The following is a 72,089-nucleotide window of genomic DNA, read 5'->3' as shown; positions in this document are numbered from 1 at the left end:
TGACAATTTATAGACAATCAAAGTAGAACGATAGAAACTCTCATAGTTAAATGACTATTAAATTGTGATTAGTGAAGAAAAGATAGAACATTGTACGATTTCACAACCCCTACCTCACCGCTTACTTTTCTGTTATATATTGTCCTTGATTGGCGCGATCAACGTCGACTTGATGGAAATGTAGGTGGGAACAAGCTTCATTAATGCACTCGATGCTGACAAGCACGCCCTCTCTCGCATGCGGCTGCTCCGTCAGTTTAGGACACAATCAAAGTCATCGTTGATTTAAAAAGATTTAAAATATCTAAATTGATAGGATAAAACCTGAAAAGATAAAAAAAAAAAAAATTAGAGTTAGATTTAGAATAGATAATATCATAATAATATTATTATAGAGGTATATGAATATTTTTTTAGGATAATAAATAGTATTAAAGTCATGATTTAGATGATACCATGTGGAATGATAGTGAATGAAGTTATGAGAAGTATGGAATAAGTCAAATGGTTTAATATTCACAGAAAAACTTAAATAGATCAATATCGTTGAAAGACCCATAACAAATTAACCTCTCAAAGTACTCTATATTGCATCTAGGCCCTATAAAAATAAAAATCTTTATATACCTCAATTATCAATAAAAAAACTTTAAATAATTGCCTCATATTTTTTTAATTATATTTTATCTTATATATAAATAAAATTTAAATTCATAAATTATTATTAAATAATATTAATAATTAAAAAATAAATTATATTACATCAACTAAAAGATCTAATTAGTTTAAATTAAAAAATTTATTTCAATTTAAGAAAAAAAAAACCTATTTAACCTACGTTAACGATATGGGAGAGTTTCCAGTAGATGCTCTACATAATTTATGCAAACGAACCAACCTATGCATTGATTTCTCCGCAAAAGATATTCCTTTCTCCAAGTTTAGTAAGAAAAGAGTGTGATAAATTTATTATAATAAAATATAGATCAATTTTTAATTTTAACTAGTGATCGTGTACACGCGTTGCGTGTGTAATATAATATATCGAAATTACATTGACTTTTTATAATGAAATTATATTAATTAAAGCATTTTAACATTAAAATACTAAAGTAGAGTCATTAGGGTAAAATACCTTACTTTTAAAAATCTGAATTATTTGGGTATTTGAAAATCCGAATTATTTGAATTTTCGAGTGTCACCCTTACTGCTTTCCTATGGAAAAAATTAATTTAATTTAATATTATACTTATTTTAGTAAAAAAAACTAAGAAAAGTATATTTTTTAACATTGTCAACCTAAAATATTTATAAAAGCTTCTTGTTGTCAATTCTAAGATGTGGGACTAAAGAAAACTATATTTTTTTTTATATAAAACAACCAGAGAAAATTAATGATGAAAAAAATTCATAATATACCGCAGCTGAGTCTCGAACTCTAGATCATTGGAATTATTTTTAGTGAAATAGAAAAAAAGATATTAACGTAAATTCATTTTAGGCTTCACCAAAGTTAGTTAGTAAAGGGAGAGAGAGACATTTTTAATAAAATAGTAAGATGAGCACATATCCTCAAAGAAAACTTTCTTTAACTCTCTAATAACTTAACGCTCCATTATAAATTTATCATATAATTTATCTATTTTTATATAGTTTGTAGATGTACTATGAAAAATATTTAATAAACACAATCAATTTACTACCTTCTTAGCGAGTGTGAAGAAGATTTGTCATAACCTAATTAGTTGTGACATTACCTTAAGCGTAAAGATTTTCTATCACCTAAATATCTATGGTTCGATGCTCAACTATGATGAATTTATAAAAAAAAAATTTAAATAGGGCGCGTAATTAAAAGATATTAAATTTCTGGACTTTTTATCATGAGTATTTTTTTTAATTTATCTTAATGATCGGTGAAAAAATTTTATAAACTGAATTCGTCATCCCAGACTAATTGGATTTATTTTAGTTTATTTTTTTATTTTGTGAAGAAGATTTGTCATCATGCTTACGCTGCATTTGATTAAGGAGTTTGTTTTCAACTGTGATTTTTGAAGTTACGTTTTTTTGTTTTTTTGTTTTTTTGTTTGAGATAGGGGAGTCGGACGAACACGAAGTCCATAGAACTGTCAGACGAATCAATCCGTGACGAGGCGGGTAGACCTGTGACGGGTTAATCATTTGGCGAGATGAGGCGGGCTAACCCGCCAACTTGGTGGGTTGAAAAATTTCCAACCCAACTCATTCTAAGGCGGGTTGTGGGTTTGGCGGGCCAACGCACAGGCCCATAAATTTTTTTTTAAAAAATTAAAAAATATTTCATATCTTCAACATTTTATTTCGAAAAAGTTTTCTACAATTAAATGAATATATAAACATGTATTTTAAATGTAAATGAACATAAACGAGTACTTATGTTGGATGAAAAGTACTATTTTTATTTCAAAATTATAATAAAGAAAGATAATAAATTGACCTAAAACTTAGCTTATATGTGTTTTTCAACCCGCGGGTCAACCCAAGCCCGAGCGGGCTGACCCGCGCGGGTCGCGAGCCTAGGCGGGTCGACCCACAACGAACTTGGATTGATAAAATTTCAACCCAACCCGCTTAAATTGTTTGACGGGATGTGCCAACTCGACAGGTCCAATCCAAATTGACAGCTCTATCCATAATCACTAGTGATAAACAATTATATATTAATCCGGATGCCACGCATATAGTAAAAGATGATTCGTTTACTTTAATACCTATATTAATCCGTCCTTAAGTTAATTATGGATAGACACTAACGATTAGTATATATGTTCAAAATATATAAAAAAATATATATACTTAAATACGTTAAATTTTAATCCTAAAATTTTATATAATAATACTTCATATTTTAACCCTATTAAAACCGTGAGAAAATATCGATTACACAGCCATGATCATTCATAAAGAGCACGAAGTCCGTGATTATTGCTCCACCGTCGCAGGCCTCCCCTCTAGGCTCTAAGGGACGAGATCAAATCATCTGTCCTCAAATTTCTCTATTCCCGTGTCCCCTTGCCGATCGGACGGATCATATTATATCTCAAGGATATATTACACATCATGAGGATATTGTACACATCTTAAAGATTTCATGATGTCTTAAGATGTAATCTGATCCGTCCGATTGATAAGAGACACGAAGATAGAAAAATTTAAGGAAAGAAGATTTGATCTGCTAAGGGAGCGGCCGTTGTGTGACCGCGGGCACAAGGACAGTGACGCTCCCTCCATGTCAAAAATCCACTCGCGCTCCTGCTTGCGTCGCAATCATTGCCGCTGGACTCCGTGGTAAAGTTTGCTCGCAGCCTGTGCCATTAGGGACTGCTTCGACATGTGGACCCCATGCAGTCCGCCATGTTGTCATGTGCACTAACTAATTCGACCTTTCCTGTACATGTAGTGCCCAACATGACTCAGGTCATCTCCAATACAAAGTTTTTAAAGAGATTTGAAAAATAAAAAAACTGAACAAATTTTTTTTAACTATTATGAATGTAAGATTTGAGCTTTGTATTTTAAGAGCAGTAGTAAAATTTCAAAGCTGTTTTTTTCTTTGAAATTTATGCAATATGCATGTAACCATGCAATTACATGTTATTGTTAGGATCGATGGACGCGGCTAGAGAGGGGGGTGTGAATAGCCGCCCCAAATCGTTCGTTTCTTTCTACAAATCAAGGTTAGCGCAGCGGAAATAAACAATAGAAACGACAACGGAGAATAGCAAACCTCAAACTCGTCGATGTAGCGAGGTTCGGAGATGAAACTCCTACTCCTCGGCGTATCCGTAAGGTGGACGAAGCCTATCAATCCGTCGGTGGATGAGTCCCCGGAAAACCGGCTAATAAGAACTCCTTCTGGGTGGAGAAACCTCACCACAAACTCTTGCAGCAGCAAGATCAGAGTACAAGTACAAGAAGCACAGCAAGATACAAATATAAAGATGAATGTAACAACTCTTGCTTGCCTTCTCGTCGTCGACTGAAATCTGTAGATGAAGCACCAACTTCACAGAATCATAGCAGCAGCTGAAACCAGTCGAAGAAGTCGAGGAAGCTCACGCGAAGCTTCGGAAGCGAGCTTTAACAAAGCTCTAGAACAGCAGAAGCAATAACTTGCAGAAGCAATAACTTGCAGAAGCAAGAAGAAGATCAAGAGAGAGATTCCACTGTAGAAGCCCTCAGCCCTCTTTTATACCTGCATCCACCTGCGAAGAAGAAGCCAGAAGACAGCAGAAGACAGAAGACCGTTGTGAGCCAACGGATAGTTCTGGACCGAGTCATGTTGGGCTACAGCTAGTTCTCTGCTCTTCTTCTTCGCAGGTATAAAAGAGGGCTACAGGACTTCGGTGATTTCCTCTCCTTGAGCTACTTCTTCTTCCTTCTGGAAGTTCTCTCCTGCCTGAAGCTTCTGCTTCTTCTTCCTGCTGAGCTTTGTTGAGCTCGTTGGGTGCTAAAGCTTCGCGTGAGCTCTTCCTGTTGCTGGTTTTCTAGCTAGGCTTGGATCCGAGAAGCTGCTGCTTCACCAGGGTTCCTGCTGACTTCAAGAAGGCAAGCAAGTGTTGTTTACATTTCTGTTCTTGTTTCCTTGTTCCTATTTGTACTCCTATTGCTGTTGCAAAGATTGTGGTGAGGTTTCTCCACCCACAAGGAGTATCTATTAGCCGGGTTTCCGGGGACTCATCCACCGACGGATTGGTAGGCTTCGTCCACCTTACGGACACGCCGAGGAGTAGGAGTTCATCTCCGAACCTCGTTATATGGTTTGTCTTTCTTCTCCTGTTTTCTTTCTACGTTGTATTTCCGCTGCACTAACCTAATCGTAGGAAGAAACGCGAGCGTTTTGGGGTCGGCTATTCACACCCCCCTCTCTAGCCGTACAAAGGATTCTAACAAGTGGTATCAGAGCGAGGTCGCTCTTCGCTGGATTAACACCCGAGGGAGCACAAGCTAGAGATGGATCAACTCGGAGAGGACATCACGATTCCACCCTTCTACGATTGCGACGACTTCGCGTTTTGGAGGGTAAGAATGAAATATTTTCTTATGACTAATCTTGAGAATTGGAGGTGTGTGCAAGTAGGTTTCACTCCTCCGGAGGATGAAGAAGGAAAACCTCTCAAGAAGAAGAGGTGGATGAAGGAGCAAATCCACAAATCAACCATCAACGATGAGGTAACGAAAATCATTGAATTTTCTTTACCTAATGATGTTTTGTGTAGGATAGGTGGGTATAACGATGCCAAGGAGTTGTGGAATAACTTGGCAAAGCTCCATGAGGAGAACTCCACTTCAAGTCATGAAGAGGAGTCAAGTGAGCCAAGGAGCTCACTTCATGAAGGAATGAATTTAGAAGTTGAGGGCCACTCAACATCTAAAGAAGAAGAGGAGGAAAGTTCTTCTTCAAGTTCGGAGCAAGAAGAAGAAGAAGCGTCTACCTCCGGAAGGGATGAAGAAGAGAGCTTTCATCCACCCTCAAACCTAGGTAACTCAAGCATTTTAATTTCGAGCAAATTACACATAATGTGCTTTGAGTGTAGGGAGTATGGACATTACAAGAGTAAATGTCCAAAGAGAGTTAGAAAGACTCCACCGGCGCCAAAGGTCAAGGAAGCAGGAGTCCCAACACGCAAGGGCAAGGAGCACGTGGTGTGCTTTCAATGCAAGCGAAGGGGACATTATCGGAGCCAATGTCCGAGAGGGAGGCAATCTCACAAGGACAAGAGATCGAGCACATGTATAGGGGGAGCTAGGGCAAACCCTAAGGTAATCTCTAAGGCACATTCTTGCAATTCTAGTAGGATGCATGCTAGTAGCCTTATTGCTATTGTCAAGAATGATAAGCATGTTAATTATAGAAATCGATACACATGCTTAGGTGCCAAACATGTGAGCCTAGATAAGGATAACACTAGGAAAGCCAACCCTAGAATTAACTCATCTAAGGCTAAGGAAAATCTAGGTAGAAATCCCAAATCACCTAGACATATGCCTAGGAATACCTCAAAGAAAAATGACAAATTAACACTTGAGGTATTAGAGAGGGAAAATCAAGCCTTGAGGTCAAGACTTGATAATTTAGAAAATGCTCTTAAAAACATGGAGAAGTCATCTCTAGGGTTTAAGAGTCAAAAACCCAAGTCCAAGGACAAGAAAGGTTTGGGTCACAAACCTAAGTCCCAAATGGTCAAGCCCACCTATCATAATGTTCCATTCGATTATGGAACAAAACCTAGGGCTAGGAAGACCACCACCAAGGTCACAAGGGGAGTCACCCCTAGAGTTGATCTTGATGAGTCCCAAATGACCAAGGCTTCAAAGCCTAAGAGGGTCATTAGGAGGGTTGCTAGGGAAGTTATCCCTAGTGAATATTTAGTGAACCCAATGAGCTCAAATAGGTATTGGGTTCCTAGGATCATCTTCTCTATCTCATAGATGGGTTAGAGAGTGTCAACTCCAATTAGAAGGGTAGTTAACCCAACTTTGAGGAAATTGACACTCAAGGAGCATTTTCAAGGTTTTGATAACCTTTGAAAATGAAAAAGAATTATTATTTATTCCTTGAAGAGTAAATTGTGCCATATTTGAAAAATATCGATTTTAATCTTATTTGGCACAATTTAAGAAAACCTAGAGAAATACCATAATTGGGATTTTGGTTTTCTCTTAGGGATATATGGGCAATCTAAGGTTAGATTTTAAGTTAGCTAAGGCTAAGGATACTTAGATAGGGAATTTAGGTATTTTATTTGTGCTAACTTGCCATGATTGGTTGCCATATGCCATGCCATGACATCATATTCATTTTATTATCATTTGAAATGTCATGATAATGCTTAGGCTAGTTTATATGTCATGCTTTATTTAAGTTTTCAAACTTTATGCCATGACATCATGACATTGACACATATTTTCATTTATGATACCATTTTATGCCATGTCATCATCTCTTGCATTAATGATCAATGAAATTGATTTAAGGATGAAAAACACATTTTGATATTGAGATCAAATTTGTGTTTAGAAAATGCATGAGAACTTAGCCTAAGTTGACCTTAACCCATATCTCACATCAAATTGACTTGAATGTGGTTTGATACACCTTAGATGTGTGTGAGATATTAGGATCAAGGTGCATTGTCCTTGTACCTAGATGACCCTAATTCAAGAAATTAAGGATCATAGGGAAAGCTTGTGTACAAGTCATGTACATCTAGCCCTAAGATTATGGTCCTAAATTCAAATGGTTTTAAAAGCATTTTAAAATTGATTTGAAAAACCTTGATGAAGCTTTCCTAGTGATAGCATTCATCATTGAACATTGTGATACAAAGTTGAGTTAAACTTGAACTATCTCAAAGTTTTTGAACTTTGTATCAAGATTGAAAAATGGAAACTATTTTCATAGAAAACTATTTTTTCTTGATAGTGTATGATATGAGGAATGTATCCTCAAAGTTTCGTAATTTTTTGGAATTTTCTGTATTTTTCTGTGAGTTTCTGAACTTCTCCCGGAGAGAAAATCAGAAATCTCTGATTTCAGTGGCTGGATCGGTCCGGGGACCGATCCAGGGAAGATTTGATCGGTCTGCGGACCGATCCAGAGTATTGTGGATCGGTCTGCAGACCGATCCAGTGAGTTCCAGTAGCACGAGTGCGATCTGGTGAAGGGCTGATCGGTCTAGGCGTGCCGAATTTCTGATTTTTCAGCTGTTGTCTGAAATTTCAGTTATGGAAGTGGTGTTTTTGGATTTCTAAAGGGTTGGAACTCTCAAAGACATTGTTGGTGCAATGGTCAAAGGGGGAGTTGACCTTTAGGGGGAGTTTTACCTAATTGTCAATGGGAGTTGACTTTTAGGGGAGTTTTACTCCTTAAGACTTTTGAGGATTAGTGATATGGGATTATCACTAAGTTGATTGTTGAGTTTAGTATCAAGGGGAAATTAATAGTTTCAATGAAAGGTATGGGACTTTCATTAGGAAGAAACTTTGACCTTGATACCCTCCTTTTCTTTTGAAAAAGGGGAGAGTGTTCATTGGAGAGTTATTGGAGAACCCAAGTTAGGTTATCGGGTTAACCTAAGCTAGGGGAAGAATGTCAAGGAATGTTCGAGGAAGAACATTGGAATTCTTTTTGATGTGTGTCAAAAAGGGGGAGAATTATTGGAGAACCCAAGTTAGGTTATCGGGTTAACCTAAGGGGAGAATGTCCAGAGAATGTTCAAGGAAAGAACATTGGACATTGGAAGATGAGTGGAAAACCTAAGTTAGGTTATCGGGTTAACCTAACTTGATTATGGGTTTTGTCAAACATCAAAAAGGGGGAGATTGTTGGTGCAACCTTAGGTCAAGGTTGACCTGGTTGACCCGACTCGAGGTGACTTGACTCGAGTTGTATTTTGATGTTTGACTTGGGAAGATTGTCGGTGCAATCTTAGGTCAAGGTTGACCTAGTTGAGTTGCATGTTGATGTTTGACACTCGTGAGAGAGTTCTATTCTTGATGTGAGACAAGAATAGATGGTTGGGAGTTTATTGGTCCAACCCTAGGTCAAGGATTGACCTGGTTGACCTGAAAAGTCCAAGTATGGAGACTTGGCACTGGGAAAGTCCAAGCAGGGAGCTTGGCACGCGAAAAGTCCAAGTATGGAGACTTGGCACTGGAAAAGTCCAAGCAGGGAGCTTGGCACGGGAAAAGTCCAAGCAGGGAGCTTGGCAAGTGGGAAAGTCCTAACTGGGATGTTAGGCAGTGTGGAAAGTCCTGGTGAGTGAAGCCAGGCAGTGGGAAAGTCCTAACTGGGATGTTAGGCAGTGTGGAAAGTCCTGGTGAGTGAAGCCAGGTGAAAATCCTAGTGAGTGAAGCTAGGTGAAAGTGGAAGTCCCGTGAGTGAAGCAGGCGGTGGGAAAGTCCGTGAGTGAAGCATCGGTTAGAAAGTCCCGATGGTGAGCGGTGCAATTGGAAAGTCCTGGTGAGTGAAGCCGGATGAAAACCTGAGGAAGCTGTAAAACCCTAGTGAGTGAAGCTAGGTGAAAGTCCCGTGAGTGAAGCCGGCGAGAAAATCCAGATGGATCAAGGGTGATCGGACATCCGTGTTGAGAAGGTCATGTAGGTCGAGGGAGTGACCGGATACTTGACACGAAGAAAAGTCCAAGTGGGTCAAAGGATTGACCGACACTTGGTGAGGAGTCTTAGCAGGTCAAGAGAGTGACCGGATGCTAAGCATGAGATACCAATAGGTCAAGGTTGACCGGATATTGGTTTGGAAGACTTGGAACTTGGTTTGGGCAAAACCAAGCTCGGATCGATCGATGGATCGATCCGGCCATTGCTCTCGATCGGTCCGGTGACCGATCGATAACGATCGATGGCTTATTGAGGTTCTTCGATCGGTGCGGGCCGATCGAAAGTGAACGAAGGTAAAGAGAAAGGAGGATCGGCGTGGACCGATCACATCTGATCGGTCCACGGACCTATCAGAGACGATCGAGAACTTGGGCGAGTTCTTCGAAAGTCGATCGATGTCCGGGACCGATCAGACAGTCCCGATCGGTCCCAAGACCGATCGAGAGAGATCGACCGATCGGGCTTGACTGATCGTCCACTAGCCGCGTAGCAAGCTAGTTCTACTCTTCTTCTTCGCGGTATAAAGAGGGCTACGGGACTTGGTGATTTCCTCTCCTTGAGCTACTTCTTCTTCCTTCGGAAGTTCTCTCCTAGCTGCTCTTCTTCTGCTGAGCTTTGTTGAGCTCGTTGGGTGCTAAAGCTTCGTGAGCTCTTCCTGTTGGTTTTCTAGCTAGGCTTGGATCCGAGAAGCTGCTCTTCACCAGGGTTCCTGCTGACTTCAAGAAGGCAAGCAAGTGTTGTTTACATTTCTGTTCTTGTTTCCTTGTTCCTATTTGTACTCCTATTGCTGTTGCAAAGATTGTGGTGAGGTTTCTCCACCCACAAGGAGTATCTATTAGCCGGGTTTCCGGGGACTCATCCACCGACGGATTGGTAGGCTTCGTCCACCTTACGGACACGCCGAGGAGTAGGAGTTCATCTCCGAACCTCGTTATATGGTTTGTCTTTCTTCTCCTGTTTTCTTTCTACGTTGTATTTCCGCTGCACTAACCTAATCGTAGGAAGAAACGCGAGCGTTTTGGGGTCGGCTATTCACACCCCCCTCTCTAGCCGTACAAAGGATTCTAACAAAAGGCTTGGAGCTCTTGTGGTGGCCGGATACTACTTGGAGAAGAAGAAGAAGAAGGAGAGGAAGCTAGCATCTCTTGGAGCTTGGTTAGTGTTTTGATTTTCTTCCTTTGTGAAGCTTCTTTCTTTGTGGCCGAACCTAGCTAGGAGGAGAAGAAGGTAGTTGGTGGTTTCTCATCTTGGAAGATCGTTGTCCACACAACGTCCGAGGTTAGAAGAGGAATACGATAGAAGATCAAGAGGTTTTTTTACAAGGTATAACTAGTAATTTTTCTTTCCGCATATTTATGTAAATAATACCAAATACAAGAGGCTTACGTTCTAGAATTTCAAATATGTTTTTCGATGTTGTGTTCTTTTATTTTTTTCTTTTCCTTGTGATTTGATTGTTCTATTTGGTTAACCTAAAGTTATTTTAGGAAATTAAATATTAGATTTCTATAAAAGGTTTTGTCTAGTCGGTGGTGGTTGCTCCCATATCCAAGAAGGTCATGTGCCTCACCACGTCAGTACTGGGAACCAATTATGGAAATTAATATTTAATGGAATTAATAACTTAAGGAGACTTGAGTCGAACGTGTTAAGTTCCGCAGGAGATCCAACTTAAAACCTAAAAGAACAAATAGATTAAGTTTTGGATCAAACGTGTTAAGTTCCGCAGGCGATCCAAAATTTAATTTAAAAGAACACATGGTAGCTAGGAAAAGGTTCAGACCTTTGTACAAAATTTTTGTACAGTGGAACCTCTAGGTTTTCTCAGTAGCAACCAACAATTCTATGATTCCCGATCCACCTCTTCTTTTCTGAAGTTTGTAGATATTTTCATATTCCTTTATCCCAATTAGTGTTGAACTCCTTTAGGCTTTTGTGCAGGGTGGTAATCCTATTTCTCTTGTATGACATCCTGCTCGTCTCCCGTATTTTTCATTACTTTTACTATCCCAAGCTCTCTGAGGCAAGAACCTTTCTTATATAATCCCGGTTGGGCTTTGTATTTTTTTGATAAAATGTCTTCTTCCAACAAGCATTAGAAAGAACATTACTTTTTTATTCATCTTCCTGAGCGGCCATCATTCCCGACTAGCTGACAAATGGAGCTGATGAAGCCACTCGCATTATGCAAATATCGTTGGGAGCCGACCTACCTCGAGGTGGCCGCTCATCTAGCTGGTCAAAAATACCACATACATAAGCTGTTGTACAAAGACGTTCTGTAGGTTTTTTGGACTAAGTCCCTGTTGGAGCAATCTAGATGCTCTAGGTTTTGATGTTTGGGTAAAAATTTAAGTTAAATTTATTATTATATTTAATATGTATTGTGAGTGTGTAGGATACAAGTACAACAACGAAAGTCCAAGTGTGATCTTGGCAAAAAAGAAAATTCCAAGAAGAGTCTTGGCAATGTAAGTCCAAGTATGTATTCTCAGCAATGTAAATAAGTGTGACTTAGCAAAGGTTGGAGTCATGGAGGCGCGGTTTCTTGGCAAAGAAAGACCTGACAACAATGACAAGGCTGAAGGAAGCTCTTGAAAGCAAGGCGTGAAGGATGGGGAAGCATTCAAGGGACGCAAGGCTGATGGAGAATACTAGAAGGTTAGGTCTAGGTTGGTTGGGCAAGGACGAGTGTTGAGTGAATGTACTCAAAGGTTAAAATCCTAGATTTAGGGTTTTAATGTAGCAATTACTGTAGTAGTCGACTGATAGTGAACAAAATGCCTCTGTTAGCTCAACCCATGTGGAGCAGTAGTCGTTGATCTGTAACGGTCGAATTCCACTTAGGCTCACTCGACTAGTGTTTTTACCAGTCAACTGGTGGCAGAAAACATCTTAGTGTTTTCTTCTCGAGCTCTATTTAATAGAGATCGGGGTGCTTGGACAAAGTTGATGAAATTAGTGGTGGTTAACCCTAATTAGAGTTTCCAAATATTCAAGTGATCTAGCGTGCTTGTACGAGGTTGTAACGAGGTTTCTCCACTCACAAGAAGCTACGCGAGCTAGCTGGAAGTTCTCCGGGGAATCATCCACTGACTGATTGGGATCGTCCACCTTATGGACGTACATGGAGTAAGAGATTTATCTTTGAACCACGTTAAACACAACGTGTTAGAGATTTGATTGTCTTGTTTATCGCCTCTACGTTTTAGCTTTCATCTTGTTAGTTTGTTTTGTATTTCCGCTGTCCACTAACGAGTATAGAAAGTGATGTTTTGGGTGAGACGCTATTCACCACCCCTCTAGCGAACATCAAGGTCCCAACAGTCCCCTCCGCTCACAGCTGCCCGGCTTATTAGGTAAACTTTTTCTTCTTATATCACCTTAGAATCTAATTGATTTTACTTTCATTTTTGTAGCCGAAGTTATGTTGAAGTCCTTGCTGAGCAGCAAGAGCAAGCTCTCTGATACCGAGATCAATGCTTGCAGTGCGGCTGAGCTGGAAAATCACAGACTTCTGTTGACCAATAGTTCGACCGATCAGATAGGCGAGGTGTGCCGAGTGGTGGGGAGCAATGCCGCCACTACCATTGGGGGAGTTTCCTCCCGTGTGACCCTCCATGGTCTTGGTGGTTGTACTGTTTGAGTCGATGCCGACCGAGTCAGCAGGTTCTAGCGAGTCTACTTCAGCGCCAACAGAGGAAGAGACTCTGCTCGAAGAGTACCTCCAGCTCCGGAGTCTCAACACTGGTGCCCATGGAAGTGCTTACTTCCCGATCCCATCTAAGCGGAGTGAGAGTTCTTCTGTTGTCCCCGATAGAGCAGTCCCTCCACCAACACTGCCTTCATTCGATCGGACTCTATCTGTGCTCGAACTGTCAGCTGTAAGATTCTAGCACAACCAATTTCCTTCCCCCCACCATCGGTCGATCTAGTGGCTTCAATCTCCATGATCCGCTCCTTGAAGTCCAAATCCAAGGGTCAGGCAACTTTAGAGCTCTCTGATCTGATCGGCCGTAGACACATATCGACTTTGATCCACCTGACCATTGACACTTGGCGCTCTCTAGGCAATGATATGCCCTGATTGCCCGAGCACACGATTCGTATCCAGGGTCCTCTAGCCCATACTTGGGCGGATGCCAAGGGCAAGGTGATGACCCTCCCACCCGGGGAGCTGGTTGACAGCTTCACTCAGAAATCCACTATAGTAAGTTATGTTCCTCTAAAGTTTCTATTTTCCTTTACTACACCGAGTTTTGATTCTTTCTTCTTACAGTTCTGGATGGCTAGTTTGACGATGTGTTAGAGGTTGACCTTCCTCGAGCACGAAAATAAACAACTGCGAGCCTCGATCAAATCAGCAAGTGCGTCCCGAGCTACTATTGAAGCGCTCACCGCTGAGGTTACTCAGCTAAGGAAAATTTAGAAAAGTCTCTCGAAAAACTAGTGGGCTCTCAGTGGATGCAGTCGACAGAAAAGAATAAGAACCAAGAGCAGGCCCAACAGCTTGAGCGGCTCAACAAGCAGGCACGAGATTTTGACTCCAAGGTCAAATCAGCAAACACTCAGAAACTTCGTGCCATAGAGGACCTGGAGAAGAAAAACCTGGAGGTTCGGGCCTTAGACAAGAAGCTTAAGGAGACTGAGACAACTTTGGCCCAAGAACAATCGAGCCGATCGGCGGAGCAACAGAAAATCACCTATTAAGACGTCGAGTTGAAGTTTCTGAAGGCTGAGCTGGAGGCGTCCAAGGCCCATCTATCTAAGTTTCAAGAGGATAGCCCGCTCGACTAGAGGACTTCCAGGTTAAATATCTCTGCTCCAAGGCTTCAATCAGATCTTCTTCTATCGGATCCTATCTCTTTGATCTTGGCATAGATGGCACCATCCAGCAGGTGAAGGATGGTGGCCACCTGTCTGCATATGTCTCCATTACATCCGTTCAAAAGGATGAACTTGTGGCCTCGTTCCCTGAGAACGTTGTTTTTGATCTAGCGTAGTTCTTTTCTACCAGCATTTTGTAATTGGGAACAACCTTTGTAAATTTTTTCAAGTACTAATCGATGTACCCTCGTTCAGCGCTTTAAAATTTTGCTTGCTTCGTATTCTCTTTATTATTTCTATATAACTTAGTCACCCCGTGCAATAGTTTGAATCTCCCATGAATCGTGGTCGAACGACATCCCGTTGTAGAAAATAAGAACAGAAGCTTGGCTCGATCGGGTCGAGTATCTCCCACACTTAGCATTTGCATATGAAGATTCCTCTCCACCTAGTTATGATTCCCCGGTCGAGTTGGGAGTCCTTGACACTTGCATTTTTATTCAAAAATCTTGATGACGGTCGCTAGGTTCGATAGTCGTCGCTCGATTTTTGATACCTTCTTCAAACTTAGAATTTAGGTTTTGTAACCGTCGCTCGGCTATTAAACCTGAGTTTATAGTCACCACTCGACTGTTGATTCTCCCTCGTGCTCGGGTTTATAGCCACCGCTTGACTATTGATTTACTGTCATGCCTAAGTTTAAAGTTGCCACTCTGTTGATTCTCCCTCGTGCAATATACCCATAGCACGCTCGGGGAGTTCATCGACCCAACTTCGTCCAGCGTGGTCGAGCCAAGCCCGAAGCCCTCTAAGGATCTCTCTATTGGTGACCTCCGCTTGGGCGTTACTCTATGGGTAAGCCACTGACATGAAGGATGCCGAACTTTCCTACTATTGTTCGAGACAAACTTGCGAGGGATGCTTAACTGACATAAGATATTTTTGATATATAAATTTGATAATCATGTGCTCAGTTATCTTGGCGAGCAGCTCAGCCTCCATCCATTTTGAGAAATAATCAACTGTCACCAGTAAAAATCTTCTTTGCCCGATCGCTATGAAAAATGGTCTAATGATATCCATGCCCCACTAATTGAACAGACAGGACACAGTGGACTCCTTCTATTCTTTAGTAGGTTGGTGCGATATATTCTGATATTTCTGGCAGGACATGCATGTGACTACCACCCGAGCGACGTCGGCCTACAATGTTGGCTAGAAATACCCGGCTAGCAGGATCTTACGCGCCAATGACCGACCGCTCGAATGACTATCACAGGAACCTTGGTAAACTTCTTGCAATATGTATTGAATATCATCCGATCTGATGCAGTTGAACAGTGGCCTTGAGAAAGCCCTCTTGTATAAGTGATCTCCAATTAGGGTGAATCAGCCGACCCTCCTTTTTAATGATTAAGCTTCCTCCCGGTCATCCGATGTGGCACCCGATTAGAGGAACTCGACCAGTGGCGTCCTCCAATCACTCGATATGCCCATTCCAGCCATCCTATCAATATGTGCCACTAGCAAAATTTGCTAAATCGACATATCTATAAGTTCAAAACCAACCTAAATTACTAGGACACAGTTTCCTTCTATAATCAACAACACACACTATAAGTGATATCATTTCCCAACTTATCGGGCTTATTGATTCATTGAACTAAATCTCACCCATTGATAAATTAAAGAAATAAATATCAAATATATGTGCTTGTTATTATATTAGGATTAAGAGCACACACTTCCATAATAACTGAGGTCTTTGTTCCTTTATAAAGTCAGTATAAAAGAAAACGACCTCTGATGGTCCTACTCAATACACTCTAAGTGTACTAGTGTAATTATATAGTTAAGATAAACTAATACCTAATTACACTACGACCTTCCAATGACTTGTTCCTTTCCATTTTGGTCGTGAGCTACTGTTTATAATTTATAAGGTACTGATAACATCATCTTCTGTATGTGACACCACATACTATGTTATCTACAATATAAATTAATTGAACAACTACAACAAATGTAGATGATTTGACCAAATGTGATTCTTTATTCAAAATAAATGTTTGCAAAAGCTTAGGCTTTCAGTATACACTCTAACAGTCCATGCCCCACTGGTTGAACAGACAGGACACAGTGGACTCCTTCTATTCTTTAGTAGGTTGGTGCGATATATTCTGATATTTCTGGCAGGACATGCATGTGACTACCACCCGAGCGACGTCGGCCTACAATGTTGGCTAGAAATACCCGGCTAGCAGGATCTTACGCGCCAATGACCGACCGCTCGAATGACTACCACAGGAACCTTGGTAAACTTCTTGCAATATGTATTGAATATCATCCGATCTGATACAGTTGAACAGTGGCCTTGAGAAAGCCCTCTTGTATAAGTGATCTCCAATTAGGGTGAATCAGCCGACCCTCCTTTTTAACGATTAAGCTTCCTCCCGATCATCCGATGTGGCACCCGATTAGAGGAACTCGACCAGTGGCATCCTCCAATCACTCGGTATGCCCATTCCAGCCATCCTATCAATATGTGCCACTAGCAAAATCTGCTAAACCGACATATCTATGATGATCGGACATAAAGAACTCGCTAACTTGGCCATCTTGTCCATATATTGGTTGTCCAATCAGGGTACTTTCTGTATAATCACTTATCAAAAATCTGCCTTCAGTTTCTTGAAAGCTTTAGCACACATCTTAAGTCGGGTGTTATTTATTTCAAACACTCTTGATAGTTGTTGAGCTGCCAACTAAAAATCCGAGTGGATGAGAACTCTTGTGGCTCCCACATGCTAGGTTACATGCAAGCTGGCTATCAAGACCTCATATTCTACCTCGTTATTTGTGGCCCGATAGTCTAGCCGCATGAACAAGTTTCATTCTATCCTCGTGTTGTGATATTAAGAGGATATCTATTCTGCTACCTTGTCGGGTGGATGAGTCGTCCACATATATCCTCCAAGTTGTGTCCGTCTCGGTGTTCTGTGCCTCAATGATGAAATTAGCTAAGGCTTGAGCCTTGATTACCGTCCAAACTTGATACTGTGTGTCAAACTTGTTCGTGCGGGAAGCATCCGACAATCGAACCTAAATTTTGATAATGGCAAAAGGCTCAAAGTTAAGGACATTTGTGATCTAACGTATTTGAATGAGTTTACAGGAAAGTCCTAAGTGTACTTAGGCAAAATTCCTAGCTATGGTTAGGCAAGTGGAAAACGCTAGGGGGTGGTAACCCTAGGTTCTAGGGTGTGGTAACCCTAGGCGGAAAGTCTTGGCAGGTTGAGGGCTTCGGGTAAAAACCCTAGAGTCGGGGACTCTAGGTGGAAAGTTTTGGTGTCGCGAACCGGGTGGAAGACTGGACAGGTCGTGGAGCGAACATCCAGTAGAAAGTCCTGGAGCCTCAGGCACTGAGCAAAAGTCCAGTCGGTCTGGAGGACCGGTCTAGCAACAGGTAAACTCTTCTGAGTGGAGTAGGTGAGGACACATTCCCTGGTAAGGGAACAGTAGGTGTTGGTTCGACCTAGAATTTTCGGATGGAAATCTGAAGTCAGAACCGGACAGTTTGGTGACTGTCAAATATTTATCTTAATCTTCTTTTATTATGCTAAACTCTATTTTATAGGATATGTTTTGTATTGTTGACTAACACATCTTGCAAGGAGTGAAAAAGCCATAAAGCCTCAGATGAACAGTACCCGAGGCGCCCTCCATGGAACTTGGAGGCGCCTCGAGTGCAACGTTTGAAGACTCCGCATAGCAGATCAGGAGGCGCCCTCCATGGAGCTGGAGGTGCCCTGGATGCTGGGTGGATGGGGCCCTCCATGGGCATGGAGGCGCCCTCAAGCGGATAGGTTGCAAGCGAAACAGGGTTTATCCACGTTGTGGATCCGACGGGCTTTGAGGGCGCCCTCCATGCTGTTGGAGGCGCCCTCAACGAGCTATATAAGCTTGTCTCGAGTAGGAGCAAAGGACAACTCGAAATCACAATCCATCATCCGTGTGCTGCTCAGAGAATGATCCGATAAAGTTGCAACTCGACTCTGACGACCAAAAGCTTCAAGTTTACTAATTCCTTATTGTCGGTATAAGTTTTTCATTTATATTGTACTTCAAATTGTAACTTCTGAAGTGATAGTGATTGCCCAAAGTAAACGCTCAATGAGCGTGGGCCTTGGAGTAGGAGTCTCCACAGGCTCCGAACCAAGTAATTCCTTGGTGTGCTCATGTGTTGTTTTATTCCGTTGCGTATCGTTTACTCCGATCGATTGTTTTAAAACGACATGAAAGTCACGAGTGCTATTCACCCCCCTCTAGCGCTTTCGATCTTATAATTGGTATCAAAATGGGGTCGCTTCGAATTGGTGAAACCACCATTCAAGTAAATTTTTATGGTAATTTTTAATTTTTCGGAGTCAATCGAAATCGATAAAATTGTCGCCTGCCGATCTATTTTTATCGCAATCAACATTTTCCCTCGAACTGGTGGAACACCACTTGAGTTCACACATTTATTTTTAATCCCGCACTACTAATCCAAGACCAAGTCTTGGAACAAAGTTTCTTGTTTTTGTTTGTGCGAGATTTTACTTCTATAACGACCCGCCAAGAAGGCTACAGCACAGCCTGCCCGCCTCTCTTCTCCAGCGAGAACTTTGGCTATTGAAAGAGCCGAATGGAGTTCTACCTCCAAACCCAGTTCGAGATGTGGATGATCATCAAAATTGGCATCTCACTCCCACTCGACGGCACGGGAAAACTAGTATCATGCGAGAACTGGGACGCAAGTATAATAAAGAAGGCCAAGGCCAACGTCAAAGCAACGTGTACTCTTCAATGTGGTCTAACAAAGGAAGAGCTGAACCGAGTTGGTCTATTCCCAAGCACGAAAGAACTATGGGAGAAGCTGATCGAGCTGCACGAAGGCACCTCCGATACAAAAGTAAGTAAGCGCGATCTAATTTTAAATAAGTTATATAACATAAAAATGTAGGAAGGTGAGACGGCTAGCCAACTTCACGCGCGGATACAAGATCTACTAAACGGACTCCACAGGATCGGACAAAAGATGGAGAATCAAGACATAATAAGGTATGCACTCAATGTATTTCCGAGGAATACTTTATGGGCATCCATGGTAGATGTTTACAAAGTATCCAAGGATCTTTCATCAATTAAGTTAGATGAGTTATTTTCAGAATTTTAATTGCATGAATAGACTAATGCAAGTCCAACCGAGAAAAGTATTGCTTTGGTTGCAGGTACAAGCAGAACTCTGAAACCAAAAGCAAAGAGTAGAACCGAACCCGAGTCTAAAGATGAATCGGGCTCAGAAGATGATGATGACAAGATCATAGCCGAGATCGTCAACCTAGTACACAAACTCTACAAAAAGAAGAAAGGATTCACGAAGAAGGACATCAAGAAGGCGATTCAGTCCAAGACAGTGCAAGCCAGTCCAAAAGTAAAGTTTGAAGTTACCTGCTATGGCTGCAACCAAAAGAGACACATCAAAGCCAACTGTCTGAATCAAAAGGAAGCAAAAAAGCAAAGGAAGAAGAAAGCACTACAAGCAACATGGGATGAGTCTTCTTCAGAAGACTCCAACGAAGAACTCGAACAGACGAGTTTCCTTGCATTGACGACTCAAGAACAACTCGAAGAATCAGAAATCGAGTCCGAGCGAAGTTACGGATCCGTATCCGTTTCCGAAGGACCTAAACCCACTGTAAGCATTTCTCAATTAAGTTCACTGCATAATTTAGTTAATTATCTAATACGCAAGTTAGCTAAATCTAATGTCTGGGTCAAATCACTTCAAAAGGAGGTAACATCCCTTAAAGAAGTGACTAACCCTAGCTCCTTGACTGACCTCGTTCAGACTAGAACCTCAACTCAAGTCCAAAAGCTTGAGGAAGAGAATTCTAACCTAAAAAGTCAAGTCAAGGAACTAAAGGACACGTTGGAACAGTTCACTTTGGGTTCCAAGAATCTTGATTTGATTCTTGGAAAATAGAGAGTCGTTTACAACCGATCTGAACTTGGATTTAAGGCTAAATGAAAATACAAGTCTTACCTATCACTTGTAAATATAACTAATAGAAAATTAGTCCAAGCATGAGTCCCCAAGTCAAACTTGATTAATCAAGTTAGACTTGAACAATATTGGGTCCCCAAGAATCAAATCCACTACCTTGATAGACCTTATCGAGGCTATGATCCAGGGGGAGTCAATAGAAAAATCATCTTTATTTATAAATAGAATTGTTTGATGTTTGTCTTACTACTTTTATTATACATGCTTAGATTAGGCTAGATAAGAACCTAGACGTGATTTACACTTGACTAGTTAGACCTAGGGGTTTCAAAAGGAAAATTAAATATCCAATTTCTTTGAAAAGCTTTATCTAGAAGTGATGGATGATCTCATACCCAAGAATGCCTAGTGTCTCGCCACAGCTTGGAAGTCAATATTTGAAATGAATATTTAATTGACTAATTGAAAAACCTGAGTCTAACTCAAATATAAATTAATCCTTAGATGATAACCTAAATCAAAGATGAAATTAACTATCTCACAAAAACCTATAAGGGTCCCTAATTGATAACTTAGAAAAGGGTGAGATGGACTTAGGTAAAATTTAGACCTAACTAATCAATTAATTAAACTAATCAATTTATAAATCTACCTAATTAATATTTAACCTAATCAATTAATCAAGTTAATCAATTTATAAATCTACCTAATTAATATGTAACCTAATCAATTAATCAAGTTAATCAATTTATAAATCTACCTAATTAATATTTAACCTAATCAATTAATTAAACTAATAAATTAAGTATTTAATTAATAAATTAATCTAATCAATTACTAAATTAATCTAATAAATAATTAATTAACTAAATAAATCTAATTAATTCAATTTAATAAATTCTTAATTAACCCAAATTAATCTATCCAATCAAATCAACATTTAACTCAATTAAATCTAAAATTAAACTTAAAACTTAAAATTTAACTTAACTAATTTAATTTTAAATTTAACTTAATTAAATTCAAACACAAAACCATCTCTCAATCACTCATAGGAATACTATGTTTGATAATCTAGACTGGGTGAAATGGAATATTAAGGGATTAATTTCAATCAAACTATCGTTCGATCCATTAAATTGAACTAAAACAAATACTTTATGTGTAAGAGTATAAAAATTTGAATCAATGGATGTTAGATAGTGGATGCTTCAGATACATGACTGAAGATAGATTGAAATTTACTAAGCTGAAATTCAAGAACCAAGGGTCAGTTGCATTCGGTAACGACGGAACACTTAGGGTGCGTTTGGTTCAAGTTATCATGTATAACCTTGGTTATGTGATTACCAGGTAATCACATAACCAAGGTTATGGGGAATAAAACATAACCAAATATTGTTTGGTTCAATTTAGGTAATGCAACAAAAACTTGTTTGTTTGAAGGTTTTAATGAATAACCTATTTTAATATTTTACTATATTACCCTCGGTTACAAAACCAACTATACATAATAATAATAATAATATTATTATTATTATTATTATTATTATTTAAACTCTATTATATTTTACTATATTTTCACATTTTTTATATTTTTTTATTTTGTTTATTTGTTTTTGATGTTTTTTATTTTTTTCCCATTTTTTTTATTTTTAAGTTTTTTTATTTTTTTTACTTTTTTTAGTTTTTTTTAATTTTTTTTTTTTTAACATTTTTCCATTTTTTTATGTTTTTTAACATTTTTTATTATTGTTTACTTTTTTAAATTATTTTACATTTTTCCCTTTTTTTATTTTTCTATTTTTTATGTATTTTTTTTCTATTTTTCTATTTTTTATGTTTTTTCTTTTTTTTTTAAATTTTTTTAAAATTTTTTATTTTTTTATGGTTTTTTTTACAATTTTTTATATTTTAAATTTTTTTCTTTTTTATCACAATTTTCTCGTATACCTCCATATTATGGTCAATCTACCGTTGGAAGACCTTGTTCATCAGCCTTGGTAGGTGACACCGGCGTTCTTCAATTCGATCGGCATAATGGTGCAACAATAGGTCCCATTAACCGTGATGAAGCTGAACTTCTCTTGATCCTCCTTGGTGAGCGGAACTTGATGATAGCCCTGGTACCCATCAAACATGCAGATTAGCTAGCAGTCTGCCGTGGAGTCCACCATTTGATCAATGCACGGTAAGGGATGGAAATCCTTCGGACAGGCTTTGTTCAAGTCAAAGAAGTTGATGTAGACCCACCACTTGTTGCCCGGCTTGGAGACCAGCATCATGTTGGCTAGCCAACTTGGGAATTGGACTTCGCAAATGTGGCTGGTCTCTAGTAATTTTTCTATTTCCGCTCGGATGATTTGGTTATACTCCGAGCTGAAGTCCCTCTTCCTTTTCTTCACCGACCGGGCATCCGGTCGGACATACAGCTCGTGCTGCGCTACGCTTGGCGAGATGCCCTGGAGCTCATGCGTTGATCAAGAAAACACATCGTAGTTTTTCCTAAGGCAGGCCACCAGCTAGGCCTTCCTTGCATCAGTCAGATCGGCCGCAACGAAAGTTGTGGCTTCCGATCGGCTGGGGTGGATCTTGATCTCCTCTTTTTCATCATAGACCAGCGCAACAAGTTCTTCCAGAATCATGTTTACCTCCAATCGTTGCATCTGTCGAGCGACCTTTGACTCGGACTTAACCATCTCGACGTAGCACACCGAGTGGCCAATTGTTCGCCTTTGACTTTGCCCACCAAATTGTCCACCAGGAACTTGATCTTCTAGCAGCAGATGGACACTACTACTTGGAACTCTTTAAGGGCCGATCAACCCAATATCACATTGTAGGCGGACGACATATCCACCGTGATGAAGTTTGTAGTTCTTGTCTATCTGAGTGGTTTCTCTCTAAGTGATATGACCAGCCTAGTCTGGCCGATTGACAATACACAATTATCCTTGAACCCATACAGTAGAGTCGTTATGGGATGCAAGTCACTCCGGTCGATTTACAGCTAGTCGAACGCCTTTTTAAAGATGATATTCACCGAGCTACTTGTATCTATAAAAGTTTAGTGACTATTGTAATTAGCTATTACTGCTCAAATGATCAAGTCGTCATCATGAGGGACCTTCACCCTCTCTAAGTCCCCAGGACCAAAACGGATCTTTGGTCCTTCGGCCTTCTCCTTGCTGCACTCAACGATGTATATCTCTAATTATCGGGCGTGTGATTTCCTCACCTTGTTGGAATCACGTCGGTCGGTCCTCCAGCGATCATTCTGATGTCGTCCCATGCGACGTTGCTCCTATTCTCCTTCGCCCGAGTTGAAGGTTTAGCCTGCTCGGCGGAAACCCGGGCGGGACCTACATTACCTCTACGTTGAGGCTAGTGTTGACGATGCTCAATCGCCGACCTTTCTTCTTCCCGTCATCCACCTAATCGGTGTCGATAATGCCAATCAGGAGAGGGTGAATGACAGCGATATCCTGGAGGAGCCGATCTACTTGAAACTAGCCTCAAATCATAGCAATCTCAGGTATTATGCATCGCCGAGCGATGGTACAAGCAGAACAATGGTGTCCAAGGCCTATCTTTCGCAGCCTTCGGTCGCTCTACTTCCATATGTTGCACAACATGGGCTCAGGGCTCCTGGTGCGGCTGAATCTCTTCCGCTTGGGGGCCCTTTGGTGGTTGATGGGTCTGAGTCGATCAGCGCTAAGGGGTGTCTGGCCGTCTGCCGACTCAGGAATGACTTCCTTCTTTCAAGGTACTTGGGTCTCCTCTACGTTGATGTATTCGTTAGCCCTCCGGAGCAGCCAGTCGAAGTCCTTTGGTAGTTTTCGGATGAGTGAGCAAAAAAACTCGCCCTCTATAAGTCCCTGCGAAAAGGTACTTACCAAGATCTCCGGGGTGGCCAATGGGGCGTCCATAGCCACTTGTACCTCTTGATGTAAGCCCTAAATGTTTCCTTGGGCCCTTGTTTCACAATGAACAAATTAATGTTCGTCTTCTGGTAATGATGGTTGTTGTTAGAGCAATCCAAATGGTTTGTGCGACCATATGCTTTGGTGTTTAGACAAAGGGTTTAAGTTAAGATTACCCTCGTTATTTGATATGTGTATATGAGTGTGCAAGTTTGTAGGATACACATATAACTCAGCTTGATGGCTTCGGGTCCGGTGAAGGATGGAGCATTCGAGGGACCATGGACAAGGCAACAAGGACAAGGGCCGAGGGAAGCAACTTCAAGGCATACGCGAAGGATGACATTGGGGATGAGCCACAGGCTTAAATGCATTCGAGGGACGAGAGCCAAAGGAAGTAGACTTGAAGGCAAGGCTACAAAGAATAGTCAAGTGAGTTGTGAGGGTACGAGTATATGAGAGATTGTACTCAGGAAAAAATCTCAAGGGGGTACTGTAGCAGTCAACGGGGTAATGTAGTAGTCAACGGGTATTGTAGTAGTTAATGGTAATGTAGCAGTTACTGTAGCAGTCAACTGATACAATATAGTAGTTGATTGGTATACTGTAGCAGTCGACTAGTGCACTGTAGTAGTTGACTGGTGCATTATAGCAGTCGACTGGTAGAGATCCGTTGAGAGAGTTGTTGGGCTGGCACCAGTCGACTGGTGCAAGGACTAGTCGACTTGTAACGCGACTTGTAACGATAAAATAGCATGACTGTTTTCTTCTAAGCTCTATAAGAAGGAGCTTGGGATGACCAACCAATGTGACGAAATTAGACTTGGTTAAAACCTAATTAGTAGTCACCAAAGTGCTCAAGGTTCTCTTGTGTCCAAGTGTTCTTGGTTGGTGTTGTGGTGAGGTTTCTCTACCCACAAGGAGTTGCTTGAGTAGTCGGAGTTTGTCAGGAGCTAATCCACTGAAGGATCAGGATCGTCCACCTCAAGGACAGTCGTGGAGTACGAGCCCTAATCTTCAAACCACGTTACATCGACATGCATTAGTTTGCTTGTTCTCTTTCATTGTCTTTAGCTTTCATATTCATATTAGTATTTATATATCCGCTTGCACACTAACAAATACGTAGGAAGCGAGTAATTGGGGGTGTCGTCTATTCAACCTCCCTTCTAGCCGGCTGTATGATTTTTCATGTTTTTTATTTCCATTTGTAAATTGTCATTTTCTAGCTTTAATTTATCAAAATCTTCTAATGGACAAGATTTTTCTAGAATTACTTTTAATTCTTTAATTTCTTTTTCTAATTTACAACAATCTTTAGATAATAATTTAACGAATTTAAACATTTTATCAGGAGGGAGAGATCGTACATGACTTACCTTGTCGATCTCGTTGTTCGTGGCTCCCTCTGAATTGTTGTTTTCTTCTGATGTCGCTCCCCCTTTATCAATGCTCATTTCGGAAGAGCTTTCTTCGTGTTCATCTTGATGACTTGCCATCAACGCAAGCCTAGAGAAAGCCTCAACTTTTGATTCGGATGACGTTTCGTGCCACGTCACCTTTAAAGTCTCATACTTGTTCGTTTGTACATGCTTATTTCCTTTGTCCTTATCCTTGTTCCTTAGCTTAGGGCAGTTGTCCTTAACGTGCAATTCTTCGTTGTAGTGGTAGCATCTGATTGTCCTTTTCTTTCTACCCTACGAATGGTTAGTTTTTCTTAATTTAAATAATTTTTTAAAACGTCTTACCATCATTACCATTTCTTTGTCTTCGAGAGAGGATTCTAACTCATGTTCATCTCTTGTTGCCTTGAAGGCGATGTTGTGCTTCGACTCCTTCGTACCTACGCATCTCGACTCATGCACTTCAAAAGTTGAAAATAATTCTTTTAAGGTAATAGATTCTAAGTCCTTAGAGATATAGAAGGTATCTACTAGTGATGCCCATTTTGTATTTCTAGGGAATGCATTAAGAGCGTACCTTAACGAATTTTGGTTGCTTACCTTTTCTCCGAGATTCAAAAGTCCGGTGATGAGCTCCTTGATCCTCGAGTGAAGTTGTGCAATCATTTCGTCTTCTTCAAATCATAAGTTGGTGAGCTGGTTGTGAAGTAAGTCCCATCTTGCGAGCTTGGCTTTGATGTCCCTTCGTGTAGATCAAGGAACTTCTCCCAAAGCTCCTTTGCTGAGTTGTAGACACCGATCCAGTTGACTTCTTGTAGCCGAAGAACGCTCAGCAGATGGAACTCTGCTTTACCGTTTGCCACGTAGTCGGCCTGCTCCTTCGTCCACTGGTATTCTTCCTTACCCTCGGGTGCTATAAACCTAACTTCATTATTAAAAGTAATTCAAAGTTGGTTTTAAAGAATACCTGCATTCTCTTTTTCCAGCTAGCGAATTCCCTTTTGAACTTCGGTGGGTATATGCTCGGTTCGGCCATTGATTCAGTGCTTCGATCGGCGGTCAGTCCTCCTGAAGCGTCCTGGCTATGATACCACTTGTTGGACCCATTAGCCGGCTAGAAGGGGGTTGAATAGTCCTGCACAAAATCAAAACAAACGAACCCTTCTCGGACTTTAAAAGAACACTTGTATAAACGATAAATAAAAGAAACAGAAAGATAGAAACTAAGAGAGTTTTACTTGGTTACAACTGGGGAGGTTGTTAATCCAAGGAAATGATACGCACTAATTTCTCATTCAGGCGGAGAAGCCTCTTTACATGAATGAAAGCTTAAAAAGGAAGAAGCTAAACAAAACAGAAAAGCTCACAAGTGTTGTATCAAAAATTGTTTGTTATTTTACAGTTTCTGGACCAAGACTGTATTTATATCCTTGGTCGGAGTGCTTGGAAGCGTTCCAAGTGCCTGGAGTGGGATAGAATTCTATCCTTGACGCAACGGTCAACATCCACATCGAAAGTGGATAAAATTATGTTCCGGACCCCGGACCCACAAAGTCAACCTAGTTGACTTTTTCAGTCTGGACCCTCTGCTCCGGTTCTACTCACCTCGGTCCGGGTCTTCCGCTCCGGCTCGGCCCACTTGGGTGATTTCGGCCATCCAGAATAGGGCTCACTCGAACCCAACTTTCGGCCTTCCCGAGCAACCTTCCGCTCCGACTTCTCATCCCTTGGAAACGTCGCCCGCCTCCTTCTCTTCCGCTCGCGTACTCTTCCGTAGCACCTCGTCCCTCAGGCGCACCGAGCCCGTCGGCTCTCTCCCATGCCGTCCTTCTCGCTAGCTGCATTTTTTGCTTGACTTCATGTGCTCCTAAGTTCCTGCACACTTAGACACAGGGTTAAACATAACATGACCTAACTTAACTTGTTTGATCACATCAAAACAACCTTAGGGTACCAACACATGTCCAATTCTTCTTATGTCAATTTTAAGGTCGTAAGTCATTTAGCGTCCTCCATCTTCACATCTCAGATACAGGTTAAGTTCTTATAGACGGCGCCAATATGATCCTATTCGAAAGCAGTGAAGATAGTTGGTTGGGGATATGGCTCTGTGGTTGAATGTGTGAAGACTCCACTACGCTATGCAAAACCAAGAACATCAGTGTCGGGCCAGGGAAGGGATCCCGACGTTGGTACTCAGACGCTTAAGTCAGTCACCGATAACAGTGAAGAACAAAGAAAAATGTAGCAACAACAAGAGTGTAATCACAAATAACGCATACCTCCTCCGGTGCATGGCCCCCTCTTTATATAGTGGCCCTGTAGCGTACGTACACATTTCTCAAAGCATGTACACGTTTCTCCATTTTTCCTATAAAAAGATAAGTTAGAAAAGTGTCTCTGACATCATTTCTTAACAAGGCATGTAAATTCCTGACATGACAGTGGAAGCTTCTGTCGTACAATTTACTAGTTAACCATATCCTGTTGTCAGCAACACCAACTCCCAGAAGGATATGATGAGCTAAGCAAAGGGTCCCACTGCTTGGCTGAGTGGGGGAGCCACTCGGTCGAGATTTCCCACCCTATCACTCGAGGTTGTTCTTCTCCATGGTCGCTCAGCTCAGTAGGTTATTCCTCGTACGACCGGACAGGCGGTCCAGTCAGATTAGCTCTTATAGGGTCGTCACAGTTACGAACATTCATTCTTCTCTCTTTAGTCGTCCGACTATTGGGGCACTGCCTATCGCTCGATCGGGCAAGCGATCTCGTCGGACGAGCTCCGGGCATCACCCTGTTCCTGGGCCCTCCTTTGGCCTAGTGGGTGGCCATGCCCGATCGGCCCGTTGCAGCCCTCTCAGTTAACTTTGGTGGCCCGGCGATTCTATGCCTTTGACCATTTTGACTTTGACCTCTACGCTGGCTTTTTTTCCCACTTTTGATTCATCCTTGGCGAGCTATTTTTACCACCACATCAAATATCTCTAATTTAATTTCTAAATTCATAGGTCGACTGTTCATTCGACTGATAATATTAATAAATTAATCGTTAATATTACTCGATTGATGTCGATAAAAAAATAATTAGAAGTAGAATGATTCAACTATGATATTTGATTGATTGCTATTAGTTGACTGCTAGGATGAATCAGTCGATTGATATTTGAATTATTAATGAAATCAAACAATTTCTGAAAGTTCAGAGGTCGTACAATGACTGGGCAGTGTCGACGACCATATATATCGAGTAACATTGTCGACTGATATGTGAAAATAAATCCTAATCTAAAAACTTTAAAATAGGGATTTTGAGGAGTTTTTGAAGAGTGAACTGCTGGTGTGGTGTATTTACATACCAACAAGAGATGATTCCAAACAATAAGAAAGCGTCTAAAACAAGATTTATATAAAATTATTTATACTCATTGTATTTACATTTATCCCATGTCTTCTTATTGCATTATTGTAATCAAAGGTTGTAAGAGAGGCTTTTCTGCCTCCAAAAGGTATCAGAGAAAGAGAAGATTTAGTAGTAGCGGATAGCTAGAATTAAGCATTGAATTAGTCGTCTTAAAAGACAAATATCAAGTAAAATCTTAGTGTTATGCATGTGACATCAAAGTTGATTTAAGTTTTCCATTGCATATTTAAACGACGAGCACACAATTAAGACAAAGCGATTAAATCTATTCACCTCCCTTAGCTCGCATCGGTCCTAACCATAGCAATTATGATTTTGTAAATTTTTACTAATATTAAATAGATTAAATATATATTATACCAGTTACAAAATATGTAACAACTATAAAATCATAACTATTACTACGAGCCTACTCAACATTTAGACGGAAAATAATGAACACTTTATAGGGCAGTTGGGTTTATATACCATTGAGCGTTAAGGTATGATATTATTTTGATTAAAAAAAATCAAAATAGAATACTCATTTGATGATTTGAAAAACAGAAGACCTCATTTTGACTTTTTTCCTATTATTTCTAATAAAAAAAATACTAAAGCTATAATAATTCTACGCGGGCGTTCATATAGTAGTCTAGTTTTATACGAACTATTTCATTTTAGTTAAACATCAATAATATTTTTTTAAAAAAACAGAATATATCAAAAAAACAAATATACAAATCAAATCAATATCGTATCAGCTTAACCCAATTAAGTGGATATCAGAGTTATTATTGGATCTGAACTTGATAGCCCAAACTTTATGGGCCTTCTAAGAACCCAAAGCCCAAGTCGGGATATTCAGAATTAAAAAATATATATATATATTTTATTTTTCGCATAAATCAGGTATCCTACCCTTTATTAGGCACCACGTGTCCTCTCGACCGGGGCATCAATTTCTATTCCTCGTCGCTATTCCTTGCGCGCAATCTGCGCCCAAGTAACGAACCGCACCACATGCGCCTGTGCGACCCCCGCGAAATAGGACCACGTGCACTTTCCTAACCTGAATAACATTTATGCGGTCACTTTTTCGTGAGTGTAGTTATCAGGCAAAGTGGTGATTCATAGGGTGCGGACGTACGAGAATTCCTGCCTTATTTGGCCTTAATGACCGTATTGCCATTACCTTTAAAAGAGCCCTATCGGCCGGCCTTTAAATGGAGGGAGGGAGAAAGCGAGCGAGTGAACGAACGAGAGCCACTTGAAGCATAGACGCCATTTCTCCTCTCTGCGATCCAAGATGAGCTCTCAGATCCTCCGGTCTGCTTCGAGGGCTGCGAGGACTCTCCTCTCGTCCTCTCGAACCTCTTCTTCAGTCGGCCGTCAGTTCTCTCTCTTTTTTTGTTTTTGTTTTCCGCCTTTCCTGTGGCTTCGGAGTAATTTTTCTCTTGGAGTTAAGATTTGATTTCTTCGATTGTGTTCCTGATGAGAGGATTGTGTATTGATTTTAGGGGTTTTAATCGATGGCAGATCGTTTTGTTTTTATTTATTCTTTTGAACAGACGTGGAGTTTCATTGATTGCCTTTTGATTCATCTTTCCTTCGCTTCTGCTCTGTACATTTCTTGTTTTTGCGAAGAAAAGTACACTTTGTTTTTCTATTTATTTTGTAAATCGGAATAATGCAAAATGCGATCTCTTAAGGATCTAATAAATGTCAAATTTTGCATTCGGATTGTGTGAGTTTGAAACTAAAAAGGGTGAATTTTGTTGTTTATTTCGAATCGAATTGGATAAATGAAAACTAATAGAAACTGATTGGGCATATGTTTTTGGTATATTGGTCTCGGCTACATTATTCACCTTTTAGCTAGATAATTTTCCTTCTAATTGGAAAAAAAGAAAGGGAATAGAAACTGATTGGACATATGCTTTTGGTCTTTTGGTATCGTCTTTAACTTTCGTCATCATTTTCTAGAAATCTCTCGTAAATCATTTTGATTTCTCTGTTTCATACGCACTCGTTGATATAGAAAAAAGAATTTGCTTTCTAAAAAAATAAAAAATAATACGCGTAGAGGTTTTTATTTAAATCTTCTTGAATTCGACAAGTACACAAGTATTACATGGATAAGCTCTATGTAGAAATACTATTCATATAGTCCACGTCAAATAGTTGAGACAAACACAATTTGATGATGATGATGATGATGTAAGTACAGCCTCATCAACTTTCACTTTTCTATAGTTCACTTGTGTTTAGTGTCCCATCCTAGGAGTGCTGAGCCAATGGCATTGGCCAACCTGGATTCAGAAATAAATAGGATAGAGAAAACAATTATTGTGCTCATACTTTAATAACTTCAATGCCTATATCTAATTTTCCCCCTTTCCTGTGCTACCTGAATTGGAGTTCTCATAATTGAATTCTTCTTCAAGTATAATATTTTGCTTATTAAAATATCTAAATGGAAAAATTAATGGCCATAATTCATCCTACTAGCTTCTATTAAGCCACAAATTTACTGCTCCATGCAGTTTGTTTGTAATTCATACACTATTTCTAGTGCAAAATCAAAACACTTGCATTCCTATGTGAAAATTTAGTAGCTGTAGGGCTTTCAGAGATATTATAATCCAGATTTTCTGTGGAAGGTATTGGGCTTTTCAGTGGGCTACCGATTTTCACTAAAGCAAATAGTGGGATACTTGTTGTACTACTAGGTTTCCTGTAGTTTATTGATGGAAGGAAATTTTTCCTTCTAATCTGATTCTAGAGGAACCTTTTTTCCTCACTTACTTTAAGATCTATGCTTTGCTGGAAAAAAAAACAAAGGTGTGGACCACTCATCTTAGCATCATTCGTAGATTTATTTTGTTTATTTTGAACATTTCTAATGTGTGTAAATTATAAATTGACTTTTGTTGACGGTGGTCTAATGCCTACCTTTGGTAATGGTGGAACTTTTATACTTGCTAAATATTTTTGCTCAATAATAGTGCTGCCAAAAATTAACTCAATTACTTGGTCCCTTGTGATCCCAAGATTATATGGAAGAGATTGTAATATACTAGTGTAGTTTTGCTGACTATTTGTGATTACAATACACTGCCTGCAATTTTTCAGGAACAGGCATGATGAGAATGATGTCAATTTTTTTGTTTGTATGACTGAATTACTCGCAAACCGGAATTATTCATAAATCTACTCTAACTTCCATCTGACAAGTTTATATTCTTCAGAGTGGCGCACTGTAGCAGCAGCAACTGCAACGGTTGCCAGAGGGTCGGCACGCTCTCTTTCTTCCTTTTGTTATAAGGCTGATCTCAAAAGCACATCAATGGGATGGTTTTATGGTGCTCTAGCTGTGCCTGCTGGAGGTGAATATCTTATATTTATGTTTTTGTTACTCTGTTGAAATCCTTTATCCTCTACATTCCCATGGTTTCTTGAGAATAGTGATGATTATTTCCAGTTCTCACTACTCTGCTGAAGGGTGTGTAATTTTGAATCTTGGCTCACACATTATGTAATGCTATTTTTATATACCTTGTATATTGATAAACGATAATGTTTATCATTTTGGAGGTGAAAACATTATAGCTTTCCATGTGCCTTGCTTTTGTTGGCTGCATGCTTATTTATACTTCTTTTCCTTGGTTGGCAGCATATATGCTTCAAGACCAACAGCTACAAGCAGCAGAGGTAAAACTGCAGAAGATGGATTTTATTTGGCTATGTGTTATATGTTGTAATTTTTTTCTAATAAGTGTCTCTATTTAAGCTGGAGAGGACATTCATTGCAATCAAACCTGATGGAGTGCAAAGAGGACTGGTATGTTAAGAATGGAAACCCAAGTTTTACGAGCAGACAAAATTTCTTACTTTGTAGGGATAATTACTTAATCTATCCTGAAAAATTGTGCCTTTAACAAATCTATCACAAACTTGCAGACAAAATTTCTTACTTTTAGGGCTAATTACTTAATCTATCATGAAAATTTGTGGCATGCTTGATCACTAAAAAAATATAATGTGGTATCAAAATGATATATGATGTCACTTGAAAAATACTTTGAGAAATTATTTAAAAATTTGGTCATAAAATTTTTTCTGTTAGATTTGCTACAAAATTGAAAATTCATGATCAATTTAATAATAAATGCGTCTAAATTCTAGGCCATTTGAAAGACTTGTTTACATGTTTCTATCATAAATGCCAACACTTTGTATTAATACATACAAATTGGAGTTGACATATGAGAACACAACAACTTGTTTAGGGCATCCATCAGTTATGATAATTATATTATAATAATTCATGAATTATTAAATTTGTTATAATTTTTCCAACTATCAATTGTAATGATTTTGATGAATTTAGCATTTTTTAAACAACTTTTAATGTTTATTTATCCTAGATGAAATTGTTGAGGTAGTAGTTTCACATATTTATGCTACGTACTTTCATATGTTTATCTTACCTCATCACCTTAATAAATCTTTAAATTTTACTTATGATGTGAAACTGAATCTGAGTAGGAATAGGTGTTTTTAAGATAAGATTTGACATCTTAGTAGTCTAACATGCCATGTAAAATTATATGTAACTTCTAGTGCACCTGATCACACTTTTATTCTTCAGATTTCAGAGATTATATCTCGTTTTGAAAAGAAGGGGTTTAAGCTTGTGGCAATAAAGATCATGATTCCTTCCAAAGATTTTGCCCAGAAACACTACCATGATCTTAAAGAAAGGCCATTCTTCAATGGCCTTTGTGATTTTCTTAGCTCAGGCCCTGTGGTTGCTATGGTAAGTTAAAAGTCATGTTACCTTCCCTCGGAAGATTTCCTTATATTTAAGTTTTCTCATTGCTAACCCTAATTGGACTTGCATTTTGCTAATTGTCATTTATTGAAATTACTTTCATTATAATTTACATTGTAGGTTTGGGAAGGGGAAGGAGTTATAAAATATGGCCGAAAGTTAATTGGTGCTACTGATCCACAAAAATCAGAACCTGGTACAATCAGAGGTGATCTTGCTGTCGGTGTTGGAAGGTATGTGTCTGAAAAGTTTTTATTTTATCTTCATCCAAGAGCTCTCAGGTATAGGGTTTTCAGCTAATATGAAAAGAAAAAGTAGGTAAATAGTTCACGGCATTCCAGATATCCTATTTAGTTGGATTATCTTTCGAGGCTCTTAGTTCATACAATGTTGGATTTGAATTGGTGCTGATATTGAATTGGTCCATTTAATTGTGAGGAGCTCTACTAGCCCTTGGAAGCAAAATCATTTCATCATTTACTTTTGGTGTTCAGTTGATTTATATCATACTCATGGTACTTGTTAATTATTCTTGATGGATGGATGTTTGCTGACTAATTTGCTGTGTTATGTACTAATCTCATGTTGATGGTTTGCCTTTCCTTTGAAAAAGAAATACTAAAATAAAACTTCATCGCAGAAATATCATCCATGGGAGCGATGGTTCGGAAACAGCCAAGGATGAGATTGCCCTGTGGTTCACTCCTTGGGAATTGGTGTCTTACACCAGCAATGCTGAGAAGTGGATCTACGGAATTAATTAATGAGATTCTTTTCTGTTCTTCTTCACTTATTTTCAAAATTTTCAGTCTTATAGAGCAGGCAGGCAGGCAATATGTGCCGCAAAGAAATAACCGATGTTATTAATAAGTAACACTATCCCGTGGCAAGGTCCTTATAACCACTGAAATCTTGCTGGGGTTTTGTAGGATGTTTATCTGGAAAATAATTGTGAAGTTATACTACTTTCTCCATTCTGATGTTGCCTTTTGTCAATTAAAGCTGGATGTAAGCAAGTGATATACCACTTATCCATCTCAGCTCCTCAGGGTGAACATGCCATTGATTTTTCTTGATGTTCTTGGCAAATTTTCTCCATGCAGCTTAGATAGATATTAGTCGATCCATTTGATGGGATGTTATAGGGCAAACACTGTGCGAGTTTTCTCAAAGTTGTAACTGACGCTAGAGCACATAAATCAAATTACTCTGCAACAGGAAGAACAAGCAAATTTGCTGAATTTTTGAACTTGCAAGAGAAATTACTCTGGAAAATGGCAATCGCGAACAGGCAAACGAATGGACAACATAACTGAATCTGTGGGCATGTGGAAATCAATATGAATCACAAGTTAAATTCGTCAAAACAAAAAAAAGCGTTCTCTAACTATCCATCGGATAGTAGATGATCAAGTATTTTGACAAGGTAAAAAATAAACAAGAATATTCTTTTCCAGAATATGTTTACTATAATGTCAACAAAGATTGACCATTAAATGTGTCTTTCAATGGACCTAAACAGCCAGACTGTAACCCTGACAACAAAAGAAAGCGACTAAGATGCCTAATACAGCCCCGGCAAAGACCTGGGATGGGGTGTGTCCCAGGAGCTCCTTAAGCTTTCTTTTACTGATAGGATGTGCTTGAAACAAGTCCTCAATGATCTTATTAAGTACCTGGATTGTCAGAACACAGAAAAAAATGTCAGAAGTGAAAGATTGGTATCAAGCAGAAAGCAAGTCTATTGCCTCAGTGGAGCCACCAAATATGCACAAGCAAACACAAAACATTTCCAAACAATTCTTTTGGAAAACAGCTAAAATGCCAATAATTAGTATCTGACACCTAAATATTGGTTACCAAATGCATCCGCAACATGTGTATGTATATCTAGAAGCTTTTGAGTATTCCCAAATCATCATATATTGAACACATATTGGCCAATTGGATATCTCTGCTATCAACTGAACATTATATCAGTTACATGTGCATATTGGATACCAGGAAATGATTTAGTAACTAGTAAATGTGGGAAACCAAGTGCTTTGACTGAAATCTTGAGAGAGCAAATGATACAATTGTAACTTCAAAAGACGTTGAAGAAAGTGATGCTGCATACAAATGAAGCAAATGAAGCAAAGTTTCAGGGTGTTGAGGTTCTTGTGACAAACCAGGCACCTCAAGTTTACAGTTTACAGCCTTAACACAATGAACAAAGTATAGCTAATTTAATTTCCTGGAGCCTAACTTGTCCTTCATCTTCATCTTCATCTTCATTTTACTTTTTATCTTTTCTCTTGGTTGACATGCTGGTTTGAGGTCCAAGCACATATGCGCTCCATCAACAATTTCTACGAATCACTTGAGTTTAGTCCCCCGTAAGATGTTTTAGGGTTAAGAATCAAAGTTGAGTCCTATATATATCTTGTAATGGCTATCTTCTATGAATGAAATATAATATTTTCCTTTCCAACCTCAACAGGATCATTACCAGTTTACCACAAAATTCTAATGGGTTGTGAGCTTGTCAACCACATTTGCAGTATCATGGAGCTCCATCTAAACTTGAAGCATGGCCTAAAGCATAGGAATCTATGCAAAATTCCAAGTACATAATGAGATCAAATGGGTGAGCCTCTCACCCACTTACCTCACCATATACATCCCTGCTATAGGAATTTTGGAGACGCTAAAAAAAGGAAACTATCATATATATATATATATAAAATTCAGTATTCTAGGGATGAATGTTTTCTCTATAAAAAAAAGACAGAAAGCTCCTGTTAGAGGTATTATTGGGGGTGAGCAAAAGTTCGGTTAAACTGAACAAGCCGAGTGAATTTAAATTTCGGTTTGGTTATTTCAGTATTTCGATCTTATTTTTTCAAAAAAATCAATTTATTTAGTTATTTCGGTTCAATTTTGGTTTTAAATCCTTATTCAGTTAAACCGAAATAGCAAAAATCAAACCAATGATTCTCCCACCTTAAAAAAATTTGATTTCAGTTTCAATTAAATCTCCCATGATTCTATCATTGTAAAAAAAAATCGGTTAATTCAGTTTTCAATCAAATTAACTATTTTATTAGTTCAATTTGTTCGGATTTTTTTGGAAAATTATGTCGGTTAGGTTAGGCTAGGTTAGTTTGAAAAAATTCAGTTTATTTGATTTCGGTTTATTCGGTTTGGTTCGATTTTAACTGAATACTCAGCCCTAGGTTTTATGATTTATTGGGTGAAGTTGTGGGTTTAATGATATAATCCCAAATTGGATGTATTAGGTTGATGATTTTATATCAAGTCCTGTACATACATGTATTAGGTGTCTCTTATAATAATATCAATTTGCAATTTTATTTTTGGGTCTCTTATGCTCTCCTTGGGCTAAAAAAAAGTTTATAATAAATAAAACCACCTATCAAACTTTATGGGCAGAGCGTTGAATTGTTATGAAATAACATACATAGAAAGATAATATAGCATAGATGAAAATGTTAGATATATAGGATTACTAGAAGGATGAAATAAAATTTTAAAATTTGGTAATAATGAAGAGTAGCTCTATTCCAATAGATCATAAAACTAGAGAAAATAAATTGAGATGGTATGAATATGTACAAAAACAATTCATAAGCTTAAATCAATGAGTAGAAAATACAAGTGGTAAGGAGTGACAAAAGAAATAGTCAATGTAATAAAAAATAACTTTACTTGGATCATTATTGGTGATATTCCTTACATAGAACTCAATGGAGGAATAAGATTCATCTAAATGAACGAAATAGTCCAGACAAACATAGTTGATGATGATAATGATATCAATGGTTTTGTTTACATATTGCTATATACAAATACATGCAATATTCATTTGACAAGCAATATTTTGATCAATCTCAAGGTCTTGATATTTTATATAGGTATCTCAATCACTCCTTCGCCATCTGATCCACTTGCACCTAGTTCAGACACTTAAAAGGTTAGGGTTTTGGTAGGGTAGATTTTGATAATGCTTGTGTTGGTAGTGGAGTTGAGTGATTGAAAATTAGTAAATGAAAAGTAATGTAAGAGATATCTATATTTGTACACGAAAGAGAAAGGAAAAAAAAAAAGATACAATACAGAAGTCCTCTTTTTATTTTAACTTTTTATCTGAAGATTAGAGTGAAGGATTGCCGTGTAACCTAGAGGTCACGGGTTCGAATCTTGGAAACAGCCTATTGCAAAGCAAGATAAGCATGCATACAATAGACCCTTCAAAGGCACCCCGCATTAGCGAGAACTTCATGCATTGGGTTGCCCTTTATCTGAAGATTAGAGTAGGCTTCTCTCTTCAATGAGCTCTTTGACCTCTAGTCGTCCATCACCCATGGGATCCTAGAATCATAATGATGGTGTAGAAACACCTACTAGTTCCATGACTATACTTAACTCCATAACTACAGAAGCTTTATGCTGCTATCCTTCTTATTCTATAACTATATTTAACTGTAAAACTACAGAAGTTTTAAGCTGCTAATATGCCATAGAAATATGCACACCAAATAATGCTGATTACTAAGTTGGAAGAAATATTTTATGACTTTGTTTAGTCACATATAGTAAGTTATGGGATAAAACAACCAGTTTATAAGGCTTAGATGAGCAAAACACATTTACTTGTGTAAAAAATAAACATTTTAACGTCAGGAGTGGTGGGGGAATGTTTAAGGCTTAGATAATTGGATTGATATTAACTTGTGCTGATACATTTTGAGCCATGCTTGGACCTTGTATGTTAATGAGTCATCTCATTTGCGAGGATTGTTATACATCTACAGCAATAATTTCACCTGAATGGCATGACTGCAATGAGTATCTTTCATGTTCAATCAATTTGATTAGTTTGTTGTCACCACTTGCTTAGAAGAGAGAATTGACCACCCATTAACAAAATTCTTAGACCTAAGTAAATAATAGCTCTCTCATCTAAAAGCTTATAAAGCTTCTCTATTAATCCACAATTCACAATTTAGCACTAAACTTAGGGTGTCACAATCACCCCCATTGTAAGTCTTGACGCCCATGTTAAGACCCAAACCCCAACACATAACTTGAATCATTCATAATAAGCAGAATATGAGGCCCATGGTAGCTACACTATCACACATGCAACCTTCTCTAACACCACACAATGCCTTGGATTGCATTCATTTTGATATTAATTGTCACAATCAACTTAACTGTTTAACATTTCAGGTTTAAACAACCCAAAATGCTTAAACCCAAATTAACAGCAAGCTCTCTCATCTAAGCTTATAAATTTTCTATTAGTCCACAACTCACAATGTCAAACTAAACTTGGGAGTCACATTTGTCGGGCTCTTACTAAAACCATCTAGTTAACCATAGCATATATCATGCAAAGGGTTGAGCTGAAACTCCAACAAGAAAAATTAAATGTGATTTATTTAAGAGGAAATCAACAAACTTTAACAAATAAGCTTTAGTTTCAAAACTCACTTGTAGACTTATTTTATAAGGTTTATAGCAAACTTGACAAAACATTGGATCAAAAGAAGACCTAAAATCTTTACAAAGGAAATAATAATAATCAAATGCTTACTTTTCCAACAAAAACTTCAGCCTGTTATGAACAAGCTCCCCATGAATTCTTTTCGACCTTTATTCATGAACCATGTGTTGGTGCATTTGCCACCAATGATCAAACCTGAGTTTTGATAAATGACAGGTGAATTAAAGTTAGATGTGATGTTGATCTAACCTTATTACTTAGTGCGCATGGTTCACTAACTTACAGGTCAAGAGGACCAGACACCAGACAGAAGTCCAATCAGGATGTGCGATACTTGATTAGCGAAATCCAGATGTTGGATTCTGGCAGGAGGTCGGAATATTCGATTCCTGATTGATTGAAATCCGGATGTGCGATTCCGGCAGGAGGTCGGAATGTTTGATTCCCGAGTGGCAAAGTCCAGATGTGTGATTCCAATAGGAAGACCTGGTGGGTCAGATTGGACGTCAAGGAGGTAACTTGACATTTGATAAGTGGAGGTAAGTCACTGGAGGAGAGTAACTCAATGAGGACGCGTCCTGATTGAGGGGACAATAGATGTCGGCCCAGTTTAAATCCATTTTAGATCCCTGAGACCTTGATTAGTTCCTGGTCTTGGAAAGACACGAACTAATTAATACTATTTTATTATGCTAAAGGTTATTATTTGTTGGGTTGGACTAACACATTTTGCAAGACAAAAGGAGCATAAAGTGCCTCAGGTAAATAGTACCCGAGGCACCTTCCAGGCGACGAAAGGCGCCTTGAGTCAAACTATGGAAGGCGCCTTTAGTTGGATAACATAGAAGCCTTTGGCGCTGATAAGAAGCTGAAGTTGTGGGATAATTTTTAGGGTTGAAGGCGCCTTCAGTGCTATGGAAGGTGCATTCAACGTTCAATAAAAGAGTCTCGCCCAAGGCTTCAAAAGAACTAAAGTACACTTCTACTATAAGTTTCTACGCGTTCATTCGACGTTCCGAGTGCTCCAACTTCCTGTTGCTGCTCTACTACGACGCTGCTGCGCCCGACTATTGCTGAGGAGTCGTCCAACACTAAACCTGATCCGATTATCTTCGAAGATGTTGGGTAACGAACTTTTAATATTGTACTTAATTTTTGTATAAAGGAAAGTGTAGCGTGTTACACTTTTCCTATTCTTTTATTGTACTCAATCCCCTCTTCGGACGATTCCGGAAGATATTTAGTGGATTACCCGTCAATAGGTCCACAGGACGTGGGTCTTGAAGTAGGAGTTGCCAAAGGCTCCGAACCAAGTAAAACCGACTGAGTTCACGTACTTGTGTTTTTCTTCTTTCTATCTATGTGTTTAATTCAGCTGCGTACTTTTTATTTTATAACACACAAAAGATAAGTTTTTTAAAATCATATGATTCACCCCCTCTCATGTGCATCTCGATCTAACATCATGTTAATCACACAAAGGCTATGTTCACTAAATCAATGTCCTTAAATGGTGCATATGCGCTCACCTAGTACCAAATAACTTAATTATTGTTTATTTATCATACGAAACAAGGCATTTACTTTTTTAAAAAAAAAAAAAATTGAGCTTGTACATGTAGACCTAAAATTAGCATCACAAGTACAAGGATTGCAATTAAGCTCCATGTTTCACACCCAAGCAGAAAAGTAGGATTTTATATGAAATTATTAGTTTCATTGCTTTTACAAAGCAAAACTCCGGCCTAAGAGAACCACCAGGTGCCACCATGTGTTGGCAAATGGCAAAGCCAATGGTGACACTCTGCTAAGAGTCTAAGAATATCACAGCTTTAAATGGTCTAATCTCATAGCTGCAGTGTCAGTTAATCTCATTATTAGGCTAATAATCATTTAAATTGTTAAAAAAGAGAGATGGTCTGAATCCTCTTGCTCTCTCGGCACCGATTGCAGTTTCACTAAGCTCCATGTTTTCCATCCAAGCAGAAAAGTATGATTTTTATATGAAATTGTTAGTTTCATTGATTTTACAAGCAAAATTCCAGCTTAAGAGAACCACCAGGTGCTACCATGTGTTGGCAAATGGCAAAGCCAATGGTGACACTCCGCTAAGAGTTAGTTAATCTCATTATTAGGTTAAGAATATCACAGGTTTAAATGGTCTAAACTCATAGCTGCAGTGTCAGTTAATCTCATTATTAGGCTAATAATCATTTAAATTGTTAAAAAAGAGAGATGGTCTGAATCCTCTTGCTCTCTCAGCACCGATTGCAGTTTCACTAAGCTCCATGTTTTGCATCCAAACAGAAAAGTATGATTTTTATATGAAATTGTTAGTTTCATAGATTTTACAAGCAAAATTCCAGCTTAAGAGAACCACCAGGTGCTATCATGTGTTGGCAAATGGCAAAGCCAATGGTGACACTCTGCTAAGAGTCTAAGAATATCACAGGTTTAAATGGTCTAAACTCATAGCTGCAGTGTCAGTTAATCTCATTATTAGGCTAATAATCATTTAAATTGTTAAAAAAGAGAAATGGTCTGAATCCTCTTGCTCTCTCGGCACCGATTGCAGTTTCACTAAGCTCCATGTTTTGCATCCAAGCAGAAAAGTATGATTTTTATATGAAATTGTTAGTTTCATAGATTTTACAAGCAAAATTCCAGCTTAAGAGAACCACCAGGTGCTACCATGTGTTTGCAAATGGCAAAGCCAATGGTGACACTCCGCTAAGAGTCTAAGAATAATACATGTTTAAATGGTCTAAACTCATAGCTGCAGTGTCATTTAATCTCATAACTAAGCTAATAATCACTTAAATTGTTTAAAAGAGAGATGTTCTGTATCCTCTTGTTCTGTCGGCACAGAGAAACAAATAGCAAATAAAATTCAAAAGACAGGAACATTCACCTCAGCCTGCATGCCGGCATGCCGTCTGACACCGATGGCATCATACATAACAATAAGGCTGAACCCTAGGCACACTGGGAAGAGCGAGTCGCCCACCCCATGGCACAGCGCCACAGAAGCAGTGAGTGCCGTGCACAGCGCGGAGTGCGAAGACGGCATTCCCCCGGAGCTGAACAGCACCCCGAGGTCCCACCTCCGTTCAAAGAAGAAGTTGAGAAGCATCTTAATGGTCTGAGCCAGGGACCAAGCGACTAAGCCCGATATGAAGGTGGGGTTTCCGGCGAGCGTCCACAGGAATGGGCTGACCCGGTCCCTGGACACGGCCGCCGTGGTGCTCATCAGAAACGTCCCGATCCCACCGCAGCAGAGGAAGCCCTCCCGCTCGCGTTCGCAGCCATCGGGCAGACCGCCGCGGAGCCAAGATCGCATCTTTGGCAGATGGGAGAAGACGAAACCGCGGAGTGAGTGGAGGACGATGCATAATGGATTGAACGAGGACGAGGTGGAGGCGACCGGGCCGGCGGGAAATCGGCTGGTGTTGGAATCCAAGGAGATGGGAAGGGACGACGAGGGTTTGGGGCACTTGGAGCAGGAACGAGTAGCTATCGGGTAAAGGTGGGAGGAGAGAGGAGCCCTAAAGAAGGGTTTGGGACTGACGACCTCCATAGCTGCTGCTGCGCATCTCGCTACCCGATGGACACAGGGAAAAAAACAAAGCGATCGGGATAATTGGGAGGGAAGATGATGTACATTTTGCAAGCCACCCCCCGCTCATCTTTTACAAATTCCACAAGGGCCCAATTCGGTTCGAAACAAAAATATTATTGATCCGGTGATAAGGACGGGAGACCCTCGTTGGTGGAAAGTCAACGATACGTGAAGGTCAAAGGTCAAGAGATGCAACCCTGAGACCCGACCGACCGGACTGAGAGGGCCGACTGGCATCGACCGACCGTAATGAAATGGCCGACCGGCGGGAATCCCCCGAGCCAAATGAAAAACAACCCGACTAGGGGTCGGGTTTCCGATGCTCAAGGTAAAAAGGTTTCAAGGCCGAGCGGGATGCCCGTTCGGCCGGGGCACAAGGCAACAAAGACAGTCAAGCGTAATCTCATCCGAGCATACGACCGAGTCAGAGTGATATGCTCGCCGAGCGGCCGAACCGCTCGGCCTGGAATAGACAAGAAATGCAAGAGGACAAAGGAGAAAAGGGATAACATCATCTTCGAGACGTCTGCCGCCGACAAATAGCAGAGTTGGCGGTCGAACCGTACACAGAATCATACGGTGGAAGCTTTCACCGTCATATCCGGGATATGCTCGGACGATTGCGGAATGACGCCAGAGATATTTTTCTGACAAGGGCTCGTTAAGGTATATTTGGGGAAGCGTGCACGCATAGAGAAGCGTGCCCACGCCTCCCCGGGGTCTTATATAAGGACCCCAGACGTCGACAAAGGTATGCGCAAATCTTTATTGTAGCCACAGTTACGCTGTCTCTCTCGTTGCCTGACTTGAGCGTCGGAGGGTCGTCGCTGGGAAACTCCTCCCGGCTCGGCTTCTTTGCAGGTTCACCGGAGATCTACACCAACCGTCGGAGACAGTGGAGCGTGCCACGTCCCCAGTGTCCGTCGACTCAGCGCTCGGACGGGATTAATTATTAATAATTAAAAATTCTTCTCGTTGCCTGACTTGAGCGTCGGAGGGTCGTCGCTGGGAAACTCCCCCGGCTCAGCTTCTTTACAGGTTCACCGGAGATCTACACCAACCGTCGGAGACAGTGGAGCGTGCCACATCCCCAGCGTCCATCGACTCAGCGCTCGGACGGGATTAATTATTAATAATTAAAATTCTTCTCGTCCCCCAAAAATGGTTTACTTACTTACATTTTAAAATAATTAATAAAATAAATGGTGGCGTTTTGGTTTAAAGTTTTTAACGCGCATTTTGCTAATTTTGAATTTTAAAGGAGTTAAAGTAAATTTTCATTATCATAAGTCGGAGGGGGCTATAAGAAAAAGTGAAAATGGAAAGGTATATGACAAGAAGATTCTCGAGGATAGGAATTTCCCAGAGTGGAAATTTTAACATAATGATTTTTTGGTTAATTCAATTGGCTTCCATAATTTCCTTTTTTATTTTCGTTGGATGTTAGGGGAAATAGCAATTTCACATGTTATTTTCAGTCACATCAAGGAGTTTTCAAAATACTCGAGCATTTGTTTAAAAAAAATCTAAAAATTTAATTTAAATTATCTATATTTTAAAATTTTCAAAACTATTTTACAAATAATTTCCTTATTTATAATTTTTAAAGTTTTAAGACGAGTTTGATTTGCAAACCAGGCCTTAGTATGGCGTAAATTGAATTAGAATGTGATTGATCCTAGTTGATTTGTTCAACATGTGCATAATTTGTAGAATCGTGATCCTACGCAGGATCGATTTAGGGTCAGGATCGGATCGTAGAATCGTACGATCCTACCAAAAACCCTTAAAATTTTATCATACATGATTAATAATTAGAAAAAATACCTAAAAAACTCATTTACATATAAATAAATAACTAATTTTGTATATACATGCAATTATTTACACTCAACACATCAAATTACATTACTACATGTACAAATTTAAATTAACTTGTAATTCAACTATCATTCTCGCATAATAATAATATTTATATTTTCATATCATAAAATGAAAGAATATAAAATATCTATTAACACAATAATAATAACACATACAATGTCAAAAATATTTCCTTGATTTATAAGATAATTCAATTTAAATGCCAACAAAGCATCTAACGTATATAACAGAAGCTATTGAATCCTTTGATTCAAATATGAATGTCGGAAATAATCTTCTAAAGACTGGTTGATGTCACACAATACTAGACAATAGACATCCAAAAACTTATTATTTTGAGAAAAATAAATGACAGAATATTATTGATAAAAAACTAACTCAAAAATAATTAAACATATATTTAAATAATTTAAAACTCTAATAAGATGAAAAAAAGATAATGGTTAAGGATAAACTTTGAAATTTATTAAAGATCTCTGAACGAGCTTTAATTTGATATATTATAGACCCCGTGGTTCAATCCGAGTCAAAAGTTATGACCTCTCAAAGCTTCCACCGATCCTACTCCGATTCTGCTCCGATCCTGCTCCAATTCTACCGATTCTGCTCCGATCCTACCGATCCTGCTGCGATCCTACTGCAAAAATGATTCTGCACGATCCTGGATCGATTTTGGGTTTCCGGATCGTAGGATCGTACGATCCTACGATCCGAATCGCGATTTTGCAAACTATGAACATGTGTACATAGATTTTGGATGGATTATTTTATTGTTTTTAATGGAAGTTAATTAGTGGATGATAGATTTATTACGATGGGATGAGAAATTAATTTTCAATGGATATATGTCGATCGGAAAAAACATTCCTCCAACTTTTAGTGACCACGGTTCGGAACCGACGGTTCGACGGTTCGGAACCGCCGGTTCGACGGTTCCAGGCAGGTCGACCCTTAACCTTAACCGCCCAAGACGGTTACGGTTCACGGTTCAGAACCGCCGGTTCACGGTTCGGTTCACGGTTCGTCACGGTTCAAGATTAATATGTTAATAAAAATTAAAAATTAAAAATTAAACATTAAACATTAAAAATTAGAAATTAAAATTTATTAAAAAAAGGGCTTGCACTTATTTAAGTTGCCTACGTATCCCTTTAGGGGAATCAAAGCCCACGTAGTTCTTTTACATTTTTATCCTTTTACATTTTCATTCACTTCCATTTCCTGTTCCTGTCGTATTTGTTCCTTCAGTATCAAAATCTTCAACTTCGTCATCTGAAAGTTGCATTCCTTGGATTCTTTTCTCCGCTCTGGTCCAATCGTCCAGTAATGCTTGGGCTTCCAATGAGTCGGAGACAAAGTTGATCGTCGTTCATCTAATATGTTGCCGCTGGCACTGAACGTTGACAAGCTAAAATTTCTTTTGCGATCACGGAGAGAACGGGAAAGCTTTGAGCCTTCTGTGACCACCACTTCAAGATATCGAAGTTTTCGCTATCTGCTTCATTAAAATCAAAAGAAGTCGTAAAATAATTCTCAAGTTCCTGTGTGGAACTTGAGGATCCTCGTGGACGTTTTGTCCGTTCTTTTAATAAGAGTTGTGCTTTTGTAAGTTTTAAATTACTACTAGTAGTTTGTTGAATTTCAGAAATATTAATTTGTGTTCCATATTTTGCATAATATTGATTATAAATATCATATAAATAAATTCTAACATTATATATAATATTAATTGGATTAGGGGAAGAAGAATCTTTAATTGGAATTAAAGCGTCATAATATAAAGTTAACATTTCTTGTAAAACTTCTAATTTAAATCTAGGATCTAAAGCAAATGCAATTAAATAAATTTCAGGAATTAAATAAAAATATTTTTCCCATTTAGTTTTCATAGCTAAGATGCAAGGAGATAAAGATTCATTATTAATATGTTCATTTAAAACTAATACTATATTAGAAAAATTTTCTAAAACTAATTGAGTAGTGGGATAATAAACACCAGAAAGTTGTTCGGTTGCATCATTAAATACTTTTAAAATTTCACAAATACTACTACAAATATTCCATTGTTGTGAAAATAAATATATATTAGTATTAGTATTTTGTGCAAAAAATGAACATAATAATTCTTTATATTGAAATGAATCTTGTAATAATTGGTATGTTGAATTCCAACGTGTTGGTACATCACGTGGAAATTTTTTAGGTCTCATTCCATTAATTTTACAAAACCTACCCCATTGTTTCATTATAGATGGATGAGACCATAAATAAGAAATTGCAATTCTAATTGGTTTAATATAACTTTCTAAAATTTTTAAACCATCTTGAACACATAAATTTAAAACATGGCATACACAACGAATATGAAAAAATAAACCTCCAATAATAGGTTGACAAACAAATTTTAGATCATTTATACAAGCGGTATTAGAACTAGCATTATCTAATGATATTGAAAATATTTTATGAGTTAAACCATATTCTTCTAAAATTAAACATAATAATTGTGCGATATTATGAGCATTATGTGATTCATCAAAAACTCTATAAGCTAATAATTTTTTTTGGAGGTTCCAAGAGTTATCGATCCAATGGCAAGTCACACCCATATATGAATGTGTTTGCCAATGATCACTCCAAATATCGGAACATAAAGAAACTTTATTATCTAATTTACTAAATTCATCAATTAAATTCTTTTTTCCTTGTTTTACTAATTTTTTAATTGTACGAGTAAGTGTAGTCCTAGGAACACGTTTAGCACATGGATTAAGAGATTCTTTACAAAAATCTTCAAATGTGCATTTAGATCCAAAACTAAAAGAAAGATGTTCTACGAAAACAAATTTAGCTAATGATTCTCTTAATTTATTATCCGAATATAAAAATAAACCGGAATCGGTACTACCGCTAGTTGAAGAAAATCTTGATAATTGTGTTTGAGAACGGTCGAGTCCATATTCCGTCGGGTGCTTCGTTTCTACATGTCGTTTCAACGACCCATAGCCGCCGACTTGGAATTTGTAGGAAGCATTGCACATTTTGCACGCATTTCTCCCGACGGAAGAGTGACCTTCTCAAAATGTTTAGTAAAAATAGAAGACTTTAGAGGAGGAAGTTCCCGAACCTTAGAAGTAATTGCATCGGTACTTCCTTGTGTTTCGGGTGTCGGATTCGGAAGATGCTCGATCTCATCATCGGTGGATTGAATGTTGGGGTCCTCCTCCCGCGGATTCATTATTTGCTTTCCCTTCCGAGCTCGAGATGATGCACCTCCGCGGCCTCCTTCCATTGTAATTGAAAATGAAAGCGTGTAGAGATTAGAGAATACGAAAATGAGATTAAGAGTAGAGAAGATGTGTGTGAAAAATGATGAAATAAGCTCTCTATTTATAGAGTTTTGATAGTAACGGACACTAAATCATAGCCATTGATCAAAAAACGGTCAAATGATCCTAACCGTTGAAAAAAAATACCTAAAAAACCCTCCCAACGGCTACGAACCGCCGGTTCCAACGGCTATGAATCGCCGGTTAACCGGCCGCCGGTTTTTACATCAATGAACCGGAACCGGCCCGGCAACTTGCCGGGCCGGTTCCGGTTACCGGGCCGGTTCCGGTTCGGCCCGGCGAACCGGGTCAACGGGCAACCGCCCCGTTGACCCGGTTACGGGCCCGGGCCGGGTCCGGGCCAGACCCGGCCCGGGGTACTCCGATTCTGCTCCGATCCTGCTCCAATTCTACCGATTCTGCTCCGATCCTACCGATCCTGCTGCGATCCTACTGCAAAAACGATTCTGCACGATCCTGGATCGATTTTGGGTTTCCGGATCGTAGGATCGTACGATCCTACGATCCGGATCGCGATTTTGCAAACTATGAACATGTGTACATAGATTTTGGATGGATTATTTTATTGTTTTTAATGGAAGTTAATTAGTGGATGATAGATTTATTACGATGGGATGAGAAATTAATTTTCAATGGATATATGTCGATCGGAAAAAACATTCCTCCAACTTTTAGTGAATTTGATAGTCAATTATATATGATTTATCTCCTTTCATATAATCTACAAACAAATTATATGAGACACATGAGATAAGCATAATATACTACAATTGATAGGTCATCTATGTAGTGCTTAAGCATTATTGACTTGTCGGCATCCTTCACCCTTCTTTCACTTCTCGTAAATTAAACTTCAAACTTCTTGCATGAGCACCTAGAACAACTTATCCCGAACGAGTTCATTACGCCCTTGGACAATTCTAATTTGCCATCTATCTACCACATCTCAGAAGTTTGTTGGAATTGACTCTTAAGTCTTCTTCATCAGTCCTTTTCTTCTCCTTTTGAAAGATCCGGTAAAAAATATTTTTTATATTCATATAGAAAATAATAAAATTAATATTATAAAAATAATTTTATTAACATAATACATAAACTAAATTTATATTTATAAATTTTAAAATTTAAGGAGATAGAAATAAAAATAAATCGTGAAGAGAAAGAAAAGAACTGCTCCATGCATGTTTTTCTTTTTTATTGGACACTTTTATAAAAAATCTATAATATTTTAGAATTTATATTTACATCTTTTTAATTTTTTTCAAAGACTAACTTTGTTAATATTTATTTTAAAAATATATATATATATTATATTAAAAAGCAGGCTTCATCTTTTTAATTTTTTTTTTTTTGACTAAACATATTTTTGTTACTATTTACTTTAAAAAATATTATTAATTTTTTAAAAAAATGACCCTACCGGAGATGGGCTCTCTACACCGGCCCCATCTTGACCACCATAAGACTAACTCTAACAATGAACAATCGGCCTAATTCCTTGGTTAGGAGTACCCTAAATGGAAACATATTTGAGATATACTCGGAGAGAATTAGGTACATTTGAACTTCTTACTAAGCTCACAAAATCTTGAATAAAGATCTATTGTACATAATTTTGAGATGATTTTCACGACTTGAATCTATGACCTTTAGATTACAGGACAGCTGCGACTTTACCTTTACATCAAAACTCTCCTTAAGAAGGAAAATTTCTACTCATGAGCCAAGTAGAAATAAATTGAAACCAAATTTCTTGAATTATTCAAATTCAGTCCAACTCATATCTCATAGATTTATCAAGGAAGAAAAAGTATTCTTCCATGATACTTTCGTCTAGGATTGACATGACAGAGTTAAATCACGGATGACTACTAGATTTGGAATAATGATTGACATATGAGGAAAATATTTACCTTAGTTATGCCAAAATTCAAATCCTAAATCTCAAGCCAGAGCTACCACATTATATTACAGTTTCTAAGCGAAGGCGACAACCATTATCCGAGCATTTTTTACTCATCCATGGTCAGTTTTTATTGCTCGCAAATAGCATCTGCTATTCCTCAACATCTTTAGAGCTTAAAAAACTTGGTTGATTGGTTGAAGAAAGTAGCCTTGCCCACATTCTGTCAGTAATCACGACCTTGTTTCCTTTTTCTGTTAACTTTCTGATAAAATACTAAATAGTGGCCACCTTGAGCATCAGTATAAGATGTTTAACCCACCCAAGCTCAATCATGTATTTAGGTCAATAGTAGTCATATCCTAATACAATTTGAGAACTGTGTAAATGATAGAATTAAATGACAATATGACAAACCAGATAGTTTTTGTGATATGATGGTACTCATATCAGGAGGATTATTGATCAGGACCAAAAATAGATAATTTATTTAGTGAGTTTAGACAGAAATCAGTGCCCATGCTATGTGCCAGAATACCAAAATAGATCTGAAGGAATTGTTTTTAATGAAGATATATGCTATTCTTATGCATTGAAGAATTCCATAAATGAATAAGCTCTAGATTCTAATGCAGAAAAAAAAAACAGATTCAGATTATAGAATTAAAAGGTTCCCCTTTGATGTTCATTAATAAAAATGATGACAAAAAAAAAAATGTCTGTGGAAACTGACAAAAATAATGAAAACTCCACTACTCAAATTGAGTCAATAGGAAATTAAATGCAAGATGGTTCAAGCTGATAAGTTGTTTGCATGTTATTTTATGTTGCATCTACAGTTGACAAAATTAGATTGCATGGTTGACTGAAATGGCCAAACATACCCATATATTTCAGATTTATAACCATCTTTTGTCTTCTCAAGGAGTGATCCTGCACCATGCAAGGGCAATATGTGAATAATTAGTGTGAAGCTTAGTGGATAATTTGATCATCATCAGGATTGATAAAAGTTTCACAGTAGAACAAAGGAAGATACAAGTGCATCATCATGTACAACCGAAACCTATTAGAACTGCACTTCTGATAGATGTGTATTAAGCGCATGATGGATGTAGAAAGGAAAGAAAACTACTCTAGATTGAGCATATTGGTAGATAGATATGGGTTTAGAATTGAATTTGAAATGGACCTTTATCCTCTGGGACAACCATAGACCAACATCCAGAAGTAGTTTGTTCCCAGAAGCATCTTCATGCTCCATTGACTTCATGCTCTCAGCAATAAGATCTTGTCCGGCACCCTCAGCAACAACTATTACCATATGCCCATTTTCTTTAAGGGCCTTCTCTACATATTCAAACAAGCCACCTTTTCCTTCCAAATAAAAGGGGGATTCCAGGATTAAGCAACAGTCCTAAGTGGGAGGAGGAAAGAACAAAATTAAAACATTGAACCGCGGGAAGGGACATTATTTTTCAGTCATTCATTGGCAAAATCAGAAAGCCAAATGTCTCAACCAGCTTGAAACAAGTATCAGTAAGACACAAATTAAGGAAATAACAATGTTACTAACCACATCCTGGCTTGCAAGAGTTGCATACTTGCAATGAACCCTGCATCATTAAAACTTCTTAGCTCAGAAGGTCAAAATTGCATAATCATACTGCAAAATTAATCTACATGGCTGTATCTTAGGAACTTCAAATATATCATATTGCATTAGTGAAGTACTAAAAACAAAGAAAAAACTCATCATGGATACTTCTCATGCTCAAGAAATGCTACCATCAAGCTAGTAAAAAGTCATGTCCCAGCTGATTTTTGATTTATTATAATTATAGCTTACAGACATATGCAGGATGCTAATTCTTACAGATATCGCATATAGTGCGTGCTTCTCATAAATGTATGTTATTAAATAATTAGAAAAAAAAAATCCACAACGTTTAGTTTTAGGTCAATCATCTGATTTTGGACTACACAGTTTAAGAAAGAATTATCATTGATCACTATTAGACGGCGTTTATGGTCATAAAGGACCCATTGATTTCACTATGCAGATACCATTCTCAACACTCTCAGCCTCTACATGTGCAGCATTATCAAAACCAAAGGACTTATCAATAACCTGAATAAGAATCACAATGCGAAATGTGATGATGTACAGGATACTAGTTTTGAAACATAGTAAAATATCATAGAAAAGGAAAGAAAGAGAAAAGGAAAAAAAGCATTCATACCGCTATGTCATTATCTATCGTCTTGGGGATTCCAACAGCAAATTTGAGATGTCGTCTCCAAATTTCCTGCAAAATATTACAGAAAGAGAAGCTGCTATCCCCTAGGATATGATTGAGAAGAAACCTAATATTAGAAGTCTAACGTTGAAAATTTTTTTCATAATACACTAAAAAGAAAAAATTTCCACTAAAACTATACATAATGGTGGATGTTTTCTCTTTCAATTTTATTTTGATAATTATAACATATCAATAAGTGACTTTGAATCACAGTAGAATAGTCAAGGTATTCCAGTTTGTTTAACTGATTACCTCAAAAATAGCAGCTGCTCCCTTTGGGGTTCCATCTCATCCTATGATATAAACCTTGATAATGAAAATGTTGGATATATGTGAGTGGAGAAGAGGTGGAAGAGGGAAGAAGTTATATTGTGAATGAGATTTTAATCCCACGTTGAGAGTTTCACGACATATTGGTTGGTTTATATTGATTCACATGATGATTATGTAAATAAATACACGGAGAGAGTAGACCTGACCATGGTTCGGAACCGATGGTTCGACGGTTTGGTTCGGAACCGATGGTTCGACGGTTTGGTTCGGAACCCGCCGGTTCACAGTTCGGTTCACGATTCTCCATGATTCACCACGGTTCAAGATTATTATGTTAAAAAAATTAAAAATTAAAATTTATTGTAAAAAAAGGGTTTGCACTTATTTAAGTTGTCTACCTATCCCCTTAGGTATAGGGGAATCAAAGCCCACGTAGTTCTTTTACAATTTTATCCTTTACAATGTCACTCACTTCCATTTCCCGTTCCTATCGTTTTCGTTCCTTCAGTATCAAAATCTTCAACTTCGTTATCTGAAAGTTGCATTCCTTGGGTTCGTTTCTCCGCTCTGATCCAATCGTCCAGTAATGCTTGGGCTTCCAATGAGTCAGAAGACAAAGTTGATCGTCGTTCATCTAATATATTACCATCGGCACTGAACGTCTGCTCCACAGCAACAGTTGACACTGGACAAGCTAAAATTTCTTTGGCGATCACAGGGAGGACGGGAAAGCTTTGAGCTTTCTGATCACCACTATAAGATATCGAAATTTTCGCTATCTACTTCATTAAAATCAAAAGAAATCATAAAAAAATTCTCAAGTTCCTGTGTGGAACTTGAGGATTCTCGTGGTCGTTTTGTCCATTCTTTTAATAAAAGTTGTGTTTTTGTAAATTTTAAATTACTATTAGTAGTTTGTTGTATTTCAGAAACATCAATTTGTGTTCCATATTTTGCATAATATTGATTATAAATATCATATAAATAAATTCTAACATTATATATAATATTAATTAGATCAAGAGCTTTAATTGGAATTAAAGCGTCATAATATAAAGTTAACATTTCTTGTAAAACTTCTAATTTAAATCTAGGATCTAAAGCAAATGCAATTAAATAAATTTCAGGAATAAAATAAAATATTTTTCCCATTTAGTTTTCATAGTTAAGATACAAGGAGATAAAGATTCATTATTAATATGTTCATTTAAAATTAATACTATATTAGAAAAATTTTCTAAAACTAATTGGGATAATAAACACCGAAAAGTTGTTCGGTTGCATCATTAAATACTTTTAAAATTTCACAAATACTACTACAAATATTTCATTGTTGTGAAAATAAACATATATTAGTATTAGTATTTTGTGTAAAAAATGAATATAATAATTCTTTATATGGAAATGAATCTTGTAATAATTGGTATATTGAATTCCAACGTGTAGGTACATCACGTGGAAATTTTTTAGGTCTCATTCCATTAGTTTTACAAAACCTACCCCATTGTTTCATTATAGATGGATGAAACCATAAATAAGAAATTGCAATTCTAATTGGTTTAATATAACTTTCTATAATTTTTAATCCATTTTGAACACATAAATTTAAAACATGACATACACAACGAATATGAAAAAATAAACCGCCAATAGTAGGTTGACAAACAAATTTTAGATCATCTATACAAGCGGTATTGGAACTAGCATGATCTAATGATATTGAAAATATTTTATGAGTTAAGTCATATTCTTCTAAAATTAAACATAATAATTGTGTGATCTTATGAGCATTATGTGATTCATCAAAAACTCTATAAGCTAACAATCTATTTTGGAGGTTCCAAGAGTTATCGATCCAATGGCAAGTCACACTCATATACGAATGTGTTTGCCAATGATCACTCCAAATATCGGAACATAAAGAAACTTTATTATCTAATTTACTAAATTAATCAACTAAATTCTTTTTTCCTTGTTTTACTAATTTTTTAATTGTACAAGTAAGTGTAGTCCTAGAAACACGTTTAGCGCATAGATTAAGAGATTCTTTACAAAAATCTTCAAATGTGCATTTAGATCCAAAACTAAAAGAAAGATATTCCACTAAAATAAATTTAGCTAATGATTTTCTTATTTTATTATCCAAATATAAAAATAAACCGGAATCAGTACTACCGCTAATTGAAGAAAATTGAAGAAAATCTTGATAATTGTGTTTGAGAACGGTCGAGTTCATATTTCGTCGGGTGTTTCGTTTCTACATGTCGTTTCAACGACCCATAGCCGTCGTCGGCTTGGAATTTATAGGAAGCATTGCAGTGCCTACATTTTGCACGCATTTCTCCCGACAGAAGAGTGACATTCTCAAAATATTTAGTAAAAATAGAAGACTTTAGAGGAGAAAGTTCCCGAACCTTATAAGTAATTGCATAGGTACTTCCTTGTGTTTCGGGTGTCGGATTCGGAAGGTGCTCAATCTCATCATCGGTGGGTTGAATGTTAGGGTCCTCCTCCCGTGGATTCATTATTTCCTTTCCCTTCTAAAAACGAGATGATGTACCTCCATGGCCTCCTTCCATTGTAATTGAAAATTAGAAACGAAAGCTTATAAAGAATACGAAATTGAGATTAAGAGTAGAGAAGATATGTGTGAAAATGATGAAATGAGCTCTCTATTTATAGAGTTTGGATAGTAACAGACAATAAATCATAGTCATTGATAAAAAAAAGGTCAAATGATCCTAACCGTTGTAAAAAATACCCAAAAAAAACCCCCACCCTCCCCAACGACTAGGAACCACCGACTCCAACGGCTAGGAACCGCCAGTTAACTGGCGGTTCAAACGGTAAAAAAAAAAATTGGTTGAACCGGCGGGCCGAACCAACGGTTAACCAACAGTTCGCCGGGTTTTCACCAAAGGAACCGGAACCAGCCCGGTAACTTGTCGGGTCGGTTCCGGTTAGACCCGGCGAACCGGGTCAACAGGCAACTGGTCCGTTGACTCGATTACCGGCCCAGGCCGGGTCCGAGCCAGACCCAGCCCGGGGTCGGGTCTAGGGGAGAGGCTCTCTCTCACGTATGAGTGCGCAGGGGGTGCAAACCCAAGGTCCGAATTAAATTAAACCAAGTTGACTCGTGTGTGAGCATAACCTGCACGTGCTGAATGGCAGACTAGTCAAGGCACCATGGTCTTAAGTAAGACACACAAGAAAGCACTCTCCATCTACACTCCACGCCCCCCCCCCTCTTCCGTGCTTATCTTACTTGGTAATGCACCCATGATAGCAGTCGAGTATATCCTGCCTCGAAGCCTCGGTCCACTCGTCCATTCCGGGCGGGCCTCTCTGTCGCTCTGCTCGGTCGGCTACTCGGTCTGATCTGTGACTCGACCACCCTGCTCACTTGGCTGCTCTGCCTCACGGCCTGCCCAACCGCTCTGCCCGCTTGGCCACTGTGCAGTCTGCACTCTAGCCGAAATTTGTCACTAAATCAATTAAATTTTACTTGATTTATTCCGTGATCTTGAATATTATCAACTATCTTTGAGGTATCATGGCCTCGGTCTCCACGTGATGTACCTAAGACTGTGCCACCACGTTTATGGATATCATTCACACTCCTTGATGAAACGGAATGGTGTTATGAGCATAAAATCCTCTGTATACACCCTATAATATTAATAAAAGTTAACAAAAAAAGTTACAAATAATCTAGAAACTAAATCCTTGATTGTTAAAATACAATATGGATCCTTTCAATTATTAACATTTTGAACTCCAATCTCGGATCCAGAAAACATAGAATTGCTTAGATAACCTTATCCATGGATTCTTGACTAAATTTAAACAGCAGTTAACTCATCAACACAACTATCAGAATTAGAAATATGATTCTACACTATGTGAACAGAAATTTGCAAGCATCCTATTAGAAGTAAATATATCAGCATATCCTATACATACAGCTTTAGTCAGATTATAAATGTTGTCTAGTTAAAAAATTTATATCCCATAAACATACATTTTTTTAACACGGTGATATCCTTGAAATGAACATAAATGTGCATTACAAGTCTAGTTAGGGACCCAGATTAGTGTGGCTTGAAATTCTTGTCTCGTGAGATTATGGGAAAAATTGTAGGTGATCCTAAACCTCTGTCATGCCATCCAGGGAAGCAGGATTTGTAGACACTCTAATGTAGATGGGACATAAAAGTCCCAGTACATAAACTGTTGTTGTAGGAGAGTACTAACACAGTAATTTGTTTGCACCAAAAAAGCAAGCATGCAATAAACTTGTAAATAAAAGAGTAAGGTTGAGAAATTGTTATCTCTGGTTGAAGCGTAGAGCAGACTGTTCGAGAGATACCGAACGAGGAACAAAGGCGCAACATTTATTCACTTCGAAGCAGTAAGCACTGCTTCGCCAGCGAAGGTGAGCTAGGGATTTGCACCCTCCCTGCGCGCGATGATCGCGTGCGTCGCGCCTTGTTTATGGATTTCCGACTCGAACCCCCCGAAAGCACCTGATTTGGGCTTGGTCCGCGCATGCATATAGGTCCCCTTAACTTTGCTAAGCAAGGATGGAAGAGATCCATATATAAGGTCTTCCAACCTTCTTAGCTTAGCAATGTGGGACTAAATGCATTCACATATGCATTACCATAACAACTAAAAACAAGAAAAATACTTTGAATTAAATTAAAAAAGAAAACACAAAACTCAACATAAACTACATTATAGACTGCACCTAAACCTTTAAGTGCTTCAGTAAGTTCCCATAATAGACCAAGGGAACGAGCTCAATAACTAAGAAAGGGTATGACAGATTGTCAGGCATATAGATGAAAAAGCTATGGATAAACTGAATATATAACAAGCAATTTGTATCTGTTTGCAGAGTATTGGAAGAAAGCTTTTTCTTTCAAGACAACTTAAAAGAAAAGACATGCAAATTACACAAGAATTAAAACGGACAGAACAAATTATTCCTATGTAGCAAAACCGAGCATATAGATAACTTATTTCTTTTGCAAATACTTGTACAATCATTCATGGAGAGAATAACACAAGAAAAGACATGCATCTATCTTGAGGATGGAATAGAAAAGGTTCTAGGCAAACCCAAAAAGTAGGTAGGTTTCAAGGCTTAAAGTTTAAGTTTTACAACGAATAAGTACTATGTTAGCAAATATACAGTTCAGAACGATCAAGCAACTGTTGATCCAGCACTCCTAGACCTAGATCTACAATCCGTCCCAACTACATAACTCAAATTAATAAAGTTTACCAACAATTCAAAGAATCAAACTGATGTGGTAAGTAAAATCATACTTATGGAAATAAATACAGAATTATGGAAACTACATGTTATACGGTAATTAGTCCTGACCTCAATACCAAGAACATTGTGGCTGTCATACATATAGGACAAATCACACACTATTTCTTGAATCACAGTGTTAAGTCCTGGGCAGAGACCTCCACATGTTAATGCATGCAAGCACATCATCCGACTCAAAGTAAACCTGAATAAAACTCCAACATTACCTGTAATTTAGAAATGGTCATATCAATATAAGTGTATTCAGGGAACATGTAATGCACAACATACCCGTTGGCATGACCCGGCACGTCGGAAGTGGATTCCTCTAGGGCTCTCTTTTTGAACGACAGCCTAGAGACTCAAGTTAAGCTATTATATTCCATATAAATAAATCAAAGAGATTTGGGACAACGACAATGTCTTTCAAGTTAGATGTGTAAATATATTTTAGAGTAAGTCTAAAACACTCGGGCAACAATCAAACTTCTTACCTTCTTGGGAACAGTATCGGCTGATCAACAAGGTACTGCCGGTGAAGGAAGTATTTTAGAATTAATTTATTGTGCAGTGTGTCACATGACAAATCATTATCTGCCAATAACACAACTAATATATTCGAAGTTGGATGAAAGAACATACTTGACAACTGAGTAAGCTGGGTTGTCTTGTAGTGGATTGGAGTATGTCTACATCAAAAGAATGACCACAGCATTTCAAATTCAATTCAACGAGGGAAAATTCACAAACAATGAATGTCTAATTGGTCTTTTGTTTGATCAGTATAAATGTTGGCAGATGTAGAATAAGAAGAATTGAATGACAAACACCATATTTGGTGTAGTTTTCATACTAAAATGGTGCAATTTCAGCACCAAATACTATTTCAGCTCCAACCCATTCACACCATATCACACTCCAAAAACAATATTTATTAGAATATTTTATTTTTTCTTATTCATAATTTAATTATCAAAATACATTTTAATTTATTAACATTTTTATATGATAATTTTTATATTTAAAATTAATACTTTGATAGTTTTTTTAAAATTCTGCATCCAATTAATATATATAAAAAATTATGATTTTTTTAATTTTTATTACATAATTATTTAGGCATAAATGTATTTTAAAAATATTATAAAATCACACACAATTAGGATGAATATTTACTATTTTCTATTCAAAACAAATGGTGAAACTTAATTGAAAATATAATATTATAAGATTTTAACTTTCAGAATTATTATATTGTTAAATTAATGCATTGTCTTTGATTTGTCCGTGTCGAGCTAGAAGCTGTTTAAATCGAGTACTACCATTTACTGCTGGCTCAACATCTGGAGTTGGCACCTCGAAGTGTTCCACGATTGGTGCATTTAAATCACATTCATCTTTAATTATCATATTATGCATAATAAATTATGATGTCATTATATTAAGTAAAATATTTTTCCACCAAAAATTGTGAAGGTCCTGCAATAATTGCGAACTGTGAATGGAGTACATCAAATGCTCGCTCAACATCCTTTCTACACGCTTCTTACTTCATTGCAAATAGTTTATTCTTTCGACCTCGTGGATTATGAATCATTTGAACAAGTGTTGACCATTTTGGGTATATACTATTAGCTAAATAGAAACCCATATTGTATTCTTTTCCTTGAATGACATAACGAGCAGGGATAGTAATACCTTCAACAAGGTTAGCAAAAAGATGAGAAGACTCAAGTACATTAATATCATTGTTCGATCTGGCCAACCCAAAATATACATGCCAGATCTACAAATCATAATCAGCTACAGCTTCCAGAATAATTGTTGGCTTTCCACTACGACCAGAATATTATCCTGTCCATTCTGTTAGACAATTTTTATACCTCCAGTGCATATAATTTAGGCTAGATAACATACCTAAAAAACCTCATTGCTCACCAATCTGGAGTAGTCTAGGAACATTGTGAGTATTTGGAGATTGTAGGTATTGCCAATACTGTCCTCTTAACTTAATCTTTAATTTTCTCTCCCTTTGATCACATAAAAAAAATATATGGAAAATATGAGAAAAGTTAGAAAAATATCGGAACTTTTTCATGTGGTGTTAAACAGAATTATCAGTTATATGCTTTTTGCCGAAATTAAATTTCAAAAAGAATAATTTTTAAACAATTAATCCAAAGTTTGACGAAAATAATTTGAAAATTATTTTAAAGTGTCAAAAAAATCTTGAAATTTTTTTGTTAATAATAATCATAATCATGTGAAAACATGATAAAATTTTCAAGCATAGAACATCTTTATTTTAATTGTACTAAATATTTTCAAAGAGATAGAGTTATTTTCAAAACTAAAATTTTAAAAATAGTTTAAGAGTCCTAAAAATTTGGCAAAATTTTATAATCATTAAAAATATAACGGTATTTAGCCGAAAAATCAGGTTTTTCAAAATTATTGTCTGAAAAAAATTAAAATTTAAAATTATTTTTTTTCAAGCAAAAATTCATAAAAAATAAGATAATTGCTAAAAAATCTCAAATTTTTTTATTTTAATAGAAAACCTAATTCAATATCACAGAAAAATTATATTTTTGAAAAATCAATTCTCAAATCATTTTTAATTATTAAAATTCATTTTTCGAAAGAAAATTTTTAAAAAATAATACAACAGGCAGCAAATGTCAACAATGTTTTTGTGAGATAATAATGTTGTTATTTTTCAAAAAAAATCAACACAGAAATAAATAGAAGACATACAAATTGATAAATTTTGTAAATATGTTAATATTAAAACAAATTAATTTTCAGCATGCATATACAAGCATGATTTGGGAACATAATATAAGTTGGATTTATCAAGTATTTTCTGGGAATATTCTTTCTAGCAATTTTTATAATTTAGCCCCTGTGGTTCCGTAAATACCAATTAAACCCTCTATTGTATCTAACATGAGAAATATTCAAATTTGAACATGCAGATTTTTGTAATAGTTCTATTTACTTTTTAACTTTGCATTTTCATCATTCAGTTTATCAAATTCTTCGTTTAAGCATGCATAATTATCTTTTGCATTTATATACTTTGTCATATTTTTACATTAACTTATAAATAGCATCTGAATTGCATTATCAAGCTATTCGGGAGGTAAGAGTCGCGCCTCATTTACCGTGTCGGATTCATCGTTCGAAACCCCCCTTTATCGATGTTCTCGATGCTCATCTCAGACGAAGTTTCAGCATTTTCTTCATCTTAGTGACTTGTCATTCGCGTAAGTCCAACGCATTGCTTCGTTAGCTTCGTAGAAGCTTCTTAGCATGCGACTTATGAAGTTTATTAGACTTAAAGAACTGACAATTTTCTTACAATGTACGCTTTTTCATTTTCGTCGAGTGATGTGTCGGAATCCGGTTCATCCTTCTTGGCTTTCAGTGTTATATTCTGACTTGCCTCCCTTTCTTTTCTTAGGGCTGCACATCTTGACTCGTGTAATTCAATAGTAGAAAATAAATTCACTAAATTACTTACCTCAGCATCCTTAAAGATGTAATAGGAGTCCACTATAGACGTCCATTCAGATGTTCTCGAGAAAGCATTTTAAGCATACTTTTGGGAATCCCGATTCGTTATCGTTTCTTCGATATTCGTGAGTCCGGTGATCAGCTCTTCGATCTTCGCGTGTAGTTGAACTACCGTTTCTCCCTTTTCCATCCAGAGGTTCGTCAGCTGATTTATGAGCAAGTCCCATCTCACTAGGTTAGCCTTCAAGGTCCCTTTGTAAAGCTTTAGTAACTTCTCCCAGATCTCTTTGGCGAAGTCGTATGCGTCGATCCGATTGACTTCTTACAGTGGTAGTATGGTTAGCAGATGGAATTCTGCTTTTCTGTTGGCCATGAAGACGGCCTGCTCCTTTTTGCTCCAGAGATGTTCTTTTTCGTTACCGTGTTGATGTTCTTTGTCGTCGCCATGTTAATCTCTGGGTGCTACAAAATCATGTTTGATAGTTAATAAAATTTCAAAATCAATCTTAAAAAATACCACTATTCTCTTTTTCCATATAGCAAAATCTCCCTCGAACTTTAGCGGGTGAATGCTCGCTCCGACCATCTCCATGTTGCTTCAGTTGACAGTTAATCCTTCTAAAGCAAACTTGGCTCTGATACCAGTTTTTTTATCCTATGTAGGGGGTGAATAACATGCAAACTAGATTTAAAAATTTCTCTTGCTATTGAACTTTAGCAATGACACACTTAATTAGTTAAAGAAAAAAAACATTAACTAAAAAAGAAGAGGCAAAGATTTACTTGGTTTGCAACCGAAGAGGTTATTAATTCAAGATAGTGGAAGTTCACTAAATTTCTCCTTCGATATAGGCGGAGAAGCCTCTTACAAGCGTAGAAAGCACTAACAACTAAACAGAAGATTACAAAATGAAGTACGAGTGTGTATTTTAAACTTCGAGAACTAAAGCTCTGTTTATAGCCCACTTGTCGAACTAGTTGTTTCCTGACATAGCAACCCTCGAGCGGTTGGACCCAGTCTGAGCGCCTAGATGTGGTCGCCTTAATCCACTCTGCAACGGCTCTTCGTCAATGACTTATCAATGTCAAGCTGTCAAACAGATCAACCCATGGCAGGGCGAGGCAGCCCGTGGTGGGCCAGCCATTTAGTGGGGCGAGGAGGGTTGACCGGTCATCTTCGCGAGTTGAGAAATCCCTAACCCAATCCAAGACAGGTTGCGGGTTAGGCGGGCCAACCCACAGATACATAAAATTTTTTAAAAAAAATAAAAAAAGTTTCATATTTTCAACATTTTACTTCAGAAAGGTTTCATGGAATAAATGTATCAAGAAATAGGTATTTTAAATATAAATGGACACAAACAAATACTCATGTTCGTTGAAAAGTACTATTTTTATTTCAAAATTATAATAAGGAAAGATAATAAATTGACATAAAATTTGGTTTGCATGTGTTTCTCAACTCGCGGACCAACCCAAGCCTATCGCGGGCCAGCCCGTATAGTCGCGGGTCAGCCCGTATGGTCGCGGGCCTAGGTCGATCGGCCCACGGCGGGCGTGGGTTGATAAAATTTCAAACCAACCCGCTTAAATTGTTTGGCAGGGCGAGCTAACCCAATGGGGTCAACCCAACTTGAAGACTCTGTTGAAATCCCAAGGTGCTTTGATGTGATCGACCAAGTTATGTTAGGTCCTGTTGTGTTTAACATTGTGTCTAAGTGTGCAGGAGCTTAGGAGTATAGGGAGTTGAGCAAAAGACACTGCTAGCGAGAAAGACAGCAGGAGAGAGAGCCAACGGACTCAGTGCGTCCGAAGGATGAGGTGCTGCAGAAGAGTAGACAGATGGACAAGAAGGAGGCACGCGGCATTTCCGAGGGGCGAGAAGCTAGAGCGGAAGTTTACTCGAGAAGGTCGGAAGTTGGGTTCAAGTGAGCCCTATTCCGGATGGTTGAAATCTTGGAAAACGGAGCCGGAGTGGAAAACCCGGACCGAGGCGAGCAGAACCGGAGCAGAAGATCCGGATGGAAAAAGTCACTTTTCCCGATCCAGGCACCCGGAACCTAAACAATATCCACTTCGACGTGAATTGTGACCGTTGCGTCAGGGATAGATTTTTATCCCTCTCCAGGCGCCCCGACCAAGGCTATAAATATAGCCTTAGTCCCAGAAGCTAAAACAACAAGAATTACAAAGCAACACTTGTACACACTTTCCTTTTTGTTTAGCTTCTTCATTTCTGTGTGTCCATTGCTGTAAAGAGGCTTCTCCGCCTGAATGAGAAAGTAGTGCACTTTATTTTCTTGGATAAACAACCTCCCCGGTTGTAACCAAGTAAAAATTTTCTGAGCCTCTGTCTATTTGATTTCTTTATTATTTAATGCAAGTGTTCATTATTTAAGTTAACTCCGCCCATAACGACCGGTCATAGCTGGTCCCAAGCCCGGATAAAGGAGGAGAGTTGCGTTAGGTTGTTAGCCAGCGTCAAAACTATGATAAATATTAATGAATGAATCTATTAAACTATTGTGCTAATGCTAGGTTGTTCCACGGAATGAACGCGTTGCAGGATTCGATTGTAACGTCTCGACAAGGACCGCTACATCTCCAGAACTCGGGTGTAGTGCTAAATATGCAAGAGTTCGCGTTACAGGGTCCGATTGTAACGTCTCAGCAAGGACCGCTACATCTCCATGAGAACTTGGGTGTAGTGTTAAATAGGTAAGAGTTCTCATACTATCGGTTGAATAAGAACAAATATGATAGGAAAACTAATAATCTAAGATTTGGAACATGAAACATAGGAACTCTCACCGGTAAATCAATAGAGGTAGTAGATATGATGATTAGGAGAAGAATTAGTATTTTGTGTGTACAAGAGACAAAATGGATAGGCTAGAAGACAAAGATGATAGAGAACTCGGGTTTTAAGTTATGGTACACTGGAAAGAGTAAAGCAAGAAATGAAGTGGGTATTATTATAGATAGTTTGTTAAAGGATGAAGTTGTAGGAGTAGTTAGAAAAGGAGATAGAATTATAGCCCTTAAGATAATAGTGGCGAAAGAAACTATGAACATAATTAGCATATATGCACCACAGGTAAGATTAGATGAAACTACCAAATCAAGGTTTTGGAAAGACTTAGATGAAATATTACAAAATATTCCACCAAATGAAATTATTTTAATAGGAGGTGATCTAAATGGGCATGTCAGAGTGAAAAATGAGGAGTATGAGAGAATACATGGGAGTTATGGATTTAGAACGAGGAATGAGGAAGGGAAAACTATATTAGATTTTGCAATAGCATATGACCTTATATTAGCTAATACGTTTTTTTAAGAAAAGAGAAAAACACTTAGTCACATTCAAAAGTGAGAATAATAAATCACAAATTGACTTTCTTATGGTTAAGAAGAAGGATAGAAAGATTTATAAAGATTGCAAAATCATCCCTAGAGAATGCTTAACTACCCAACATAGGTTAGTCGTGTTGGATATACGCCTCAAGCATAGTATCAATAGAAAGAAACTATATATGATTCCTAGAATTAAATGGTGGAAGTTGAAGGATGGGAAGCAAAATATATTTAAGGAGAAGGTAGAAGTACAAGCATTAAGTGAAATATACGATGACTCTAATACAACATGGAATAAGATGGTATCAAAGTTGAAAATAGTAACTAAGAATGTACTCGGCGAGTCAAAGGGACATGCACCACTAAGTAAAGAATCTTGGTGGTGGAATGAGAAAGTACAAGAGAAAGTGAAGGAAAAAACGAATAGCTTATAAGGAATTATATATTTGTAAGAATGAGGCAAACTTAAAAAAATATACAATAGCCAAGAAAGAAGCTAAGAAAGTAGTGAGTGAAGCGAAAAATGAAACTTTTGAACGATTATATCAAAAATTGGATACAAAAGAAGAGGAAAGAGACATTTATAAAATAGCTAAAGCGAGAGAAAGAAAAACAAGAGATCTTAGCCAAATAAAATGTATTAAAGATGAATGTAATAAGGTATTAGTAAATGATGGAGAAATAAAAGAGCGGTGGGGGAGGTATTTCATCAACTTTTTAATGAAGATTTAGGTGACCAACTTAACTTAGGTAATTTAAGTATGTCAAATGAGCATAGAAATTTCAACTTTTATCGTAGAATTCAAACTTCAGAAGTAAAACAAACTTTAAATGAGATGCACAATGGAAAAACTATTTGACCAGATGATATTCCGATAGAGGTATGAAAGTGCCTAGGGAAACAAAATATTGAATGACTTACAAAATTATTTAACATGATATTGAAAATAAAAAAATGTCTGATCAATGAAGAATAAGTACTCTAGTTCCTTTATATAAGAGCAAGGGAGACGTACAAAATTGTACAAACTATAGGGGTATTAAACTAATGAATCATACTATGAAACTTTGGGAAAAAATAATAGAAAAAAAGATTAAGGAAGGAGACCACGGCGATAGAAAATTAATTTGGGTTCATATCTAGTAGGTCGACAAAGCTATACATCTTCTTAGACAATTAATTGAAAAATATTGGAAGCAAAAACAAGATCTACACATGGTATTCATTGACTTAGAAAAAGCATATGATAGAATCCTAAGAGAAATTATATGGAGAATTCTAGAAAAGAGAGGTGTTAGCGTAACATATATTGAACTAATTAAGGATATGTATGAGGATGTAATGACCAGAGTAAAGACTTCAGGCGGAGTAACTGAAGCATTTCCAATAAAGATAGGGTTACATCAAGGATCAGCTCTAAGTCCCTATCTTTTTACAATAATTATAACCGAACTCACTGCGCACATTCGAGACACGATACCATGGTGCATGTTGTTTGCAAATGATATTATTTTAGTAAATGAAACACATGAAGAAGTAAATGCTAAACTAGAATCTTGGAGGGAAACACTAGAAGGAAAGGTTTTAAGCTTAGTAAATTAAAGACAGAATATATGGAATTTAAGTTTAGCAATATTATAAGTAATGAAACAATTGTTAAGATAGGAGAGGACAAGTTGCCCAGAATCGAGAGATTTAAATATTTAGGATCATTTTTGCAAAACGATGGAGGGATTGAGAGAGATGTCTTACATAGAATACAAGCGGGATAGGTGAAATGGAGGGAAGCGTCAAGTGTTTTATGTGACCGTAAAGTACCTCTTAAACTTAAAAGTAAGTTCTATAAAACCGCAGTTAGACCTGCTATGTTATATGGAGCTGAATGTTGGGCTATGACTCGAACACATGAACAGAAGATGAGAGTTGCAGAGATGAGGATGTTAAGGTGGATGTGTGGTCATACGAGGATGGATAAAATAAGAAATGAAAGCATTAGAGAGAAAGTCGGAGTTGCATCTATTGAGGAAAAACTCCGTAAGACACGTTTAAGATGGTACAGACATGTACTTAGACAACTAATAAATGCTCCAGTTAGGCAATGTGAAACTATGATAAACATGCATATCAAACAAGAAAGAGGAAGACCAAAAAAGACTTGGTTAGCAACAATAAAACAAGATAAAATTTATTTAAATATAGATGATGATATAATAGAAGATAGAGCTCAATGACGTAAAAGAATTCATATAGCCAACCCTACCTAGTGGGAAAAGGCTTAGTTGTTATTGTTGTTGTTGTTCATTATTTAAGTTAGTTGTCCGAGAAAGGTTCGTTTGTTTTGTTTTTTGTGCAGGGGCTATTAAAACCTCCCTTCTAGTCGGCCGCCAACAGTCCAACAAGTGGTATCAGAACTAGGACGTTTCAGGAGGACTAACCACCGAACAAAGCACACGAGATGGCCGGACCAAGTATCGACCCACCGAAGTTCGAGGGGGAGTTCGCTAGCTAGAAAAAGAAGATTGAGGTATTCTTTAAAATCGATTTTTAATTATTTTTAATAATAAAATTCAATTTTGTAACACCCGAAGGTAAGGAAGAATACCAGTGGACGAAGAAGGAGCAAGTCGATTTCGTGATAAACGACAAAGCATAATTCCACCTGCTAAGCGTTCTATAGCCACAAGAGGTCAACCGGATCGAAGCCTACGAGTCTGCGAAGGAACTCTGGAAAAAATTCCTGGAACTACACGAAGGAACCTCGGAGGTGAAACTGGAACAAGGCGAAACTGTCGCACATCTTGAATCGAGGATCAAGGAACTCATTACTGGACTCACGAATCTCGGAGAAAAGACAAATAACCGGGATTAGCTAAGGTACTCACTCAACGCATTCCCTAGAAATACTAAATGAGCATCATTAGTAGATACTTATTACATATCTAAGGATTTAGATTCGACTACTTTAGAAGAATTATTTTCAACTTTTGAAGTGCATGAATCGAGATGTGCAGGTACGAAGGAGTTGAAGCACAATATTTCCTTTAAGGCAACGAGGGACGAACATGAGTCAGAATCCTCTCTCGACAACGATGAAACGGTATTGATGGTAAGGCGTTTCAAAAAGTTACTTAAATCAAGAAAAACTAACCATCCGCAGGGTAGAAAGAAAAGGCAAATCAGATGCTACCACTACAACGAAAAAGGGCACGTTAAAGACAACTGCCCTAAGTTAAGGAATAAAGGAAAATGAAAGAAGTCTATCCAAACGAACAAGTACAAGACTCTAAAGGCGACATGGAACAAAACGTCATCCGAATCGAAAGTTGAGGCATTCTCCGGACTTGCATTAATGGCAAGTCATCAAGAAGATGAACACGAAGCAAGCTCGTCCGAAATGAGCATCGATGAAAGGGGAGCTACATCGGAAGAAAACAACAGTTCATGGGGAGCTACGGATAACGAGATCGACAAGGTAAGTGAGATACGATCTCTTCCTCCCGATAAGTTATTTAAATTTGTTAAATTATTAACTAAAGATTGTTGCAAATTAGAAAATCCATTAGAAGATTTTGATAAATTAAAGCTAGAAAATGACAATTTGCAAAAAAAAATAAAAAACTTGAAAAATCATACCTACATATATAGTACAAGTATTAGAATATATAATTTGAACTGGTAGTTTAAATATCACAAAGAACAAATTAAGATAATTCTTCAGAAATACATTCCAAAGAAATTCCTAATTAATCAAGTTGGAAGAAACCTATATTGGGTTCCAAAGACTTGTATTAATTAAAGTTTAATTGGACTTAGAGCTTTCAAAGAGTACATTAAACATTTAATTTCCTTATGAAACTTTGTCTAGAAAATGGTTGTTGCTCCAATAACCAAGAAGGCATAGTGCCTCGCCACAGCCTAGAAGCCAAGTATTGAAATAAAATGTTTAATTGACTAACTGGTAGAGCATTAAATTGAAATTAAATAATGCTTTAAATAATTACTCAAATATTTTTTTTACTTGAAAATTTCTCAAAAATATTTTTTTTACAAATTTGTTTAACTTAGAATTATTTTTCAAAACTTGTAAAACTTAGAAAAATTTCTCTTTTTCAAATATGTTTAACTTAAAGTTTTTTACAAAGTTATTTTATAAACTTTGCTTTATCAAAATTTGTTTTATACGTTACACAAAAATTTTAAAGTTTTATCTCAAACTTAAAATTTTCTTAAAACCTACATTTTTTAACCTTTAGATTTTTTTTGGAACCCCATTTTTTATGTAATCAAAGGGGGAGAAGGAAGAATTAAGTCTAGGGGGAGGTAATTTAAAATTAAATTTCTTACTTTTTGCACTTTATTGCAACAAAATTTATTTTTGCTTTAACTTTATACTTGTTTACCCTAACTTAACTTGGGTTGCTCACATCAAAAAGGGGGAGATTGTTGGAACCTCAAGGTGGTTTTGATGTGATCAACCAAGTTAGGTTAGGTCATGTTGTGTTTAACCTTGTGTCTAAGTGTATAGGAGCTTAAGAGCATAAGGAGTTGAGCAAAAGACGTAGCTAGCGAGAAGGACAGCACGGGAGAGAGCCGACGGGCTCGGTGCGTCCGAGGGACGAGGTGTTGCGAAAGAGTACGCGGGTGGACGAGAAGGAGGCGCGCGGCGTTTCCAAGGGACGAGAAGCCAGAGCGGAAGTTTGCTCGAGAAGGTCGGAAGTTGGGTTAGGGTGAGCCCTATTTCGGATGGCCGAAATCACCCAAACAAGCGAAGCCAAAGCAGAAAACCCGGACCGAGGCCAACGGAACCAGAGCAAAAGACTTGGATGGAAAAAGTCAACAGGGTTGACTTTTTCCGGTCCGGGCGTCCAGACCAAGTCAGGTCGCCCGGAACCCAAAAAATATCCACTTCGACGTGGATTATGACCGTTGCGTCAAGGATAGATTTTTATCCCTCTTCAGGCGCCTGGAACGCTTCCAGGCGCCTCGACCAAGGCTATAAATATAGCCTTGGTCCCAGAAGCTAAAACAACAAGAATTACAATGCAACACTTGTACATGCTTTCCTTTTTGTTTAGCTTTTTCATTTCTGTGTGTTCATTGCTGTAAAGAGGTTTCTCTACCTGAAGGAGAAAGTAGTGCGCTTTATTTCTTTGGATTAATACCTCCTCGGTTGTAACCAAGTAAAAACTCTCTGAGTCTCTATCTGTTTGGTTTCTTTATTATTTAATGCAAGTGTACATTATTTAAGTTAGTTGTCTGAGAAAGATTCGTTTGTTTTGTTTTTTGTGCAGGGGTTATTCAACCCCACTTCTAGCCGACCGCCAATGGTCCCATAGACTCTACCTGAATCCGGTCTGAGTGCCTAAAGTCTTGCTAAAGTGGACTCCAGCTTGATCCTCGCTGCAACGGCTAACTAACCTGGTTGGTACTGCTCTAGGCGTTTGGACCTAGTATGGGTGCAGGCGCCTGGAGTCTGGGCGCTTGGACATAGTCAACTCAACATTGACTTGGGTGATCCTCCGGTCGTCCAAAGTTAAGCTCACTTGAATCTAACTTCGGCCTTCTCCTTGAGAATTCTTCCTCCCTGGCTTCTCATCTCTCAGAATCATCATGCACGTCCTTCTCATCCACCCATTTGTTCTTCCACAACACCTCGTCCCTCAAAATCATCATGTCGACTCGCTTCCCTTGTCATTCTTTTCGTTAGTTGCATCTTCCGCTCGACTTCTTGTGTTCCAAAGTCCATGCACACTTAAACATAAGACATCTAACTTAACTCGGTTGATCACATCAAAACCAACCCGGAGTATTTACATTGCCCTTCAAAAACTTCAACAGCACAACAAAATCGTTTCACACTTTCAGTGGCAGTCAATTCCCCTATTTTAATGGACTCATCATTAGCATCTGATTGTACACCGTACAATAATATCCGAAATGCAGCTGTTATTTTTTGCAAGCCAAACCAAGTCTTCCAAGCTCATCTCTTTTATGCAAAAAATAGTTGTCATGATTACTAACAACATCACAGATATGCATAATAAATAAATTCCGTCCCATTCGGAATCTTTTTCAAAACACTGCATCGTTATACCATGCATTTTAGTGAAATAATAATTGAATAAATTACGATCAACAGCTTCACGATTACGACTGATCACGTTGTGACCTGGAATTGAGCCTCGATGCAGGCTTTAGTTGTTTTCTTCGTTGAGATAATTCAAGATAATTTGATTATTGGTAGAAATCACTTTAGCGATCAATTGTTGCCTTGAACCAAACCGCCTTGCACCAAACATTTTTGTATAGTTATCATCATCAGAGCTTGAAGATGATAAATTTAATGAACTTTCATTGTTGTTATCCATTTTCTGAGATAATTGAATGAATGAGGTATATGCTGCTTATGGGATATGTATTTATTGTTGGGATCTTAGATGGCTAGAGGGGGGGTGAATAGCCTCTTAACAACTTAAACACAAATTTCTACAAAGAAACTTGTTAGCACAGCGGAATTAGGAAACTAAAACAAAGAGGAAACAAGCACACTAACACATGGATTTACGAGGTTCGGGGATAACTTGCCCCTACTCCTCGGCGTGTCCGTAAGGTGGACGACCCCTTGATCTTCGGTAGATCGCACCCCGGATAAATTCCGGCTAAAGATCCTCCTTCTCGGTGGAGTAACCTCTCCACAAAGTCTCAAGAAATATATATGTTAAAGCACAAGACTTACAGAGCTCGGTGGCAAAGAAGAATGAACTAACGCTTACAACCACGCGAGGATCAGTGGAAACAGAGAACTCACAGATAGCAGTTTCTCACCCGAGAGCTCAAGAACTTAGCACACCTCAACGATCAACAGAACGTTTTGTTTTCTTTTTTCACTTTCTTGCTTTCTTGTTTTCTTGTTTTCTTGTTGTTCTTTCCTCTCGCTTTTTACTGCTTCTTAAGCCCCTGTTCTCTGCTGTCACGGATCGTGGTCAAACTGCACAGAATCATCGCTGCAGCCAATCCCTCTTCCTCCTTACCTGGTTCTCTGAACTCACACCAATGAAATCACAGTCTTCACTGGTGTCTTCTGAGCTCGAACCAATCACCAGGAGTCAAGCGGATCGCAGCCAGATCACACCAGTAGCCGTTGATGCTTCAAATGCACCATGCGCCGCGAATCACAGCAGAAAGGCCATTTGTCGCATTCCTCTTATGGACTTAATTTGAAATTAGGCTTGGAATGATACCTGTGATCCTGCAAACTCAAAAGCTAACAGCACAGAGGGTTATATCACATGAATCAGGCAGATCAAATGCAGTGGAGGAATTGCAGAAACAGCGAACAAATCTGATTGTGTGTGGGTCGGTCACCAGACCGATCCATGGACCGATCAGACAACAGTCTGATCGGTCTGAGGCTGGTCTGATCGGTCGTGGCGACCGATCAGA

General features: G+C 38.0%; 2 protein-coding genes and 1 pseudogene across 3 annotated transcripts; 1 reads left to right on the top strand and 2 right to left on the bottom strand.

Annotated features, from left to right (window-relative positions):
- Positions 1–30,025: 30,025 nt before the first annotated feature.
- Positions 30,026–34,517, top strand: LOC121987249 (nucleoside diphosphate kinase 3-like). Its single transcript, XM_042541136.1, has 7 exons — positions 30,026–30,156; positions 32,017–32,154; positions 32,442–32,479; positions 32,559–32,609; positions 33,420–33,587; positions 33,723–33,835; positions 34,243–34,517. The coding sequence occupies exons 1-7, from the start codon at positions 30,075–30,077 to the stop codon at positions 34,364–34,366; spliced, it is 714 nt and encodes a 237-aa protein (XP_042397070.1). The 5' UTR covers positions 30,026–30,074; the 3' UTR covers positions 34,367–34,517.
- A 398-nt stretch (positions 34,518–34,915) lies between these two features.
- LOC121984130 lies at positions 34,916–42,741 on the bottom strand. 2 transcript variants are annotated; one of them, XM_042536935.1, is made up of 2 exons: positions 42,026–42,741; positions 34,916–35,278 (listed from the first exon to the last, which is right to left on the bottom strand). In XM_042536935.1, the coding sequence occupies exons 1-2, from the start codon at positions 42,689–42,691 to the stop codon at positions 35,117–35,119; spliced, it is 828 nt and encodes a 275-aa protein (XP_042392869.1). In that variant the 5' UTR covers positions 42,692–42,741; the 3' UTR covers positions 34,916–35,116. The 2 variants fall into 2 exon arrangements, with proteins under 2 accessions (XP_042392869.1, XP_042392870.1); XM_042536936.1 differs by lacking the exon at positions 34,916–35,278 and adding an exon at positions 35,354–35,978.
- Positions 42,742–50,939: 8,198 nt separating this feature from the next.
- Positions 50,940–72,089, bottom strand: part of LOC121986513 — a 70,080-nt pseudogene continuing 48,930 nt past the window's right edge.

Source organism: Zingiber officinale, chromosome 5B (genome assembly GCF_018446385.1).
Source record: "Zingiber officinale cultivar Zhangliang chromosome 5B, Zo_v1.1, whole genome shotgun sequence".
Lineage (NCBI taxonomy): Eukaryota > Viridiplantae > Streptophyta > Magnoliopsida > Zingiberales > Zingiberaceae > Zingiber > Zingiber officinale.
The sequence above is the reverse complement of the archived record's forward strand: the minus strand, read 5'-3'. Positions and strand labels throughout refer to the sequence as shown.

Excerpts from the sequence above, each read along its gene's own strand:
- LOC121987249 (XM_042541136.1), top strand. The coding sequence starts at position 30,075 with ATGAGCTCTCAGATCCTCCGGTCTGCTTCGAGGGCTGCGAGGACTCTC. Across the intron at positions 32,155-32,441 it reads TCTAGCTGTGCCTGCTGGAG|CATATATGCTTCAAGACCAA; the intron begins GTGAATATCTTA and ends CTTGGTTGGCAG. Across the intron at positions 33,836-34,242 it reads CTTGCTGTCGGTGTTGGAAG|AAATATCATCCATGGGAGCG; the intron begins GTATGTGTCTGA and ends ACTTCATCGCAG.
- LOC121984130 (XM_042536935.1), bottom strand. The coding sequence starts at position 42,691 with ATGGAGGTCGTCAGTCCCAAACCCTTCTTTAGGGCTCCTCTCTCCTCC. Across the intron at positions 35,279-42,025 it reads ATGCCGGCATGCAGGCTGAG|GTACTTAATAAGATCATTGA; the intron begins GTGAATGTTCCT and ends CTGACAATCCAG.